Source organism: Mesoplodon bidens (genome assembly GCF_964165515.1).
Source record: "Mesoplodon bidens genome assembly, chromosome: 15".
Taxonomy (NCBI): Eukaryota; Metazoa; Chordata; class Mammalia; order Artiodactyla; family Ziphiidae; genus Mesoplodon; species Mesoplodon bidens.
Genome location: NC_138171.1, coordinates 49,878,441 through 49,949,249, shown reverse-complemented (window position 1 = coordinate 49,949,249; position 70,809 = coordinate 49,878,441). Strand labels below are relative to the sequence as shown.

Here is a 70,809-nt window from a genome sequence, read left to right as displayed (position 1 = left end):
TCTAAGTCATTCACTCATTTATTATTTCATTCCACAAATGTTTCTGAGGGCGTGCTATTATCTGCTAGGTTCAAAGGTTCTGGGCATACAAGATGAATAAGGAGACTCCAAAGCCCCACAGATTGTGAAGCACTGTGTAAGGTCCCACCAGCCTTTGGTGATAATGGACACTTTGGTAATGCAGGGAAGAGGTTCCTGCCTCTGTCTCCCTAAAGTCAGGGAGCCCTTTGCAAAAGAAGGGTTTCTTGAGCTGAATTTGGAGGCTGAGTGGGATTTTTCTCTTCTGAACACAGAAGAATGTCATTCCAGGCAGACAATACAGCATGGCAGATATCCAGAAGCATGAGAGAACTCTCACTAAGGTATTCATTTATTCACTCAACAAACGTTGTTGAGAGCCTACCACATCCTAGGCTCAGTGGTAAGGCAATGAACAACAGGGAACAAAACCACAGAAGCCTCTGCCCTCACACAGCTTACATTCTAGTGGGAGGGAGGCAGGCAGACAAGAAATTAGCTAAGTAAAATACATAGTATGTTAGTTGGTGAGAAGTCCTCTGGAGAAAAATAAAACAAGAAGAACAGGAAGGCTTGGGGAAAGCTGCATTTTTAAATAAGGTGATGGGAAGGCCTCACTGCCAAGGAGATGACATTTGAGTAAAGACCTGAAGGAAGGTGGGAGGGAACCAGGGTGCTCTTTGGGAAGAGTATTCCCGGCAGAAAGCACAATGAGTGCAGAAGCACTGAGTGCAGCATGCCTGGCACTAGGTCTGCCGAGGAGGCTGCCAGCATGACTGGAGCAGAGTGAGCAGCGGGGAGACCAAATCCCGTAGATCCTTGCAGCCCTCCTTTGTTACCTTGGTTTCACTATGAGGTAAATGGTGATGGTGAGGCAGTGGAGGATTTATTCATTTGTTTATTTGACATTATTTTTTAAAGCAGTCGTAGGGTCACAACAACACTGGGCAGAAAGTACACAGAGTTCCTGTAAATTCTCTGCCTTCCCACACGAACTGCTTCCTCCACTATCAGCATCCCGCACCAGCGTGGTACAAATGTTATAATCCATGATTATAATCCTTATCACCCAAGTCCATGGTTTACACTAGGGTTCGTGCTTGGTGTTACACATTCTGTGGGTTTTGACAAATGTATAATGACGTGTGTCTTCACTGCCCTAAAAATCCTCTGTGCTCTGCCTATCCATCCCTCCTTCCCACCAACCCTGACAACTACTGATTTTTTTACTGTCTCCATAGTTTTGCCTTTTCCAGAATGTCACATAGTTGGAATCATACCTTTTCAGATTGGCTTCTTTCACTTAGTAATATGCATTTAAGATCCCTCCTTTTCTTTTCATGGCTTGATAGCTCATTTCTTTTTAGCACTGATTAAGATTCCATTGTCTGGATACGCTGCAGTTTGTTTATTCATTCACCTACTAAAGGACATCTTGGTTGCTTCCAAGTTTTGACAATTATGAATAAAGCTGCTATAAACATCATGTGCAGGTTTTTGTGTGAACATAAGTTTTCAACTCCTTTGGGTAAAGACCAAGGAACACAATTGCTGGATCATATTATAAAAGTATGTTTCCTTTTCTAAGAAACTGCCAACCTGTCTTCCAAAGTGAATATACCATTTTGAAATCTCACTGGAAAAGAAATGGGAGTTCTTGTATCTCCACATCGTCATCAGCATTTGGTGTTGTCATTGTTCTGGATTTTGGCCATTCCAATAGGTGTATAGTGGTATCTTGTTTTAATTTGGAATTCCCTGATGGCATATGATCTGGAACATCTTTTCATATGCTTATGTGCCATCTGTATGTCTTTAGTGAGGTGTCTCTTCAGGTCTTTTGCCCATATTTAAATCAGGTCCTTAGTTTTCTTATTCTTGAGTTTTAAGATTTCTTTGTGTATTTTGGATATCAGTCCTTTGTTAGATATACTTTTTGCAAATATTTTCTCCCAGTTGGTGATTTGTCATTCTCTTGACAGTGTCTTTGGCAGAGCAGAAGTTTTTAATTTTAATGTAGTCTAGCTTATCAATGATTTCTTTCATGTATTGTGCCTTTCATGTTATATCTAAAAAGTCACTGACACCTAGATTTTCTCCTAGTCTATCTTCTAGGAATTTTATAGTTTTGCATTTTACATTTAGTTCTGTGATCCATTCTGAGTTAATTTTTGTAAAGGGTACAAGGTCTGTTTCTAGATTCATATTTTGGCATGTAGATGTCTAGTTGTTCTAACATCATTTGTTGAAAAGACATTTTATTGCCTTTGCTCCTTGGTCAAAGATCAGTTGACTGTATTTATGTGGGACTACTTCTGGCCTCTCCATTGTGCTCCATTGATCTAATTGTCTATTCTTTTGCCAAAATCACAATGTATTTATTCTCTTCCAGTTTTTTTTTTTTAGTATTTATTTATTTATTTGGAGGCACCGGGTCTTCGTTGAGCATGCAGGATCTTCGTTGCGGCACGTGATCTTTTAGTTGTGACATGTGGGCTCTTAGTTGCATCATACAAACTCTTAGTTGTGGCATGTGAGATCTAGTTCCCTGACCAGGGATCTAACCTGGGCCCCCTGCATTGGGAGCGCAGAGTCTTAGCCACTGGACTATGAGGGAAGTCCCTCTCTTCCAGTTTTATTACGATATAATTGACATACAGCGCTGTATAAGTTTAAGGTGCAGAGCATATGATTTGACTTACATACCACATGAAATGATTATCACAGTAAGTTTCATGAATGTTTGTTTTTTGATATTGAGCTGCATGAGCTGTTTGTATATTCTGGAGATTAATCCTTTGTCTGTTGCTTTGTTTGCAAATATTTTCTCCCATTCTGAGGATTTTCTTTTCATCTTGTTTATGGTTTCCTTTGCTGTGCAGAAGCTTTTCTTTAGGTCCCATTTGTTTATTTTTGTTTTCTTTTTCATTACTCTAGGAGGTGGGTCAAAAAAGATCTTGCTGTGGTTTATGTCAAAGAATGTTTTTCCTATGCTTTCCTCTAAGAGTTTTATAGTGTTCGGCCTTACATTTAGGTCTTTAATCCATTTTGAGTTTATTTTTGTGTATGGTGTTAGGGAGTGTTCTAATTTCATTCTTCTACATGTAGCTGTCCAGTTTTCCCAGCACCACTTATTCAAGAGGCTTTCTTTTCTGCATTGTATATTCTTGCCTCCTCTGTCATAAATTAGGTGACCATATGTGCGTGGGTTTATCTCTGGGCTTTCTATCCTGTACCATTGATCTAGATTTCTGTTTTTGTGCCAGTACCATACTGTCTTGATTACTGTAGCTTTGTAGTGTAGTCTGAAGTCTGGGAGCCTGATTCCTCCAGCTCCATTTTTCTTTCTCAAGATTCCTTTGACTATTCGGGGTCTTTTGTGTTTCCATACAAATTGTAAAATTTTTTGTTCTAATTCTGTGAAGAATGCCATTGGTAATTTGATAGGGATTGCACTGAATCTGTAGATTGCTTTGTGTAGTATAGTCATTTTCACAATGATTCTTCCAATCCAAGAACATGGTATATTTCTCTGTCTGTTTATGTCATCTTTGACTTCTTTCATCAGTGTTTTATAGTTTTCTGAGTACAGGTCTTTTGCCTCCTTAGGTAAGTTTATTCCTTGGTGTTTTATTCTTTATATTGCAATGGTAAATGGGATTGTTTCTTTAATTTCTCTTTCTGATCTTTTGTTGTTAGTGTATAGGAATGCAAGAGATTTCTGTGCATTAATTTTGTATCCTGCAACCTTACCAAATTCCTTGATTAGTTCTAGTAGTTTTCTGGTGGCATCTTTAGGATTTTCTATGTATAGCATCAGGTCATCTGCAAACAGTGACAGTTTTACTTCTTTTCCAATTCATATTACTTTTATTTCTCTTTCTTCTCTGATTGCTGTGGCTAGGACTTCCAAAACTATGTTGAATAAGAGTGGTGACAGTGGACATCCTTGTCTTGTTCCTGATCTTAGTGGAAATGCTTTCAGTTTTTCACCATTGAGAATGATGTTTGCTGTGGATTTGTCATATATGGCCTTTATTATGTTGAGCTAGGTCCCCTTTTTGCCCATTTTCTGGAGAGTTTTTATCATAAATCGGTGTTGAATTTTGTCAGAATCTTTTTCTGCATGTATTGAGATGATCATATAGTTTTTATTCCTTAATTTGTTAATATGGTGTATCACATTGATTGATTTGCATATATTGAAGTATCTTTGCATTCCTGGGACAAATCCCACTTGATCATGTTGTATGATCCTTTTAATGTGTTGTTGGATTCTGTTTGCTAGTATATGGTTGAGGATTTTTGCGTCTATGTTCATCAGTGATATTGGTCTATAATTTTCTTTTTTTTGTAGTATCTTTGTCTGGTTTTGGTATCAGGGTGATGGTGCCCTCGTAGAATGAATTTGGGAGTGTTACTCCCTCTGCAACTCTTTGGAAGAGTTTGAGAAGATAGATGTTAGCTCTTCTCTAAATGTTTGATAGAATTCCCCCGTGAAGCCATCTGGTCCTGGACGTTTTGTTTGTTGGAAGATTTTTAGGATTAGGGTTAGGATTTATTCTTTTTCCACGATTCTGTCTTCCAGTTCACTTATTCGTTCTTCTGCCTCAGTTATTCTGCTATTGATTCCTTCTAGTGTGTTTTTCACTTCAGTTATTGTGTTGTTCATCTCTGTTTGTTCTTTAGTTCTTCTAGGTCTTTGTTAAACATTTCTTGTATTTTCTTGATCTGTGCCTCCATTCTATTTCCAAGATTTTGGATCATCTTTACTATCATTACTCTGAAAATTTTTTTAAATTATTTATTTATTTATTTGTTTGTTTATTTATTTATTTTTGGCTATGTTGGGTCTTTGTTGCTGTGCATGGGCTTTCTCTAGTTGCAGCAAGTGGGGGCTACTATTTCATTGCAGTGCGCAGGCTTCTCATTGCGGTGGCTTCTCTTGTCACAGAGCACAGGCTCTAGGCACATGGGCTTCAGTAGTTGTGGCACATGGGCTCAGTAGTTGTGGATCATGGGCTCTAGAGCACAGGCTTAGTAGTTGTGGTGCACGGGCTTAGTTGCTCTGTAGCATGTGGCATCTTCCCGGACCCAGGCTCAAACCCGTGTCCCCTGCATTGGCAGGTGGATTCTTAACCACTGCACCACCAGGGAAGCCCCACTCTGAATTCTTTTTCAGGTAGGTTGCCTATTTCCTCTTCATTTATTTGGTCGTGTAGGTTTTTACCTTGCTCCTTCATCTGTAACATATTTTTTTGTCATCTCTTTTCTTTTTTTTTTTAATGCGTGGGACTGTGTTCCTGTCTTAGTGGTTGTTTGGCCTGAGGCTTCCAGCACTGGAGTTTGTAGGCTGTTGGGTAGAGCTGGGTCCTGGTGCTGAGATGAGGACATCTGGGAGACCTCACTCTGATTAATATTCCCTGGGGTCTGAGGTTCTCCGTTAGTCCAGTTGTTTGGACTTGGAGCTCCCAACACAGGAGCTCAGGCCTGACCCCTGGCCCATGAACCAAGATCTCGCAAGCCACGTGGGGTGGCCAAAAAGAAAGAAAAGAAAAGAAAAAAAAGGAGCAAAGCAAGAACAAAAGGTAAAAAATAAAATAAGATTAGAAAACTAACAGATATGTTAGAAAAAATAAAAATATAGATGAAACAACAACTGGAAGGTAAAACAGAACCACAATAGCAAAAAAGGAAAAAAAAGGCCGGCAGAGGCCTTGGCTGTGGGGGACGGGGCTTAGGCAGGGGCGGGGCTTAGGCAGGGGCGGGGTTTAGGCAGAGGTGGGGTCTAGGCTCAGCACGGCCAGAGGGGCCCTGGAGTACCTCTGGCCTTAGAGTGTGGATGATCAGGCCCAGGACCTCAGCAGGCTCCCTGGACCCAAGTGGGTGGGGGAAATGCCACGCTTCCCCCCCAATCCTCTGATCCCAGAGGGTCCCTCCCTGTTTGCCTCTACTCTTCTTGCCCCCCTGCCACGCCCCTAGGACCCACGTGACTGGATGGGGCCTCTGAGGGTGCAAGACCAGGCCTAGGACCCCAGCAGGCTCACCAGAGCCAAGTGGGCAGGGGAAACCCTAGGTGCATTCCCCATGATCCTCTGATCCCGGAGAGTCCCTCCCTGTCCGCCTCTCCTCTTCTTCCCCCTACCCCTACACCCCTAGGACCCATGTGTCCAGAGGGGACCCCAGAAGCTGGAGGACCAGGCCCGGGAGCCCAGCAGGCTTCCTGGGGCCTGTGTGTGCAGGGGAATTGCAAGCTGCATTCCCTCCCTGGTCCCGAGGGCCCCTCCCAGTTCGCCTCTCCTCTTCTTCATTCCCCTCCCCTCCCCTTCCTCCCACCTCCCTCGCACACCCTCAGGATCCACGCGGCCAAAGGGAGCCCTGGAGGGCAGAGGGCCCGGCCTGGTACCCCAGCAGGCTTCCCGGGACCTGATTGGGCAGGGGAAACCCTAGCCCCATTCCCCCGCCGACCCTCCAAACCCCCGAGTGTCCCTCCAGGCGTGGGAACCCCTCCCCTCCCCCAGCCACCCCTCAGGGGCGGCAGTGCCATCTGGCCTCCACTTCTCCACACCCTCAGTCCCCCGACATCCTACCTGGTCACTTGGGGGTTCCTCCCATCCCCTTGGGTATCGAGGTCCCCTACCAGCATCTGGTAGGTGCCCTAGTTGTAGGGAGACCTGAACTCCGTGTCCTCCCACTTTGCCATCTTGACTCCACCCCCTACTGAAGATTTTTAAACTTGGGAAAGACATAACCTGAATTTTGTTTTAGAGTATTCTGGCAGTGGTATAAAACAAGGTTTGGGGGCAGGGGATGGAATTAAAGCCTAGTTACTAGTCACCTACTGTAGAAAAAGTGCTCAGAATACAAAGATAGATAAAATAGTTTGCTGCCAGTAAGGAGCCTACAGTCTAGTAAGGGTGACAGACATTAGGACAGGTAATTGCAGCACAGAATGGTAGATGCTATGACTAGAAGTATATGCAATATGTAACAGAGGCTAAAAGGTGGGCATGATAGACACTGCCTCAGAAACCAAGTGCAGGAAGGCTGTACACAGGAAAAGATGCTTTAGTCATTTCAGTGGAGGCATTAATACTATGAATGAAGATTGGAGGTACCTGGGGAAGAGGAACAGTATCGCAAAGCGTGGACATGTGAAATGATGGGGCATTCATTCAACAAATATTTACTGAACACTTAACTATATACCAGCTCCTGTGCTGAGTCCAGAGAACAAAGAGACAAGAGATGCTGTCCCAACTCTGAGTAAGCTCACAGTCAATTATAGTGAAAATCATAGTGCTATGTGTTAGGTGTTATTGATGTAAGTGTGGGATGCTATGGAAGTATATACTGTCTGAGCATATAATTCAGACTCGGTAGCAAAGAAATGATCTCTCAGGGGCTTCCCTGGTGGCGCAGTGGTTGAGAGTCCGCCTGCTGATGCAGGGGACACGGGTTCGTGCCCCGGTCTGGGAGGATCCCACATGCCGCAGAGCAGTTGGGCCCGTGAGCCATGGCCGCTGGGCCTGCGCGTCCAGAGCCTGTGCTCCACAGCGGGAGAGGCCACAACAGTGAGAGGCCCGCATATAGCAAAAAAAAAAAAAAGAAATGATCTCTCAGATGAATTGTGAAAATGCAGTAGGAGTCTGTGCAAGTACAGAGAGGCATGAGATCATGTGACATGCTTGGAGGAGCTGTGCATGGTTTAGCAGAGTTTGAGAAGTATGGATTTGATCCTGAAAGGAATGGAATATTATTGTTGTTAAACCAAGGGGTAATCATATCATACTCAACTTGGAATACATCACCCTGCAGTGTAGAGAATGGTTTGAAGGGAGGTTAGCCAAATCACAGAGAAAGAACAGTTTGAAGACCAGAGTTGGTTTTATATGAGAAGCGCTGGTGGGGGCCTGAGCTAAAGCACTGTAACATGGAAGGTCAAGAGGAGATTGACACAAGAGAGATTAGGGCATTAGAATCATTAGAATTTAGTGATACTTGGATTTGGAGGCATGACTGACAATTGGGTAACTGTGTGTTGAAAAGTGAGTTGAATGTGTGAGAGAAGTGAATGTGGACTGTTCTGGAACACATTTTTCTGTAGAACTTTAAGAAACTCTTTCTCAGTCTTAGCTTCTCCATCCACAAAGTGAACGTTTTCCACCTGCATTAGGGAAGTTGCTCTAAATCCAAGTAGCGTTAAATGCCTCAAGCGATGTTGTAGAAGAAAACCATGGTGACAGAAGGAGGAGAGGAAGAGACTCTGGAGTAGAACTGACTCGAAGTTCATTTGCTGGTAGATGTGAGAGCAATGAACGAAGAAACGGTGTGCTTAGCTTGTGCCCCTCCAAATTTTCTTTGAGAAACAGAAGCTCTAAAGTAATGGTTCTCAACCATGTTGCACATTGGAATCACTTGGAGCTTGAAAAAGTCCTGATATTCAGGCCACACCCTCGGCCAGTTAAATCAGAATCTCTCGGGTGAGATCCAGGCATCAGTATTTTTTAAAGTTCCCTAGCTTATTCTAGTGTGCAGCTGATGTGGAGAACCTGGAGATTTACTTCCTTGGAAATAAGAGGCTCTGGAGACTAATTCTTGTTGACTCAGGCATAGATATGTTGACAGCCAGACACGTTGGCTGTACCATCTCGTGCTGCTGTTAAGCATTTTTAGAGTCATAAACTTATTCAGGGCACTCAAGTATCATTTATCTTTGATAATTTAACGTTTGGCATCTTGTGGCCTCACATAGCTAATGCCAATCTGAAAGTGTCTGACTGAAGTCCAGAGGCTAACTGTATACTTAGAAGGATATGGTTTGATGATCAGAGAGTGCTTTGAGAGTCAGCAGTATGACAAATTTAGCAAAAATGTCTATTTGAAATAAATTTCATACTTGTGAGTTTTCTAATATCTGATTAATATTTTACTATTACAATATACAGAACTGTATGGTTCAGGGGTATTATTCTCCCCCCTGTGATTTTTGAAAGATGGTCTGTGGTTCCTTGATATAGTTAGAGAAATGTTTGTTCTGCAGGGTAGATTATTTTTCTAAGTGTAATAGATCTATTCGGCAGCCTGTAAATGTGATTGTTAAACTTATTGCTAATGGAGATTCATAACAGAGGTACTTGGGCAAGAAAACCAACGTGTAATCTCTTCTAATTATAGAGGATAAGGCATTTCATGTCGTAATATTAGAAATTGATTACCTAATTAGTTTATACATGTAGCTTCTATCCAAAAAATGCAACAAAGTCCATACTTTTCACACAAAACAAACAATGACGATGAAATTCTAGTATATTATAGATAAAGGGCTACTCTGTCCATTTGGTCAATTAAGCATTCTTGCATGCTTTTATCAGCAAACATTTGTTGAGTACCTACTGGGTGTGAGCACTGTGCTGGGAGCTGAGGTAAAACAGTCATAAGACATGCTGCCTTTTTGCCTTTGGGAGCTCACGTGGCACTAGTGGTTGAGGCAGACGGCAAAGTCCAGGGCAATGAGCCAAGTCCAGGGTTGTGATGAGCACATAGTGTAGGAGGAGCACAGACTTGACCCTCGGTGGCTTGGCGCTGCACTGACGTGGTAGTACTGTCTTTTAGCCCTGGCCAAATCCCTGCTGCTTGCTGCACATTCTGCAGTAGAAAGATACACTTTCCCAGTGGTCAAAGTCTGCCAATTTATTTGTTGAATTACAGTGTCATCTGTAAAGACTTTGCAGGAAACCTAAATAAAATCCATCACACACACACAAAATAGTCTTCTAGATCAATCTGATATATATATATAAATGTGTTGTTAAATACTGTATATGCAGCTTTCCTTTTTCTTGTCTTTTGTCTGGAAGCCTCACAATAGATGGTTTCCAAATTATACTTGCAACGAAAGTTTAGGAAATGACTTTTCTCTTAGTAACAGAGTAAACAATACTGTCTTTAACTCCAGCGAAGAAGCAGATCCAAAGTGAGTTGCTTCAGGGTGAATAATTGACAAAAAATAACCTCAGGCCTTTGTCTTTTAAATAATGAAAACAATCTTGGTATTTAACTACATGTAGTTAATCATTAAAATCAATTTTAAAACTGTGTTTTGAAAACAAGTACTTTCCGTAGAGATTTACTATAACAACAGCCTGGAAATCCTTAGGCAAGCATCTCTCCTGCTTTTTTTAATGACTTCTGTTTCATATTAGGATGACATCAGTGGTTTTATTCAGTGTTAAAGATTAAGTTACCTAGACTAGAAACGAGCTAGTCTTATGTATTATACTTGGTGCTGGTGAATTTTGGTCTTTCAAAGTATCCATTCTATATAATACTGTTGATTCTGCTGTAGTTATGAAATGCTTATTGTGAATTTCTTTATTAATGTTTTACATATTCTTGCTTTATGAGGTGACTGATGAAGCGTAGAGGCTTGAAAAGGAAAAAAAAAAAGCCCCTCCTCTGAGGAGCTCATGTGTCCTAGTATAGGATCACTAGGAGAGCTAGAGATAGTCAGCAGTTAGAGTACCACATATTCAGAGGCTCAAATTTTGTACTTTGGTGAGACATGACTTTCCCCTTCTCCATTGCTGTCTATTTGGGAACGAAGGATTAAAAACAAATAAAAAATCTTACAGCTGTGTATATGAACTGTGTACATATAAGCATATACATTCATTGGGGTTGCTAGAATGAATATCGGGATAATCAGTTAATCCCTGATTCAAGATTCTTATAATAAGTCCATTTGCCAACTATGATGAACACGAGCACTTGTAGCATTCTAAATTATTAAGAATATTTGGCCCGAAATATCCTGCCTGAAACTAAGTCAGTTTATTAATAGTGTCAGAAATGGAGCTGTGATGTGAAATTTTGTGTAGGAAATTCTATCTGGAATTTCATAGGACCACAATAATATAGACCCTATGTTTTGCCACAGAATTATCAATGATGTGTTGATTTCTTCCCTCTAGCCCACTTCTCTTCCTCTGTAAATAAGGGTCATAATGTTTCATTGCAAAGGGACCGCCTGAGGACAAGATTATGTCCAAAGAAGGAGATAATCAACATTAGGGGTTTTTTTTTTGGAGAAATATTATGATCTTACTTTTTTCCATTTAGTCTTTATAGTTGGTAACATTAACAATAGCTCCCAACCTCCTGCAAAGAAAAACAGGTATATCAGGAGTTAAATCCTTACATTTTTTGTTTGTTTGTTTGTTTGTTTGTTTTTTATTTTTTGCTTTATAACAAATTTAATCAGTTATACATATACATATGTTTCCATATCCCCTCCCTTTTGCGTCTCCCTCCCACCCTCCCTATCCCACCCCTCCAGGCGGTCACAAAGCACCGAGCTGATCTCCCTGTGCTATGCGGCTGCTTCCCACTAGCTATCTACCTTACGTTTGGTAGTGTATATATGTCCATGCCGCTCTTTCGCTTTGTCACAGCTTACCCTTCCCTCTCCCCATATCCTCAAGTCCATTCTCAAGTAGGTCTGTGTCTTTATTCCTGTCTTACCCCTATGTTCTTCATGACATTTTTTTTCTTAAATTCCATATATATGTGTTAGCATATGGTATTTGTCTTTCTCTTTCTGACTTACTTCACTCTGTATGACAGACTCTAGGTCTATCCACCTCATTACAAATAGCTCAATTTCATTTCTTTTTATGGCTGAGTAATATTCCATTGTATATATGTGCCACATCTTCTTTATCCATTCATCCGATGATGGACACTTAGGTTGTTTCCATCTCCGGGCTATTGTAAATAGGGCTGCTATGAACATTTTGGTACATGTCTCTTTTTGAATTATGGTTTTCTCAGGGTATATGCCTAGTAGTGGGATTGCTGGGTCATATGGTAGTTCTATTTGTAGTTTTTTAAGGAACCTCCATACCGTTCTCCATAGCGGCTGTACCAATTCACATTCCCACCAGCGGTGCAAGAGTGTTCCCTTTTTTCCACACCCTCTCCAGCATTTATTGTTTCTAGATTTCTTGATGATGGCCATTCTGACTGGTGTGAGATGATATCTCATTGTAGTTTTGATTTGCATTTCTCTAATGAGTAAAGATGTTGAGCATCCTTTCATGTGTTTGTTGGCAGTCTGTATATCTTCTGTGGAGAAATGTCTATTTAGGTCTTCTGCCCATTTTTGGATTGGGTTGTTTGTTTTTTTGTTATTGAGCTGCATGAGCTGCTTATAAATTTTGAAGATTAATCCTTTGTCAGTTGCTTCATTTGCAAATATTTTCTCCCATTCTGAGGGTTGTCTTTTGGTCTTGTTTATGGTTTCCTTTGCTGTGCAAAAGCTTTTAAGTTTCATTAGGTCCCATGTGTTTATTTTTGTCTTTATTTCCATTTCTCTAGGAGGTGGGTCCAAAAGGATCTTGCTGTGATTTATGTCATAGAGTGTTCTGCCTATGTTTTCCTCTAAGAGTTTGATAGTGTCTGGCCTTACATTTAGGTCTTTAATCCATTTTGAGCTTATTTTTGTGTATGGTGTTAGGGAGTGATCTAATCTCATACTTTTACATGTCCCTATCCAGTTTTCCCAGCACCACTTATTGAAGAGACTGTCCTTTCTCCACTGTACATTCCTGCCTCCTTTATCAAAGATAAGGTGACCATATGTCCGTGGGTTTAACTCTGGGCTTTCTATCCTGTTCCATTGATCTATCTTTCTGTTTTTGTGCCAGTACCATACTGTCTTGATTACTGTAGCTTTGTAGTATAGTCTGAAGTCAGGGAGCCTGTAAATCCTTACATTTTGATGTCAGCAATGTGATCTGTCAAGCTCTTCTTGTTCTTGATATTTGTTGTAGACAATTGCCTTTCCTTGAGAGTTTCTGAATTCATTTCTGCAGAGAGCATATGACTTCTCCTTTGAAAATGAGGGGTTTTTTCCTTCTGATAAATTTATATTATAAATACCATTTTTTTCTTGTAGAGATTTTTAGTTTAGATCTAGGTAAAAATCTCAGCTCCATACTTACTAGCTGTGGAATGCTGGGTGATTTAATTAACCTGGCTAAGGCTTAGTGTCTTCTTCAGGGTTATTGTGAAAATCAGTAGCAATGACAGAAGAGTGTCCAACAGGGCAAGGCACATAGGAAGGCTGCCCTACACGTTATGCCATCATTGTTCTTACAAGGGGCTCATTAGGCTGATCCTAGAAAGGAGAAATTGCTTCTTGAGGCAGCAGCAGCTTATGTGGACTCAGGTTTCCTGGACCCTAATTCAGAGGAGACTGTATGGTCACAGAAACCATATTTAGGTCTCTTTGGCCTTTTCCATCCTGGGTTCCTCTTTCTCTGCAAGAGTTCTCACTGATACCGATTTTGGCAGCAACTTCTTTGACAGGATTTGTCTATTTTTATACTAATGACTGTAAACATATTTCACCAATCCCATCAGGAAGCAACTTTATTAATTTTATATGTTTTTGAGCTTTTTTTTTTTTTTTTTGCGGTACGTGGGCCTCTCACTGTTGTGGCCTCTCCCGTTGCGGAGCACAGGCTCCGGACACGCAGGCTCAGTGGCCACGGCTCACAGGCCCAGCCGCTCTGCAGCATGTGGGATCTTCCCGGACCGGGGCACGAACCCGCGTCCCCTGCATCGGCGGGCGGACTCTCAACCACTGCGCCACCAGGGAAGCCCTGAGCTTATTTTGGTAGCAGAAAAGGAGAGTGGAAAGGAGGCAGACTTTGCTTTAGTGTTGAGATGTGGAAGAGCCCCAGTATGATAGGATTGCAGGTGAGAGGATAGTGATTTATATGGCCCCCTTTACCTCACAGAGCTGAATTTACAAATGGTTTATCAAGGAAGGCTAAGCTAAGACAAGTAAGTAAGCTAAACTAAGAAAATGAGGGAAAAGATACCAGACAGTAACATTTCAGCACATAATAACCTGCAGGTAGATATTTTTCTTTTAAAAGTAGAGCATTGTGAGAGAAAATTGGGTGCAAATTTTTTCCATAAGCAGAGGTTCTTTACATTTATTCATTCATTCATTCATTCATTCATTCATTCATTCATTTTTGGCTGTGTTCCGTCTTCATTCCTGCGCATGGACTTTCTCTAGTTGCGGCGAGCCAGGGGCTACTCTTTGTTGCGGCGCGCAGGCTTCTCATTGTTGTGGTTTCTCTTGTCTCAGAGCACGGGCTCTAGGTGCGCGGGCTTCAGTAGTTGTGGCATGTGGGCTCAGTAGCTGTGGCTCCTGGGCTCTAGAGCGCAGGCTCAGTAGTTGTGGTGCATGGGCTTCGTTGCTCTGCGGCATGTGGGATCTTCCTGGACCAGGGCTCAAACCTGTGTCCCCTGCATTGGCAGGCAGATTCTTAACCACTGCACCACCAGGGAAGCCCAGATGTTCTTATTATAAGATAAAGTTAAATATATTTATTGTCTCTTTGCCTCCACTAGAATGTAAACTTTGTTGAGGGTAAGGATCATTGCTGAATTATTTACTCTGTATTGTAAGCACCTAAAACAGTAAGTGTGCAATAAATATTTGAGTGAACTAAATTTTAAGCAGAGCTTAGGTATTATTTTTCTACCAGAGATTCATTTAAAAATGTTGTTAAGGATGAAATTGACATCTGAAAGCATAAAAGCCCAACTGGTCACTAGGTTCATCCACATCCCAGTAGAGGGGATATAATGTGAGAGAGGAAAAGAAACTCTCTAAATCATGGGCATATCTCTCATATTAGAATAAGATCTTAAAAGACAGAGGAAAACTTAAGAAAGGAGCAGAAAGATCAAGGAAATTTTTGAAGAGCATCAAGTCATTCAGTGAAGTAGTAGGGTAATGAAAACTGTTGCAGCTTCGGTAGTAACGGTGTCAGCCTGAAAGCATTGGGGGTTAGACCACAACATGATAGTTATCAAACTGCCTTAATCATTTAAACGTTCATTCCCCTGCCTTCCCTTGAACTTCCAGCCTAAGGCTTTCTCCCTGTAGTGTTGTCAGCACGCTCACATGAGGCTTTGCCTCTGCAGATAATCACAGGTGTTCCACATGCCTCCTCTCACCATGAAAAAAAGAGAAAAAGACAATTCTGTCTTAGAGATAGAAAATCTCCCAGAGAGAACCCCTGGCAGCTGGAATCCAGTTTCTTGTTGTTTCTGAAATTGGAATCTGCTATAACTAGAGAATGCCGAAGGATAATGGGCTCCTTGCTGTTAAACACTCAGATAAAAAGCACACAGGTGCCTAGCCAAGCAGAAACCAGTCTTTTCATAAAACACTGGGCTTTGAGCACATACTGTCCTAATTTCTTGACTAGCAGCTCATGGTCATGGCTCTGTGGTTTTTTGCTCCTTTAAAGGTCTTGATTAGGCTGCTTCCTTTCTTTTATTGTGTTTAAGAAATGTGTGATTTAGGCTGCTGCAAAGTGGGATTTGGGTTTCCCTTACCTTGGTGGCATCTTGCACCCATTATTGGTCCAGTCCTCCCATCTGGTCTGTCTTGTGGTTCCAATCAGTGAACAGTCAAAGGTTGGGAGAGAAGCATCATGCTTCTGCACACCTACAACATCAAGTTCAAAAGTATAGTCATGACCTTGTCTTCTCATTCTTGAAATCTGTGCTCAGCTGTTTCAAACCTCCTGTGTCCTTGTTAGTAATGGCCAATTAGAAATCACTGAATCCTTTCCCTATAGTGGTCAGAGGCAGCCAGTTATGGTAATATGGACATGAGTGCCAATGGTAAAGTTACACCATTCAGGCCACTTCGGCTGCAAGTGACAGAAACCCATCGCAGGCTAGCTCAAATAAAAAAGGAACTTACCAGCTCATAAGACTGAAAAGTCAGGCAGAGCTGGATCTATGTAGCTAGTACTCAGAGGATGTCAGGAACCTGTTGATCTCTGACTTGCCCTCTGTGTTGAGTGCAAACTTTTACCACATGGCAGCAAGATAACTCCAGGTTTACATGGGCCTAACAGCCTCAGATCCTAGAGGAAACATGTACATTTGTCCCAGTAGCACAGCAGAAGTTCACAGGTGGACCTTGAAAGGCTTTGTGTACGTCACATGTTCATTCCTGAGGCAGTAGTTATAGCCTGAGGCTGGAGTCCTCTGACCAGGTCTGGGGCTGTGCCTGACCTTGGGGGTCAGCCTCCACTGCATCTTCAGAACTAGGACAGGGTTACTGTGGAAGAGGGCAGAGGATTTTTCTTAAGGGAAGGAATGCTAGGAAGACAAACACTATGTGCACCCAGAAATGAAGTTTTCCATAGATAGTTTGGGTGGAGCAGAAGTGTAACAAATCCTGACAGCGTTCTTGCTCCTCTGTTACTTATAGAGGCTACAGTCAGTATGTGTTGGGTAGTCCAGTTGATGACCCAAGCCTTTGTGGTTGTCTCAGAGCATAGAAAGTAGCAACAAGGGAGCAAAGCCTGGGTTGGTCATAATCAGCAATTCTTGGATTGAGCAGGACTCAAGGGGAAGGGTGCTTTTGTGGAGCAGTAGTTGGAAGGGGTGGTCATACCTAAGCAAATGCAATGCAGCCCAGAGCACCAAGGACTTTCCCACCTGGGCCTTTAGAGGAGGAGGTAGTGATGGTTGGATGTTCTGCCCATGATTCTAGGCAGAGAGCTTCTAGTAAACATCTACTTATCCTTCAGGACTCAGCTCGAATCCCACTTCCCTGGGGGAGTCTTCTCCGGGCTCCACCTGCCAAGGGTAGACCAGACACCCTGGTTATGCGCTCCTATCTAATGCTTTGTTTTTTCCACCTCAGCACTTTTTCTTCTTATGTAGTCATGTGTAAGTCGATCTGATTTACGATTACTTGATTAAGGTCTGTCTCCAGCACTGGGAACTGGCCTCCATGAGAGTAGGAATTCTGTCAGTTTGGCCACCATTGGATAACCAGTCCTTAACCCAGTGCCTTGCGCGTTAATCATCACACAGTGCCTGTTTTTTAGATGAGTGAATCATACATGGGTTCTGGTTATTGCAACTGGTTTTATTATGAAAATGTAACAAACTGCCTCCTTTTCTTGTATCATATAGTTTGATCTTTCCACTTATCTCCTCAATCGGCTGAATTAACGAGGTGCTGTTTTAAATAGCCCAAGTAACCCAAAAGAAGCTTCAGACTAGATAACCAGCCCTCAGATAATTAGGAGGCCTCTTTTACTGTGTATGATTTAAATGAAAAAATATGATCTATCAAATATAATGGAGAACCATAGGCATCTTTGGGCTTAATTGAAGTTCTTGGCAGTAAATAAGGTTGTGTCATTTCTGAATATTATTATTAACCCTGGTTTCCTCTTGTAGCCTCAAATTTTGTAGAATGGAAGTAAGTTTAGTAATAAAAATGAATGCCCAGCTCCTGCCACTTTGTTTGAAACCCATTGGATGGTAATTTCAAGACTAAAATGTTATGAGTATATAGATGCATATGCCTATGCATTGCGCCCACCTCCACCTCTCTCCTCCTGTGCCCGGTGTGTGGTCCTTCGCTGTGGCCTCAGCATTTCTCCCCAGGCATTGTGATCAAGGGTTTACATGTCAGCTCCTCTGGTATAACCAACCGGAAGGTAGGGTTTACTGACTTATTCAGTTATTTGAAAGAATCAAAATTATTTGATAAAATTTCAGTTACCTTTTAAATGGGTTCAATATATACCAAAACTTTTCTGAAACTTTTTGTAACTTTGGGTTTTGTTTGTTCTTCTTTCTCTAGTTCCTTTAGGTGTAAGGTTAGATTGTTTATTTGGAATTTTTCTTGTGTCTTGAGGTAGGATTGTATTGCTATAAACTTCCCTCTTAGAACTGCTTTTGCTGCATCCCATAGGTTTTGGATTGTGGTGTTTTTGTTGTCATTTGTCTCTAGGTATTTTTTTATTTCCTCTTTGATTTTTTTCAGTGATCTCTTGGTTTTTTAGTAATGTATTGTTTAGCCTCCATGTGTTTGTGTTTTTTACATTTTTTTCCCTGTAATTGATTTCTAATCTCATAGTGTTGTGGTTGGAAAAGATGCTTGATATGATTTCAATTTTCGTAAATTTACTGAGGCTGGATTTGTGACCCAAGATGTGATCTATCCTGGAGAATGTTCCGTGTGCACTTGAGAAGAAAGTGTAATCTGCTGTTTTTGGATGGAATGTCCTATAAATATCAATTAAATCTATCTGGTCTATTGTGTAATTTAAAGCTTGTGCTTCCTTATTAATTTTCTGTCTGGATGGTCTGTCCATTGGTGTAAAAGAGGTGTTAAAAGTCCCCCACTATTATTGCATTACTGTCAATTTCCTCTTTTATAGCTGTTAGCATTTGCCTTATGTATTGAGGTGCTCCTATGTTGGGTGCATATATATTTATAATTGTTATATCTTCTTCTTGGATTGATCCCTTGATCACTATGTAGTGTCCTTCCCTGTCTCTTGTAACATTCTTTAAAGTCTATTTTATCTGACATGAGCTACTCCAGCTTTCTTTTGATTTCCATTTGCATGGAATATCTTTTTCCATCCCCTCACTTTCAGTCTGTATGGGGACACAGGGATTTTTTTTTAGGTAATGGAAATACTCTGTATTTTAATTGTAGTGGTGGTTACACAGTTGTATGCATTTGTTAAAACTCATAAATTGTACACTACATAGGGTGAATTACCTGACTTGAAAAAATTTACAGACCATAGAATTTGCTTTCATTTTATTTTTGGAAGGCTGTCCTGAAGTGATTATACAAATGCCATTTGACTTGCTATTTAAAATGTCATTTTCTTTTTTGAGGTTACCTGCACACTTAAAAATTAATTGCTTCATTAAAAAATAATTTCATGACTTTTGAATGCTTTTAATTAAAGTACATATTGCTTCTGCTGAGGACCTTGTCTCTGTCTTCTCCCTGGTGAGCCATGTTGAAAACTCCCTATTTACAGCAGGATTCAGAATCAGCCCACATGGGGCAGCCCAAGGAACTGCATTTAACCAACATCACTGGGGATTCTAATGCTTGTGGTCCAAGGACTGTTAATAAACACCAGGAGGCAGTAGAGCTTTGTGTGAAGAATGTGGGTTCTGCAATCAGACTGCCTGGTCTAAAGTCATGCTTCAACCACTCATCTGCTGTGCAGTGGAAGCTTTCTGTGCCTTAGACTCTTTCTCTGTAAAAAAAAAAAAAAAAAAAAAGAATTGATAACAATATTATCAACCTTGTTAGATTGTAGTGAGGATTAACAGTGTTAGCACAATGTCTGGCACCTAGTACATGCTGTCCTTGTTGTTAGTGGCATGTGTGATACTCTTGCAGTGCTGTTGTAGGACGCTCTTTTTCTTTTTTTTTTCTTTTTTCTTTTTTGGTTTTATCCTTTGAACTTTATTATCATGTTTCAGAAATATCTTCATTTGGTTGACATACTGATAATTCTTCCCTCATGGAAGGCTCTTTTTCTTGAAGAGTGAAGCTGTGGTCCAAATTGAGAACTTCATGTGGTAGAAGTACATCTATTTTCATTTTTAGAGTACTTTTCCTCCAGGTATTTCTCAGGGGACTAGGCAAGCCTCACACAATGAAATGGCAGGGGAAGGTAAAGGAGAGAGTGATGAATATGGGCTGGGGGAGTAAGAAATGCAAGGATTTTGGTTTCAGGTCATAAGGAGCTGACAATTTGTCAAGCACATAACTCTCAAAACAATGTCTCCACTTATACACTTTGTTGCAGTTATGTACTATTTTGCAGTAGATCATTTCCCATTTATCTTATGGAGTGTTATGAACTCTGAATTTATGAGATTTGTTTTTAAAGTGCGTGGGAAAACACAGAAAATTATACCACTTCTCTTGTATACTATGTAAGTACAGATATGTTTATATTAGCCTTTGGGAAAAATCCACAGAATTTATAATTCACAAAAGAAAGTAAGCAGGTAAAGGAACAGACCCTGTAACTGGAAGGGACTTCAAGAGTCTCTGATCCGGGTCCATGACTTTATGTAGAGGTGGTCTTTATTAATTTCCATTTTTGCAGACAAAATGATTAAGGTTATGTGATTTTCCAAGGTCACATGGAAAATATCAGGATTGTAACTAGAGTTTGAGTTTCCTGCCTCCTGGTGTAAATGCTCACCCTGTTTTTGATGATAAAGATGAGGGCTGGATAAGCTGATATGGGGACCAGGGACTGGGAGCGTGTGGTGGGACAGAAGAGACCTTGAATAAGAACCACAGGCATATGAGAAAGCCTCATTCCTATACACTGCATGTTTCAGGCAAGTGAGGCCTGATACCTGTTGGTTGAGGGAAGGCTGGCTGGTCATCACCATTCCCATAAGGAGTATAATGTAGGTAAATTAATCACAGTCTGAGGTTTTTTTGGTATAGAAACAATATGTTGGTACATTGAGAATGTAATCATTTCTCACAGGTACAGTAGCATGGATCAAACTCACAGACCAATGCAAAAAAAAAAAGTGCCAATCCTATCTTAATCTATACTGAGACACTAAACTATCCATGGGACAAATGGTTGTGTTCCCCCCATCCCTTATCCTGTATAAGGGATATGGTGGGCATAGAATGAGGGACATGGCGATTCAGGATAACGTTAATGGATGATGTCATGGCACTTGATAAAATGGATGCACCCGTCTCCATCCACACAGAGAGGCACCTGCTGCATTGAGCAAAATGGACCAGGCTTTGGTCTCCTGGGCTCATGGTGGAGATCCACTGTGAAATCAGTCTGCCTTTCCATTTCCTAAGGCTGACCCAATCCTCCCCACCCTCCACTCACCACGAGCTGTTAATTCTAAAATATGTTATTACCTTCCTTTAGTCATTTTCTAGTCAAGTCTTGGCTTGGGGACCTGCCTTATTTTAAAGATGACTTTTCATCTCTTTGCTCTAATACATTATGTACACGCTTCAAAAAATGTGATTCTCAGCAATTTTATTTCCCTAGTTCCAGAATTTTTTTGAAGGCAATTTTATGATTGACTCCATGTACCACCTACCATGTCAAAAAAACCTGACAAAGTTTTTTTCTTGAAACATCCTTAAACATATATGTCAAAAATATAATTTATTCCTGATGCTTGTGTCCAAACAGTAAGTTCCAAACTGGATAAAAGAGCTAACAAATGTTAGATGTCCTCAAATATGATGTGTTACCATGTGTCAAGATGAAAATACGCCCATGTATTTATAGACATGGGCTGCTATTTATAGACAATAGTGGAGAAATTCCAGTCCATGAATCAAACAGGGGGTTGAAGGTTCTAAAAATGAATCCACTGTACTATCAAACCCTACAGGAGTAACTTAGATTTATTTTCCTGAGACTTATTCTATTGAATAATCATGATGAGCACTGTAGATGTGGTGAAAATGATCTGTAAATATGTCTCCTTATGAAAGCAAAAAAAAGTGCATATAACTAACCTAAGACAATTTGTTTGAATTGTAAGATATCTGAAAAGCATCAAATTTGGCTCCAATATCATTTATAGTTCTGGTTATAAAATGGACCATTCCTGGAGGGAGAACAGCCTGTTCTACACTCACAAATGCCAAACTTCATTTTAGTGAGGTTCCTGAGCAAAGCTGGCTTCCCTGACCCACGTCCCCAGGGCTGGAGTGGGAGGCATGAGGGGAAGGTGGGATCTGAGTTTTGCTGGCTAAGAACAAAAGTCTCTGTGGTGGAGGAAAGTCTTCTGGCCTCTGATGCCTGCCCCGTCATATCTAAAACATTTTTGGAAAGACTTGAGCATAGAAATCTAATGAACTTGGAAATAAAGCTTCTATTGTAAAACGGCTTAATAGCTGGTTTCAGTATTTACTTTGTCAATTTTAGGAAACTGTATGGAACAACTGTAGGGTTCTCACAATCTAAGGTTTTGGTTATCTAATAACCAAATGCATTTCCCCTGGACTTAATGATTCATGCACACAGTAAGTTTAAGGAAGATCCCAGGCTAAGTTGCAAAACAAACTCACATTAGTTGTGGCTATTAAAAAATCGATCACAGTTTTCAGCAGAGAAGGGAGTTAATTCTGTCTGATTATCAGGTTGATTGATTGCTCAAGTAGTCTCTTTCATAAAAGTACTCTTCCTCATTTTCAGACCAGTTTGTGGTTGTGCAAAGATAAAATAGTGGTCTTCTCTCATGCCAGCAGAGATGTGGTTCTGTGGTATGTTACACAAACTACTTAAGATATTTATGTTTATGTACACACATACATGCTTTGTCTACCATATTTAGATTTTAAGTGTTAAAATCTTTCTCATCGTACCATGTAATTTTTTTCATATACTTCATATAAACCATACGTTTGAAAGTTGTAGAGTCACAAAATAAGAAGGCTTTATAGTTTCAAAATAAGTATATGAAAACACAGTGCCATGAAGTTACATGGTGAGCTGGGGTGGAGAGGAAGCAGCCATTCACAGGACCAAACCCACATACCTACATGCAGGAGACAGCAATTAAGAGGCCAAGGATAGGGATGTTTTGAAAATATACTTAAAGCAAGATGAAGGATCTTGGATCTTTGAAAATGCCCTAGAAAGTGAATGAAAACAACAGCCTTCTCTTTTGTCAGAGCTCTGACTAAGACCTGCTACTGGGAAGACCTTGAAATACAGAATATATGTATAGAAATATATATTAAAAAACCATATATATTCCTTTAAGTGGATCAAACTATTATATGTGCAAATTTCTTTTAGAGATCCTAGAAGCAGTTGCGTACATGGACAACATAAGTACATAGGTGGTCCACCGTGATTCCTCACAGCCCAGAAGGCTCTCAGGGGTACCCCATATTTTCTCCCATAATTACTGGGTGCACCTGTAGTCCAGAGGAACTTGGGCAACTTGGAAGCTCTCAAGCTTAGCAAGGAGATATCAAAATGAGGCCCACAAAGCAACACTTCCTCAGGACAGCTTTTCCTGAACCGCCCCCCTGCCCCCGCCCCCCCCCCCGAGGTCAGGTCTCTGCTGTAAGTTCTCCTAACAATGTACACTTCTTTTCTAGCACTCAGCAAACTGTAATTAACTATTCATTTTGTGATTACTTGGACAGGTCTGCCTCCCTACTAAACAGTAAGCTCTATGAGGGTAAGTCATTGTGTAAGTCATTGTGCTTTCCTCTCCATTTAGTCCAGTGCCTGATGTCTTCCATGTACTCAATAAATCTTTATTGCTTGCCTACGTGAAAGTCGTAGTTCTTTGTCTTTCCAATATTATTCCTGACATAAATTGAAACAGGTATGAGATTGCCACGGGAGGGAAGCTGTGTGGTTCAGAAGGTTCTAAGCAGGTGAAATGCTGTGGCTGGCCCAGAGGTATGCAAATGAGCCAGCCAGGAAGAGTTTCATACATCAGAGATGGAAAGGTTTTCCTACTAAGAAGACAGGCATCTCTGACAAGTACATAAACTTGAATTTGCTGCCTGATTTTGTGATTCTAGGTTTGAATGTTATGTAAATAGTTTTGTGTTTCATGTTCCTTTTTGCCACTTTCATTCTCATTTCCTAGTTCAAAGTCTCAGGAAGGGGTGTGGGAATAGACAGACACATTATGAGGAGGAGCTATAATCGTGGGCTCTACGGGAATGTTTTATGGAGGTTAGCTTTGCAGAGACCAGTCGCATTAGGAATGAGCATCGTTATGATAATCTTGGTTGAGTTTTTACAGTTTATGAAGCTTTCAGATCATCTGATTCTCACAGACATATTGTGAACTAAGTGACTCAGAATCGTGGCCCACAGTTTATAGATGAGAAAAGGGAGGTTCAGAAGAGGTTGAGTTATCCAAGTTACAGTGAAAGCAAGAGCAAATTAACATTTTTTGAGAACTTACTATGTGTTGAGGCACTATGCTAAGCCCTCTATAATTAGAATATACAATTTAATCCTCACCACATCCCCATGATGTGATACGTAACCATTATTATTACCTCCGTTTTACAGATGAGGAGACCAAGACCTAGAGAGGTCAAGTTGTTTGCCTCAAATTGCAAAATCAAGAAATGTAGAGCCAGGCTTCAAACCCAGGTGGTCTCTTTCAGAGCTCAGAGGATAAACCACTATGCTAATGAGTAGCATTAGGAGATTTCCAGTAGAGTACATTGTGTTATTTGTATTTGCTAACCAGGTCTTCAGACTCTTGGTTCAATTCTGCTACTTTATGCTGCCATTTTTTTTTTTTTTTTGCGGTACGCGGGCCTCTCACTGTGTGGCCTCTCCCGTTGCGGAGCACAGGCTCCGGATGCGCAGGCTCGGCGGCCATCGCTCACGGGCCCAGCCGCTCCGCGGCATGTGGGATCCTCCCGGACCGGGGCACGAACCCACGTCCCCTGCATCGGCAGGCGGACTCTCAACCACTGCACCACCAGGGAAGCCCCTGCCCTTTTTTTTTTTTTAAACCTGTTTGCAGTTTCACTTTAGCTTAGACTTTATCAGTGACCATAGTGATGTCATTGCATATGCCTGAGATTATATCAACCAAGTTCAGATAAAAATCCCTTCCTTACATTTACTAATTAAAAATAATTGTTGCATATATTTACTAATTTTATTTTTTAGAGGTGCTCATTGCTTAATAACCACAAGGAACATCTATTGAATACATTGGGGAAAACTTGCACCTTTCTCTGACACTCTACAAAATATTCAGAAGCATAAAAAGAATCTAAGTCCGTGAAAATATGTGATTATATGAGTTCTTTTTAGTCCATTACCTCTTCAAAGAGATGACAACGAACAACAGTGATGGCACATTCTGTGTCCTCTACAGATCCAGCTCTCTCTCTATAGGTTCTCTTTGTAATTGAAAAGAGAACATGACAGTGTCGTCATTTGTAGCTAATAAGAACAATTACAACAAAAAGTGCCCTGCCTAGAGTTCTAGATAGGAAAGTGATCCATCCAGTCAAGATTTTGGGCCTGTGCACAGAGCTGTGACCCAAGCTACACACCTGAGCCCTGGTCAGGAGGGCACTGAGCAGAGCCCAGCTTTTGAATATCACTGCATTTCAAAGCCACATTAGAAAGAATACTGGCTGCTATTTGGCTTTTTGTGTTATCTGTGCCTCTTCCCCTCTCCGTGATGGATAACTGAGGTTTTAATATACAGTAGTGACATTCTAGTAGATGAAGGAAGGGGGCAGTCCCCAAGGGCAATCTGAACTTCTGCTTCGTATATTTACTCTTGCTGTTTTCCTTCCTCCTCATTTGTAATTCAGGAGGCTCTCTGAGAAGAGAGAGACAGCAAGGCTTCTTAGATGGATCAAAGGACGACAAGCTGGGATACCGGGTTCTATGAAAAGGTCTGCTATTGAATTTGTTCTGCTACCTTTAGGCACATCATTTGTTCACGCTGTGCTTTGGTTTCTTCCTGTGCTTGCTAAGAGTAAATAACATGTACTTGAATATTTTGTGATGATTATGGAGTATTTTAAATGCGTGAGTGATTTATTTTTCCAGGCCGCCTGCTCAGGTCTAAAGTGAAAATCTGCTCCTTTGAGATGCTAGGCTTCGTGGTGGTCAACTGACCCCAAATCCTTTAGACGACAGCAGCCACCTAGTTGCTTCTTCTCAGCTCATCAGGCTTACTCTATAGTTGCCGGGCTTATCTTTTGGTCTCCTTTGTTTGCAGAAATGAAATATGTAATTTTATATGTTCATGCTGCTTTTACACTCCCCCACCCCACTCACTCCCTCTAAAAAGATGAAGGTTTTCTTTGGCACACAGCTGCTTTATCTGTGATGCTGATCCCAAGAGACAGTGGAGAGAGGTGACATGGCAAACAAACTGAATTATCTGAGCTCGTTTCTATAGTTCCTTTTTGATGATTTGGGTCAGGACCACTAGAGGTTTGAACTAGATATAGTAAGGTGCAGGCTCTTTGAGGTTTGGCAGGAAGCAGTCAGGGAATATACTGGAAAGAGAACACAAAGTACCCTTCCCCTTTCCCCTCCCTGCCTGTTTGTTTGTTATAGCCTGTGTTACATTAGGCAACAAGATGCCCCTGTTAGCGAAAGGTGCCAAGCTGAGAGTCTTAGAAGCTAATAAAAATGTTTGTGGATAAGCAACGGTTTTGTTCCTCAGCAGTGGATCACCACGACACTATTAAATAACAGTCTCTGAAGTGCACTAATGGAGTTAACGGAAAGGTTTCTTTTGTTTTGAACTAAAATACAATGTATTACATTATTTCTAGTCAAGTTAAAAGCAGTTTCTAAACAAGCCCAGGAAGGTGTGAAGCTAGAGGACCCATGAAATATGTTACTCCTTAGTTGTAGCTTTGGTGGCAGCAGGAAGAACTTCAGACACAGGAACACAGTGTAACCTTTCAGTTGTGAAACGCTGCTAGGTCTTCCCGTTCTATAAATGATCAAAGAAACATTTGGGTAAATACTGCTCCCAAACCTTACTTGGCTTTAAGAGTGCTGGGTCCAACTTCCGTTTGTTAGTTCAAGGAAACAAGCAGCCAGGGACTCTAATTTGGGGTCTTCATTCTTGGAGAGGGTCATCAACACACCAAAACATTACTTGCAGGTGCCCCAGCTGCAGCAACTTCCAACAAAGGCAGAGCTTTCACCGATGCCTCTTAGAAACAGGGAGCCAGCAACCTGCCAGGCTTTGGGGAACTGGGCGGGGAGGTGGGAAGGGGTTGGTGGTAACTTTTTCCCCCTAGATTCCTGTCCGCTTTGCAGCTCCTGTGAAGCAGGGTGGAGGTCCTTGGGGTGGGGGTCTGGCTGGTCGGCTCTAAATGTAAATAGGAAGCCACGCAGCTCAGCAAGTAACAGTTAAGAAATGGCAGTCTCCATCTCTGGCAAGGACTTGGTCCAAGTGTCCGAAGGTACGAAAGGGATGAGGGTCACCCCCGGGTCAATCTGCACAACCTGGTGAAAGTCCCAGAGGCAAAGACTAAGGCGAGGAAAGATCAGAAGAACCGCGGACACTACCTTGGAGGGACGGGGAGGCTTCAGGTACCGCCTTGTAAATTATTTCCCCTGGCCCAAAAGTCTTAAAGTCGCTTCCGCCATGATAAGGAGCCGCGACCAAACAGGAGGCGGGGACGCGCGCCACGCGGATGCGCGCTCCCTTTGTCCCACCTCCTGGCCGGCCCGCTCACTGGGCGGAGGGAGCGCGCTTCGGAGAGAACGCGCCGCAGCCTTGCGTATGTGCTCCGGGTGGAAACTGGAGCCGACGGCGGCGGCGTTCCTGGGGTGGAGAGGACGGGGGAGGCGGGAAGGCTGCGCGCCGCCCGCTCCTCCCCACCCCCCGCCTCGGCCCTGAAGGGGCTGGATGGGCGAGTTGGGCGCGATGGCTCGATCCTGGGCGGCGGCGGCGGCGGCGGCGGCTGGAGGCGGTGGCGCGTCCTCCTCCTTGCCCCGGCGCCGGCGGTGATCCGAGCGAGTGGCCGCGGCCCCCGATGAGACTGCTCGCGGGCTGGCTGTGTCTGAGCCTGGCGTCCGTGTGGCTGGCGCGGAGGATGTGGACCCTGCGGAGCCCGCTCACCCGCTCCCTGTACGTGAACATGACGAGCGGCCCCGGCGGGCCGGCGGCGGCCGCCGCGGGCGGCAGGAAGGAGAACCACCAGGTACTGGGCCGAACCCGGGCCCGGCGGGGCGGGGCCGTAGCGGCCGACCTTCCCGCGCTCAGCCTGGCTATTGTGCGGGGCGTCGCGGCGAGAGGCCCCCCAGGGCCTCGCCCCGCCGCCCCGGCCTCTCACAAAGTTTCCCCCCGTCTTCCCGGCCGGGCGCTCGGTCCCGGCCCGGCGACTCCTTTTGTTCCGCGGCGCGGGCGGAGGACGGCCTCCCCTATCCCTCCCCGGCCCCGGCGTGGGCGGCCCGGAGCCCCGCATTGTTCCTGGGTCCCCGGCGGTGATTGCAGGCGCTCGGCCACCTCGGCGTCCGCTCCCGGCGGCGGGACGGAGGAACTTTGGGGTCGGCGCGTGGCGACGGGGACCCATCTGACACCAGGGCCTGAGAGCTAGGTGACCGGACCAAACCCATTACCCCGGACAACCTTCATCAGCTCCGAGAATCACACCGAAAAGCCGGTGCCTCTTTTTGCCTGGTTGAATTTCAGAACGTACAAAAGGTCATAAAGGAATTTAACCGTGCTTCGTGAGCCATTTAACTCTCTGGGCTCGTTCCGGTGACATTTTCCCTAAGCACTTAAAAATGTGTTTGACAGGTCGTCACTCCCGTCCTATCGAACCTTCCCCTGCTACTAAAGAGAGATCGCCTTTAAACTTTGATTTTGGTACCTGACCGCAGAGATGTGATAATAAGAAAGATGATGCAAGCTTCTACTGGAAGGGTTATTAGAATTGGGCAGGAGTGAATTCTTTAAAAAGTTGTAGTTGTGCACTGCGAACGATGGCGGTGTGGCTCGGTGGATAGTCTTTTCATTAGCTTAGTTTTGTGCCACTTAAATATGTACACTTGTAGAATTAAGAGTGAGATATTTCATATTTGACCGTAATGTAGTTGGCGGTTAACGTGACGTTTATTGCAAGGAGGCTTTTGAACTCTGCCAGAGTGTTCGTTTATAATAGCTAGCATTTATAGTATATTTTGCCTTCCCAGAGAGCAGTAGCTAATTACTTCCCATCTTGTGTCTCATAATTTTCATAGTTTTCTCATTTTCCTATGTTATTTTTCTTGTTATGCCAGGTGTTCAGAGTTTACACCGAAGTTGATTTCATGTGTTCTAATGAAACTAAAGAATTATCTAAGGAGATAAAGCTGTTCATTCAGAGAAGTAGTATTTAGTTTTTATTTCAAAAATATTTATAGTGGCTTTTTTCTATTTTTAAAGGAAATCATAAATTTCTATAAACTTTTTTAAAATTTATAATACCACAGCTATTGTACTTTGTTAGCTAATCACTCCTATGATATTGTTAGGAGTGCACATAAAGTTAGTAGGTGATCTTCACTTGTAAAACCACATTGTTTGCTACGGATTGATCAGTCATTTTTAGAGTTGTACTGTAGTGATAATGTAGTTCCCAAAATGTCATATATCCGTAAGGAACGTGGATAATGGTGCAAAACAATGAATAGAAATGTCATTTTTAACAGTTGGTAGAAATAAGTTTCTGGGTGGGATAAAAAGGAGGCTTATTTCCATTGACATGGAATTATGGTAGAGTCTCTTGGCTGTAGGTGTTTATTACAACACTTGTGATTACCTCTACTGCAGTACACTTGATGTTTTCAGTGCTCATAAAAGAAATAGACATATTATAAAACTGAAAAACTGTTTAAGTAACTTGATTTTTATGGGGCCTAGGTAGAATTATAGCTGTAGACATAGCCTCAGAATATGTCCTAACAAGATATCTCTGAATGTCTTCTAATTGTGTACCTTTATCAAGTTGAATCTGCCAGGTTCTAAGGAAAAGTAATACCTCATTTACTTCATTAGGCTTCTGAGATACTAAAGTATGTGTGTACATGTGTACCTGTGTGTGTTCTAACCAGTTGCACCTGACAGCTTGGCAGCTAATTTCTCTGAAGACTAATCTGGTGGTTTCTGAATATTAGGTGGGCAGGGGGAGATTGGCTCTTTTCCTTAGAACAATCAATCCAGACATTATTTTGAGTTGATACATTCACATTATGAAAATATTGTCCATGAATAAAGATTAAAATGGACAAAAGAAACATATATAGAAGCCACAGTGAAATAGGAGACTGTTCTCTCTGCAACGTGGCTGAGTTGATGATTTGTTATCTGCTTTATATTCCAGGATCCTGGGTTTGCCTTATAAACTTAGTTGCTTGTGAAGTAACTTAACCCTAAACACATTTCCTCCCTTCAAATTAATAGTTCATACTGGGTCTTCTGGTGTTCATTTGGGTATGTGGCTTCCATAGCCAGCCACATCTGGTTCTTTTGCAGTTGCTTGAAAGTGGGGTTATGGATTTGATTGAACCATACTTAGCACAAGTTTTCCTTATGGTTATTTTGATTGAGAAGTTATGGTAGTAGATTCTGTGTTTAAGAGAGACTTTGGGCAATGTTTGTTCTTTAAAAATAGCTCTTTAGTTACTATAGCCTTGAGAGGCAAGGCTCCTTTGAGCTAAAGCAGCTCTAAAACTATAGTCGTAGCACCATTTAAATAACTCGGTTTGGTGTGCTAGCTTCAAAACTGGGATTTATGTTTCACTTTGGGAAATCGAGAAGCAAGGGAGGGCTTCTCTCAGAGCAGGGATGGATATGGCTTGCATGCCAAATTGGGCTCACTGACTTTTTTGTACAGACTGTGAAGTAAGAGTAGTTTTATACTTTTAAATGGTTGCAAAAAATATATAATCTTTTGTAATATGTGAAAATCTTCTTACATGAAATTCAAATTTCAGTATCCACAAATAAAGTTGTGTTAAAACAAAGCCACCAAATTTGTTTACCTATCATCTGTGACAGCTTCCAGATACAATAGCACAGTTGCATGGTTGCTGCTTTATGACCTGCAAGCCTAGAATATTTACTGTCTGGCCCTTTACAGAAAAAAAGAGTTTCCTCCAGAGAAAATTTCCAGCTTCCTTAATCAGCAGCACATTCTTTTTTTTTAAGCAGCACATTCTTAATCACAGATTGCAAGGTGGGTAGTTTGACTTACTGGGAAGAAATTGAAGCAGACAGTGAGAAACTAGATATGTGACTTTTCAATATCGGCTGACCCGGAACTTACAAAGAAGATAACAACAACAAAAACTTTGGATCTAGTCTTTTTGAGGCATTGCACCTAGTACTTAAAGTTAATGCAACTATTAAAGAGCTATCGAAACTCTTAAAGGACTCTTAGGCCCCACTAACTAGGTTCTTGAAAATAACAGTTATTCAGCAGCTTCTCAATTGATGGAGTGAATAAAGAATTTTTATCGAACTCCCTGGAACCAGACCAGGACTATTTCTGCAGGTGACATACTGCAAGGTTTTTTTTAAAAGGACAGGTAACATTATCTGGAGTTAATAAGGTGTAACTTAAAATTGCAAATATGTGTATATCTGACGTTTTATTTTTTTACTTTCTTGTATAAACTTGAACTGTGCTTTGCCATAAGCAGTGGTGGATTTAAGATAGAATTGAAATGATTTGGATTTTTTTCCAAATGAAAAAACACTTGGACATCAAAGGTTATGCTAAAGGACAGATTCTGTCTGCTGCTCCCCACTCCCCAGTTACCTTATGGAGGTGGACCCAAGTCAGGAATGAGTTATCAGTGCTCAGAGGGGTCACTCAGCTAGCCAGACACACACTGATGGATAGGTTCGTGTCCTCCTCTGAACTGCCTTTGAAAGTCTGGAGGCCTTTGCAGCCGAATACCAAAGAGATTTTGAAAAGGGTTTCTTTCCTTCCTTATAACCTGTGTTGAAACCCTAAACAAGTGTTTGCTTCAGTTTTACAGAACACGGGGATGCCCTGTTCTTCTGGGTATGCCAGAGGCCTTTATGTTCCCCTCTGAAGGTGCCCTAGGGGACCCTGGTACTTTCAGTAAAAGAGGTTTTTAGACCCTCTGAAGCGTTGTTAAAATCGTAAGATTGTAAAATACAAACAGTGAGTGAGTATTTGAAATAAAGATTGCCAGTAATTTATTCATTAAATCAGAGCTGAAGCAATTTAATCTAATCTGTATAAGTTGTTTCCCTCCATGGACGTGAAGGTGCCTTGTTACTCTGCACTTTGAAATCTCGCATAAAAAGGTTGTTGGTTTAGGTTTGTGTCATTTGTAGAAAAAGAATGAATGATTTGAATATCTCCTCCTACGCTGTCCTTATACACAAGGTGTCAATGATTAAATGTCTGGACTGACATGATTGCATTGTAGAACTGAGAATGTGATTTTTGAATCGTTAGCTGTCAAGGTCAATGTTGTCAGGCTTGGTCTTACCACCTGCTGCAGTAGAAAAGATTCTGCTGGACCCTGTCAGGGGAGCCTTTCTGGTTGTTTTTAGTGGTACTGAATATCTCAGGTCTTTGCTTACTCATTTCTTTTGAGAATGGCTGGGTGCCCAGACCTACAGTGTGGTTTTTGGGCATTCCCTTGAACTTCAGTTCTTTGACTGGCTTTTGTGGACCTTGGACAGGAAGGGAAAGAAAATCAAGTTATTGTGCTTCTATTAAGTGTCAGGTACTTTAAGTATATTATCCTCTCTAATCCTCATGACAACTCTTGGATGTGGTATATCCCCATTTTACAGACAGAAGATTGAGGCTGAGCAATGAAACTTGCCCAAGAGCACAGTTAACAGATGGCAGAGTTGGATTTTGAAACCCCGCTCTGTCTGGTTTCAAGGCCCAGGCTTTTCCCACTGTTTCATGGTGTCTCTCCTAGGAATCCTTGTTGTCTGAGGGGCTGTGAAAGTAGACTGCCGTCTTAATGGCAGATTGTCCCCATTCTAGTGGACGTCTGTGTAGACATTGAAATTATGTAGCTGTGTGCAAAAACCAAGTTGTTCTTGCAGTTTGTGAGTGAGATAAAGATGGGACAAGTGCTTGAAGTTCTGGCTTTCATCCAGTTTGTGCATGCTTAGGTCAAGTTTAACATTGAAAAAAAAAGTCTTACCTGTGGTGTCTTTCTTGTGACACCAGCCAATTCTCTGACACTAGCTAGGTGTTGTACAATTCTCTTCTGTTTGACACTACCCGGAGTTAACAGCCCAGAGACTTAAGGGCTCCTTCCTGCAAGACTGCCCTCACTTCACATGCCAGCTACAAGTTGAGTGTCCACCGTCTACCCATGCTTCTGTCCGACGTGTTTATAAACTCTGTGGTTTCCACAACCCCCATCAGGTTAGATAACTTGCTGGAATGACTCACAGAGCTTAGGAAAACACTTTACTTCTGCTTATGGTTTATTATAGAGGATACAACTCAGGAACAGCCAAGTGGAACGGATGCATAGGGCAAGGGGTTAGGGGGTTGGAGAGGGTGGCACAGAGCCTCCGTGCCCTGTCCAGGTAAGCCACCCTCCCAGCACACCAATGTGTTCAGCCACCTGGAAGCACCCAGAACCCTGTCTTTTAGGAGTTTTATGGAAGTTTCATTACCAAGTCATGACTGATGAAATCTTTGGCCTTTGGTGGCTGAACTCCATCTCTAGCTTCTCTCCCCTCCCTGGATGGTAGTGGTGGGGCTGAAAGTTCCCCCCTGCCCTCCTGGTCATCTCATGAGCATACAAAAGGTGTTTTATCATTCCTGAGTTTCTCTAAGGTTTTTAGGAGCTCTGTGCTGGAAACTGGCGATAAAGACCAAATATTTATTGTTTATTAAAATCAGGAAGTTGGTTTTTTAAAATAACTTTCTAATTCTAATTTTACTAATGTGCTCAAGTCTTTTGTATTTTGGAAGAAAAGACTATTATATCACATACCACGTGTTTGACTAGTTGAGGAACTCAAAAAAATAATTTCAGAAAAACTTTTAACTGTATCCCTCAGTCTGATAAGCAGATATAATTTTATAGGAAAATTGCATTTCTACTTTAAAGGAATGATTCATCAGACAAGGTTATATAAAGATGAGGAGATTTCCATGGCCTTAATGAAATCTTTAAGACATGACTTAACACTTCATTATGTTGATAAGCTGATCCTGTGTCCTGTCTACCTGATTTGGCTATTTATTGTTTGGCTAATTTTTAGTATCTCTACAGTCTCGTTGCTGGTAGGGAGAACATTGCTATTTACTGTATCCTCTCTTAGAAGACGTTATGTTTAGTTATCACATCCTATTTCACACTTGGCATCAGCAGATGACTGCATGGCATAACTCTGGCTTGATTAGACTTTGTTATTTCAAAGAATTCCTTACTTATTTCCACTGAACAAAATTCAAGGAAACTTTAAAGGGAGATGCTGGCTCATAAGATGCTTTTTCAGACGCTGTGGTCTCCAGCTGAGGAGTACAGCCCTACAGTAGGGCTGGCACACAGTCCTTCCAATGTGAACCTTTAACGGGCAAGATACTTTGTTCTTGCCTGTGCACATTTGCCTCTGTAGTCTTTGAGGAGCACACGTTCAAAGAACTCACCTGCTTGAACATGTGCAGAAGCCTACAGCCAGGCCACTTAGTGAGAGCTCATTACAGCTTTTCACTTAAGCTGGGTTGTCTGGAGAGAGGTAACTCCAGGGGGACTGCCACATGGTTGCATGGGCTCCTGCACTGACTTTCTGTCAACATCTCAAGGGCAAGGTGACTACGTATTTAAGGCCTGAAGGTCCTGGCCAAGATCATGATGACATTACTTGTTTCTCTGGGTTTCTGATTTTTTCCCTCCTCTGGAATGTAAGTTCCTGGAGGCCAGTGAGTCCATCTTTAATTTTCCCTAGACCACTTTTGAGCTGGGATGGTTAGGAAATGCTAATGAAATTTTCTGGGTAAGCTCATTTAGGGGTTCTTAAGCAGTGGTGATTTTGTACCTTCAGGGACACTTGGCAATGTCTGGGACATTTTGGGTTGTCATGACTGGAGGATGCTACTGGCATCTGATGGGTACTGGCTAAGGATGCTGCTAAACATCCTACAGTTCACAAGGCAGCCCCCATAACAAGGATTGTCCAGCTCCAAATGTCAATAGTGCTGAGGTTGAGAAACCCTGGTCTAGTGTAATTTAGTTGCTATCTAGATCAGATTATCTTTAGACACACTTAGTCAGTCTAACTGGGCAGAATAGTTCTGCTTTCTCAGACAGATACACTGGGTAGACTGAAGCAAAGAGAAGCTTCTTTGAAAGAAACTCATAAAAAAACCACATGCACCTAGAACAGGAGCTTGAATCAGCTGGGAGTGCTCAGAAACCCCAGGCTTCCTATTTATTCAGGAGCTATAAGGTGGGAAATGAAATGTGAAGTGCTTTGCCAGGTGCCTGGTACAAGGTAGGCACTCAGTGTGTTCCTTCATTGCTTGCTCTGCTAATGCAGTTTTGTGGTGGGTGGGTAGCTTAACCACTATTTACAGTATTGGGTTTAAGCAAGGCCTTGCAAAATCTTGAAGTTTTAGAAATTGATGAAACCCAGTGACACCTGTCTCCATGGTTATCCTTGTGTTCTCTCCAGGATTTTACTAGAAACTCTAAATGTTATCTGTTAGACTGCCTGTGATTTTTAACAATAATTGTTAAACAGATGAACATTTATTGTTCATCCGTATCTGTGCCAGTCACTGAAGTCAGTCATTGTCCCTGACCTTTTATGGAGCTTTCTGTCTACCTGGGAAGATAGACACTGGACATGCAATTATATACAGGTATTCAGTTCAGTGGTTATAAATGTTACTGAGGAGACTTGGGAGATGTGAGCAAGTATTAGAACAGGGGATCCATCCTAGTCTGGAAGTTCAAGGGAAACTTACTTGAAGAAATACTTAGGCTTAGGTCAGTTGGGGTGGTGGGAAATGTAGGAGACAGCAAATACCATGCGAAACAGCCTTGGGAAAGGAGCCTTCCAGAAAAAGAAAGAAGGGTACAGTGTTGTGACATAGTGAGTGGCTGGGTGTTATGGATTGGTAGCGAGTGTCGTGAGGTGAGGCTGTGGACACAGAATGGACAAATCCTGTAGGGCCTTGTAAGCCATATTAAGTATTTTGGATATTATCTTAAGATTTCTCTGAAGCAGCGCGTATTGATATGATTAGATTTGCATTTGAAATTTGCATTTTTAAAGAGATATGCTTGACCACTTAAGTTTTCAAACCATTTTTAGTTTCTGGAAGATAAAAATGCCACCTACATTTAGATGTGTGTGTATATATTTTTTTAAGTAACAGCTTTATCCAGATATAATTCATGACCATAAAATTCATCTTTTTAAAGGGTACAACTCAGTGCTTATTAGTATAGTCACAAAGGTGTACAACCATCCCCACTTTCTAATTTTAGAACATTTTCATCACTAGATAAAGAAACCCCATATTCATTAGCAGACACTCCCCATTGCCTCCTCTCCCCAAACCCTTGGTAACCGTGATCTACTTTCTGTCTCTGGACCTGCCTGTTCTGGACAATTCATGTAAATGAAATCATGTAATTTGTGGCCTTTTGTGACTGGCTTATTTCACTTAGCATAATATTCATAGTTCATGTTGTCTCATGAATCAGTACCTCATTCCTTTTTATGGCTGAAATAATATTCTGTTCTATGGATCAATCATGTTGTTTATCCATTCATCAGTTGATGGACATTGGGGTTGTTTCCACTTTTTGGTAGTTATGAATAGTGCTGCTATGGAGTTGACATTAGTATCATACAAATGGTCAGGAGGAACATGGAATTCAACCTTCATCTTTAAAGAGAAGGGCATTACTCCTTTTTATTCTGTAGCACATTCTTTTCAGTAAGCATTTTCTTTTCTGAAAGATTTGTATGGCAGTAAAGGTTGAACCACATGTGTTGATGTGTTAATGTTGATGAATTGAGAGAAATGCTGTTAAAAACTTGAGTTTTGGGGGGCACTTGAAAGCATTATTTGCAGTTAATGGTACCAATTCTTGCTTAGTTCTGGAAGTCAGAGTCTGTTATTGTTCTGGTTGTCCATTTACAAGTGGATGCCAAAGAATTCTTAGCTCTGTTCCACTTGAATGACTTCTTGTCCACGTTAATAGAATGTACCTGATTGCCTTTACCAAGGTGATGGCTTTCATCTTGATTAGTCATTTCAGAGAATTAAGAGAAAATAAAAGTTAGAATGGCCTCAGTATTACAGAGTTCAGAATGTGAACCAGGAGGTCAGGCATATAATAAAAAATGGTTTATGACCTGCACTGGGGCATAACTTAAGGCACAATGAGTGTTAAGAATTAGTTAATGATTAAGCATGAACATTTTCAGACCAAGGAAAAAAGTGTAGGCAGTGAATGTAGAAGCTTCAAAGCTTGTCATGTAGGGCTTCCCTGGTGGCGCAGTGGTTGAGAATCTGCCTGCTAATGCAGGGGACATGGGTTCGGGCCCTGGTCTGGGAAGATCCCTCATGTCGCGGAGCAACTAGGCCCGTGAGCCACAACTACTGAGCCTGCGCGTCTGGAGCCTGTACTCCACAACAAGAGAGGCCACGATAGTGAGAGGTCCGCACACCGCGATGAAGAGTGGCCCCCACTTGCCAAAACTGGAGAAAGCCCTCGCACAGAAACGAAGAACCAACACAGCAAAAATAAATAAACTAATTAATTTTAAAAAAAAGCAAACATTAAAAAAAAAAGAAGGGACTTGAATATCTACTTTAAAAGAAAAAGCTTGTCATGTAGAGTGGGAAAAATAAAAATAGTATCAAGCTGAAGCAGTTTTGGTAAAAGTGTTTAATGGTAAATTAACACAAATCAGTCAACAATCCGAAAGATTTGGTTTATCAAGTCAGGGCACAGAGTTTGTAAAAAGATTAGTTAATCTTTGAAATCTTAATATGCCTGTCCGCTTCTTTGTATTGGTTTATAACTGGTTCCTTTCAATGTTAGTGTCGGGAATATTACTTAAGATTTCATTCAATATTTAGCAAGCTTAGGATGACTGTAAAATTGGTCCATCAATTGTGCAAGCAGTTACGGGACACCTACTGCTGATGAATGGTCGTATTTGTCAGGGGGAAGCAGGTTACTTTTGGCTACTCATTGGGAGAAATTGATTGTTTCTTAGTGGATAACGGATTAATAGTAACTGGTCTACTCTGCAGTTTCATCATGGTACTTAATGGACTTACTTTTATTTATCAGGCCATGGCAGAGGACTTTCTCTCATTGCTATTATTATTACAGTAGTCTCATGTGTCTGGTCCTATATTGAGGATTGGCCTGCATTAACTTGCTTAATCCTCTAAATAACCTACCAGGATAGATAGAAACCAGTGACATCTCTAGTCTACAGATGAATTTACAGAGGCTCAGAGATTAAGTGACTTGTGTGAGCTCATACCCAGGAATGGCTGAGCCAGGACTTGATGATGGGCTCACTCTAAAGTTGTTGTGCCCTACAGGCTGCTTACCCCCTTCTCTGGTATACTAACTCTAAATGAAAATGGGACACATTTATTACGGAAGATTACATTTCATCCACAGTTGAGGTTCTTGAATTTTGTTCTAAAAGTGTGTTCTGGTTAGAGCCTATTCCTAGAAATCTGGTTCTTAGCACGTTATTACTTTGTCTTCTCATTGGTTGCATGTGACCTTAAGTAACTTCTTAATCTTTCTCAAGCATACTTGGCTCCTGTCTATTAGAATGTTATATGACCTGGTAAAGCGCACCTCAGTATTTCTAAAGGTCCCTATTTAGCCCACAAGAAGAGGCACAGCTTAATCTGGTCACTAGAATATTAAATTCTGCTGCTTACTCTGCTTACTTGATTTGTCTGGTGGTTTTGAGTTAAATCATTGCATTGAGTGACTGTTTTCTTATCTAAAAACAAGGTTAATGTTGGTAGTTATTGCCTTATGTTGAATCTCAGTGAAGGAGAGGCCAACAGTTTTCCTAATCTTGGGGTACAGGGGGGTATAGTGACAGAAGTTTTGGGCCAGGAGTCAGAGCACCTGGACCGTGGCCTGGCTCTGTCACTTACTGAGCTGCATGACTCGGAAGCCTCTTCACCCTTCCCCCACTCTCTCTACGTACCCTGAAGGTAATGAGAATTAAACCAGAAATTATGTATGAGGAAATACTGTATACCTTACAGGTCATATAAGAGATGATGATTATTCTTAAAGTGCCATGAGATTATAACATTTGGAAATCTTAGATTTAACTTAGTCTTCTATTTTTTGTTTTTGGACTTCTTAGATGACACTTCAGTTGTATGTTGTCATTTTTTTCTTCTTTCTTTTTAGTGGTATGCGTGCAACAGAGAGAAATTATGCGAATCACTCCAGGCTGTCTTTGTTCAGAGTTACCTTGATCAAGGAACGCAGATCTTCTTAAACAACAGCATTGAGAAATCGGGCTGGCTATTTATCCAATTATATCACTCTTTTGTGTCATCTGTTTTTAGCCTGTTTATGTCTAGAACATCTATCAATGGGTAAGTGAATCTTGGATACTTTTTTCTTTATCCTTAGGTCTAAAAAAAGAAAAGGAAAAAGAAAAGTTACCTTGTTGAGATGTTGACCACCTCTACAGCTGCAACACTTCTAGTCAGAATCCTTGGCCCAGTGTCTCAGCCTCTGCAATTATGCTTTTAAAATTCACTGTAACTTGATAAGTAGCCTCATTGGTCTGTATTTCTGTGATGGGAATCACAGTGCTTCCCACTTTGATGTGCACAGGAATCACCTGGGTATCTGGTTAAAATGCAGGTTCTGAGTCAGTAGGTCTGGGGTGGGGCCAGAGATTCTGCATTTTTAACATGTTCCAGGTGATGCCTATGCTGATCTATTAGAGAGGAGCAAGATGGTTGGAACCAGGCCCTTAACATAGGCTGAAAAGTAAGATCTTTGCCTTAAGTACACTTCCCAGGAGCAAGTTTTTTTGGGAAGGATCTAATTCAGCCCAGCAGTGGATGGTGGCTTGTTCGAGTGAAGGGTTCTCCATCTCTTCTTTCTTTATTTATTTTTTAAATATTTATTTATTTATTTGGTTGTGCTGGGTCTTAGTTGCGGCAGGCGGGCTCCTTAGTTGTGGCACCTGGGCTTCTTAGTTGTAGCATGTGGGCTCTTAGTTGCAGCATGCATGTGGGATCTAGTTCCCTGACCAGGGATCGAACCCAGGCCCCCTGCATTGGGAGTGTGGAGTCTTAAGCATTGCGCCACCAGGGAAGTCTCTCCATCTATTCTTACATAATGTTTAGACTCACCAGAATTTTGTAAACATTGTGGAATTCTCTATCCCTAGAGTGGTTCTCTCATAAGTCTATGGAAAAAGCTTTAGGAGTATTTTTATCCTTTCTTGGCCAAATTTTCAGACACCGCAAAGCCTAAGAATCCAGAACTCCAAAGAGAAAAGCAGCAGGGCCCAGTGCCTGAAAAGCCTGTTGGACCACTTGAAGCCACTGGCTGGGCCCACTTTTTCTTCCCTTGAGGTTTGGAGCCAGCTTCTACTGAATGTTTGGATCCCCAGTCTATCATCTGGTCCTTAAATATGTTTTCAGGAACCACGAGCCGTTTCTCAAGATTTCTTACTTGATTTTCTTCATTGTTTATATGAAATTGCCTTAAATTTGCTTTAGCAAACAGTTGTTATTTTTGTATTGGTAGTTGAGTTTAAACAACTTGGTCTGACATTTTGTTTCTAAAATTCACGGCATTGAATATCTATTCTGTACCATTTATTTTTTCATTGGGAAAGCAGACAAGTCACCGCAGCAGTGATTTTTAACCTTTTTGGGGCCCTGTACCTCTTTGAAAGTGATATAAAGTAGAAATTCTCTCTTCAAATAGTCCTTACATTCAGCATTTTGCATATAATTTAGGGAGATTTCAAACTCTAAACCGCTTCCCCCTACCTCTACCCTGTTCGCCCCTGGTTAAAATTCTCTGCTCTGGGATTTCACAATTTGGTCAAAGGGGCAATAAGATTAATAAATCCGTTTTGGCTTATCTTATCCACAGCTCTTCTGCTTTTCTTTTTTAAATAACCCTCATCCCCACCCCTCCATCCCCCCTTGGCACCCCTCTCCCCCAACAAGACAAAAACATCTCTTGCCCTGTGTCCTTTTCTCAGCTGGAAGCTTAACTTTGAGCCCATTGGGAATTTCCGTCTATGGCAATGGAAGCTTATTACCACGAGTGGCTGTCTCTTATAGAAATAATTACTATGGTAACCTTTTTTAAAAAAATATTTATTTTGTGGGTTTTTTTGGCTGCGTTGGGTCTTAGTTGCGGCATGTGGGATCTTTGTTGTGGAATGCGAGATCTTTTCCATGTGGCGCGTGGGCTCTTTGTTGAGGCTTGCGGGCTTCTCTCTAGTTGTGGCGTGCAGGTTTTCTCTCTGGTCGTGGCACGTGGGCTCCAGAGGCCATGGGCACTGTAGTTTGTGGCACCCAGGCTCTCTCGTTAAGGTGTGCGAGCTTAGTAGTTGTGGCTCGTGGGCTTAGTTTCCCCGCGGCATGTGGGATCTTAGTTCCCCGACCAGGGATAGAGCTGTGTCCCCTGCATTGGAAGGCAGATTCTTTACTACTGGACCACCGGGGAAGTCCCTATGGTAACCTTCTTGAATTAAAAAGATAAGGTACTTATCGGACGTCCCTTATTGGGAAGGGGAAGACCAAGTAAGGAGAGACTTGATAGCTGTTTTCAGAGTTTATTTTATAAGGAAGGTATTTGTAAGGAGGTTTATCTCCTCTGTAGACTCTAAATCTAGAGAGAACTTAGGCCAGAGAACGTAGGATGGTTTTTACACACACACACACACACACAAACACACACATACCAAAGAAATACATCGACATCACTAACTTAGGGAGTTAAAGACAAATTAGAGAGCCATACCTCTCCGTGGTATGTGTTTGCTGGAAACCTTGTATTGAGCAAAGTCAGCGTCTTGGTATTTTAAGTGGGATAATTCTTCATTGTGTGGGACTGTCCCACACCTTGCAGGAAGTCTGACTTTTCTGACCTTGCCCTCTAAGTGACAGTAGCACCCTCAAGTAACTGTGACGACACAAAACCCTTCCCACCTACTCCCAGGGCTCCCTAGAGGCCAAAATTCATCTGGCCTCGATGAACTTAGATTTTTTTTTTCTTTTGGCAGTTTAAATCTTTTTGTGTAGCCTCTGTTGCTCATGATCTTTGGAAATAGGACAATGCTTCTCTCTCTGGTGCCTTTCAACCTGAGCTCTGACCTCAGATGACCCCTAGCTCTAGAATTTTATGATTATCATGTCAAGGGTCCTTAGATTCCAAAGAGATGGCTAGGGAAGCATGTTATTTTAAAATTGGCAAAGTTTAAGCCATGTAACTATTTTGCAACTTACTCTTGGTCCTATGGCAAGTTAGCACCAGCATTTGAAACATGTACCCCCAAGCCTGTGACCTCTCTTAGCTCTTGTTGTTCCGACTCTGGCTCCCGTGTGAAATTTTGTATAGCTATTTCAGTAAGTTCAGCTCCTTTTCTCAGATTTCTTTTTCAGCCTGTTTTCCCACCAGAAGATAGGAACAATTGAGGATTAAAAACAACTTGTCTTTTAGGAGATGTTTTCTCTGGGAGCTAGTTGTATTGGGTGAAGGTCTCTGAGGGTCCCCCCCGCCTCCCATTTTTTAGCATTTCTGTAGGGCAGAAGATTTACTGCAAATATATTGTTAGATTTGGTTGACCTCTTCTAAGGGAAAGGGGAGGAGGAGTTTGTTATATGAGCTCCATAATTTTAATTTCTTCCTGAAACTGGTCTTACCAGGAACACCCAGTTGCACACGTCCTTCCAGTCACTGTGTAACAAACATATTGCACCTTAGGATTATTTCCAGAAAGCAGCAGTATGGTACAGATTTCCCTGCCATTTCCTAGACCAGTGGTTTTCAGACTTTTCCAGGGTCTGAAGAGGAAGCGCCTCAGGAGCTGCTTCAGGTGCAGAGAAAGGCCTAGAAGTGGGCTGGCAGCAGCGCTGAGGCTCTCAGCCTCATTTCCGCAGCAGTTCTCCTGTTACATTTTACATTGTCCATGAGTAATGTCTGCTTCACTTAAAGAAAGGGTTCTGCTGCTTAAAGGAAGTTTGAGAATCCCTGCCCTAGACAGACTGGGATTTGAGAGCTAGAAAGCAAGTTCTAAATAGGGAGTGCATTTTACTTCCCAAGATGATGCTTCCTCAAGACTTGGTTTGATCTGTAGCTGCTTTTATGAGAGCTCTCTTTGATCTCCATTTTAACTCGTCTTTTTTCAAAGGCATTACTATGTTTTAGATGTTTTTTAGGGTTTTTAGAAATAATAGGACCCAGCCAATTGTATAACATACAGACTGACACAAGTATGAATCTACTTTTTAAATGCAAATTAACTGATATCACAAGGGCCACTCTTCCTCTTTTCTCTAGTGTCTCTTAAAAATCTAATATCTAGAGCTATTTTTTATACTCATTGTTCAGTTTCATATTCTAAATGGCTTTTTCCCCCTATTTGCTTTTTCTGCTTAGTGCTATTGGCTAGTGTTGTGGTCTGATCCTGTTGGCCTGTCATTTTTTTAAACTGATATACATGTTTTCTATTACTCCTTCCATCTTTCCTTCCTATTTTGACTTAAATTCCTCACATTCATCTTTTAATTTCTCATATATTTCTTCTTCCCTTCCCACCTTTTATTCCTCTCCTTTCCCCACTCTTTTTGGTGTATTGTTTGCAGCCTCAAAGGCAGACGATGATATCTAGAGGTGTTTTCTTATTTTATTAACTTTGCTTTTTAATCATAAATCATATAAAAGATATACATTTTAATTGTATAATCTTATAAAATAAACATTTTGTAAGTTCAGAAGGCTGTTGGTGTTGAGTCACTACTTTGTGTGGATGTTGGGTGGAAGTGCTTGTTTTGTATATAGAGCCATCCATTTTTGTCCTTTTTTCTTTTCCAGGTTGCTAGGACGAGGCTCAATGTTTGTCTTTTCACCAGATCAGTTTCAGAGACTGCTTAAAATTAATCCAGACTGGAAAACGCATAGGCTTCTTGATTTAGGTGCTGGAGATGGAGAAGTCACAAAAATAATGAGCCCTCATTTTGAAGAAATTTACGCCACTGAGCTGTCTGAAACTATGATATGGCAGCTTCAGAAGAAGAAATACAGGTATAATTTTTAGACATGGTTTAGAGTATATTTCTTGGTTTTAGATGTATTTCTTCTTGAGATTATATTATTTAAAGAATATAAATCAGAAACAATTTCCATGATGAGGCATTAAAAAAAATCTTTCCATATTACAGTTGACCCTTGAACAACTCAGGGGTTAATTCACGTATAATTATAGTCAGCCCTCTGTATCTGCAGTTCCTGCACATCTGCGGATTTAACCAACCATGGACTGTGTAGTATTGTAGTATTTACCTTTGAAAAATATGGGCAGTGTATAAGTGGACCCAGGCAGTTCAAACCTGCATTATTCAAGGGTCAAATGTACAAGTAAGTGGAAATTGAGAGAGAAATCATCTTTCCTTGGCAGTATTATTCTGAACTAGAGGTTTTGGCACTGTAGGAAGGAAAAAGGTGAGTGAAAGACAGCTTGGAGAAGAGAGATCAGATGTAGGGACTTGTTCCCTAATTTGAATCTGGCATTCTCAAATCTTGTTTTTTGTTTGTTTATTTTTTTTAATTAAAAAAAACTTTTTAAAAATTGTGGTAAAAATATGTAACATAAAATTGACCACTTGAACCGTTTTTAAGTGTACAGTTCAGTAGTATTAAGTATACTTGCATTGTGGTGTAACCATCATCACCATTCATCTCCAGAACCTTTTTATTTTTCCCAACTAAAACTTTGTACCCATTAAACACTGATTCCCCGGTGCTCTGTCCCCCTGGCTCCTGGCAGCCACCATTCCACTTGCTGTCTTTGTGAATTTGACTATTCTAGGAGCCTCGAATAAGAGGAATTGTACAATATTTGTCCTTTTGTGATGGGCTTATTTCATTTAGCATAATGTCTTTAAGTTTCATCCACGTGGTAGCATGTGTCAAAATCTCCTTTCTTTTTAAGGCTGAATAATATTCCATTGTATGTATATGCCATATTTTGTTTATCCATTCATTTGTCGATGGACACTTGGGTTGCTTATGATAACTGAATAATGCTGAATAATGCTGCTATGAACATGGGTGTACAGATAATCTGTTTGAGTCACTGCTTTCCCTTCCTTTGGGTATATACCCGGAAGTGGAATTGCTGGATCAAATGGTAAGTCTGTGTTTAATTTTTGGATGCATTGCCATACCTTTTCCACAGCAGCTGCACCATTTTACATCCCACTTGCAATGCACAAGTGTTCCAGTTTCTCTACATCTTCACCAATACTTGTTGTTTTCTGTTTTTTTGATGATATCCATCCAAATGGATGTGAAGTGTCAAATCTTGGTTTTTAGACCATCTGCTGCTTGAGAGACTTAGGAAGAAGGTTATTCTTTATTCAGTATGGATTCTATTGAATGGGAGAAGACGGTGCTGAGTATGGAATGGGGGAGGTGGAGGTAGAGCCTGCCTCCTTCTCTGATATTTTTGAAGCTGGGCTTAGGCTTAGAAAGAAAGGAGAGAATTATGTACTCCCTCACTTTCCTACCCACCTAAGTTCCTAAGTAGGAGACTATCTTAGGAACAGACTAACCCTAGAGACAGAGCATTAGCATAGCTCTTGGAGCAGGAATAGATTTAAACTTTGGCAAAACATGGACGTTTTTAGCCTGGGGAAGAGAAGACCAAGTAGGAAGGAGGGGAAGGGAAGATTACTGTAAATGGGTATTTAAAGGGATTTATATGGAAGGAGGCCCACCTACCCTGGGCCATGGCCTTGTTTGTTTGCCTGACATTCAAGCCCTTCTGAGACTAAGTGCCCAAAAGGAATTTTCAGTGAGACTTCAGATGTTTGAATTAGTGATTCAATATATGTAGAGTTTACACGTTATGTTACCTGATAAACTTGTACACCACCTAAAAAATACTTAGTTATTGGGAATTCCCTGGCAGTCCAGTGCTTAGGACTCGGCACTTTCACTGCTGTGGCCCAGGTTCAATCCCTGGTCGGGGAACTAAGATTCTGCAAGCTGCATGAAGCGGCCAAAACAAAACAAAACAACTTATTTTTTTTCCCCTAATAAATAGTTCATATGCCAAAATCTGTTTGCAGTTTGACCTAGAGAGGGAATTTATACTGGTTGACACTCCCTTCATAATATTATTAGTATGAAATAGAAACGTATTCACAAAAGTGGCAACTTCTGGTACAGTTTGACATTTTAACAGGCAAGTGGTATCTTACTAAGTTTAGGGTTTGCCTAATCCATGATGGCAGGGCAGACTTTTAGCTTCCATGGTTTTTTTTTGGCTTCTTTTTGGGAGGTAGCTGTTTTTTGTTTCTCTTCAATATCTGGGCTCATGAAAAACTGGCTTTTTAATAAAGGTTCTGGATGTCATTTTTGAAATAAACCCATAAAACAGAAAATGGCCAGGTTTTCCCTCTGTTTTGCCAAGGTATTATTGTTTATGCCAGAAAACCTGATTGTAAAATTTAAGGATGTGGCTTTGATTTTTAAAACAAAACAATAAATTTTCTCTACATTGCTGGTATTTTGTTTTTTATTTAGGATTTATCAAAATACTGATTACTTTGTTACTTCTCTAAGGAAAATGTATTTTAAATCCCCCAGAAGGTAAACTATTACTTAACTCACTTTCTTGAAATTAATAACCCCCTTAACGGACACCTTTCTTCTAGGGTTAGAAATGCTGTTTTGGAAGAGCCATAGACATTTTGGAAGGGATTATACAATTACTTTTTGATTGTGTGTACTAATGAACAATTCCACAATTTAAATGACAATAAATAAAAACTGTTGTTTGGCAGGAAGAAAATTTTAGCAGCATGGTTACCTTCCTCAGTCTGCTTTACCAAAAGTTAACGTGAAAATTTGTTGACATGATCTGAGTGGTGGTTTGTAGATGGTGGAGGAAACAAGTGTGTGGCAAGATGCGGACTGGTAATGTGGACGGGTTTGGAATTAAGTCCGCACGGGCAGTTCACGTGTGGGTAGTTCAGAAGGAGTTGTGTATACATTTTTGACACCAGAGAACAAAGATCTTTAATGTAAATTTGAAAGATGCTTGACTTTAATCCATTATCTGTAAGTTAGGGATCTTTCTTGAAAGGAAAAGAAAATATTGTGGTTAACTCTATTTCTCATGTTCATATGCTCTTTATTTTCTTTTTTTTAACAAAAAGATACTGGAGACTGAAGGGATGGCCCATTCACTCTCAACCCACCAACCTGGAAGCATTTATTCAGGGACTGATTGTTAGGTTCTTTCTCACCTTATATGGAGAGAGCAGGTTCATTGACCTGAATAACATACTAGGAGAGTTTCCAAGTTGTAATTCTACTCTGCTAGAGATTTACAGTGTGACCTTGGACAAGTCACTTCTTTCATTTTTCTCATAAGAAGAGGAAAATTCTAACAATTTGTTAGGATTCCTGGGCTAATATGCAGTTTGAGTGGGGCTGATAAATTTGTCTTCATCAGTGGAACTGAGTTTACAAGTAGAAATCACAAAACAGAAGTAAAGATGAAGTTGGATCTCTATAGGTATAGTTTTAACTGTCCCGGAATTAAGGCTATAATTTTCTGTTATGAGCATGTGTTTCTGTCTTTCAAAATTACCAACATGGAAACTACCTACCCTCAAATAATTCTGAGATGGATTTAGTGAGATTATTCTAGATTTAAAAAAAAAATAAATTTATTTATTATTTATTTTTGGCTTCATTGGGTCTTTGCTGATACGCGCGGCCCTCTCCAGTTGTGGCGAGCAGGGGCCCGTCCTCGTTGTGGTGCGCTGGCCTCTCATTGCGGTGGTTTCTCCTGTTGCAGAGCACGGGCTCTAGGTGCTCGGACTTCAGTAGTTGTGCCTCGCCGGCTCCGGAGCGCAGGCCCAGCAGCCGTGACGCACGGGCCCAGTTGCTCTGCGGCATGTGGGATCTGCCCGGACCAGGGCTCGAACCCATGTCCCCTGCATTGGCAGACGGATTCTTAACCACTGCACCACAAGGGAAGCCTAGATTATTCAAGATTAAAACATGCTGATGATGTTGGGTTCTGCTTCGTTTTAGATCAGGCCTAAATTTTTTTTTTTTGGTTTTTTAAATCAAATATATAATTTGTCTTTTGCAAGTTTATGAATTTAAATTGGCTGTTTGGCTAAGGTATTAATATATAAATAGTCTTTCTTTTTAATTGTTCATTTCTGCTTTTAAAATGGGAATTGATGACATTTTTATCCTGAAAGTAGAGTCTTCTCTCTACTTTAAGTGAGCTAAATACAGCTCCTAAAATCATCATTGCGGTAACAATTTTGGTACAACTAAGTGATTTTGGAGCTCTAATGCCCTAATTTCAAGCAACAAAGAAATCTGACTAGCTCCTTGAAGTTTGTCAGTTTTGTTTTGGAGGAGGCTTTAGTTTTTAAAAAAATCTAGATTGAAAAGAAGATACACCTGAGTAGTTAGTGTTTCTTTTTATTCTGCTATACAAAAATGCTCTAAAATGTCATTATGAGTTTTCCTAAACAGTCCTCATTATGCTTCTAGAATTTTCTAAGATATCTCTATCTGCTGAACGTGATCAAAGACTTGTTTACCAAAGGTCCTTTTTCCTGTTTCCTTTCCTCCTGTCTCTATCATAACATGCCTCACCTACCACATTCTGATTGGTATAACCAAGCAGGAGTGAGTAATTTATAGAATTGCCTTAATGGTGTGGCTAACAAAGCCTCTTGATATAAGGACTCCTCCTCTCTGTGAGTAAAACATTGTAAAGGACTAGAAATGTTCTTAGGGTGAGAGAAGACAGGGAGGAGAGAGAAGGAGGGAGAGACTGATTGTGTGTTCATGAGATACTGAGGGCCGAGAGTGGTGTGTTAACTATGTCCTTCACTTACTGTTTTAATAGGATGTCCTGTGCTTTATCTTTTTCTATATAGTTATTTAGATATGAAGATTCTAGAGTATGAAATAGTATCTCTCTCCTGGGAATAGAGGTGTGCTCAAAAGACGTGAATGGAAATTATCTTATACCACTCCTAGCCATTCTTAAAAATCGGAGGGACCCTAGGAATAGAAAACATGAATATATGATGTATTCTACGATTACATTCCAGTGAATGTAAAAGTAGGATTCTTTGTTCATTAACTGATGTTCAAGAATTGGATGCCCCAGTTTCATAACCATTTTTATCATCTTATATCTTCATACTTATTAAACATACTAGTTCTTATAAAGGAAATTTTGCATGTTTTGAGATTTGGAAATAGGAGAATTGCTAAATTTAAAGAAATATGGTTGTTTACTTTTGTATGGCCATTTTATTATTGCAAATATAAATTATAAATGAAGATCTTTGAACTTACTTTGATTTAGAAGACAAAATTAAAGTCTTGACTGGCATCTAAGTATTTTTAAAGATGTCTTTAAGAGGGTTTGTATCTTTCTGATTTTTCCAGAGTGCTTGGTATAAATGAATGGCAGAATACAGGGTTCCAGTATGATGTCATCAGCTGCTTGAATTTGCTGGACCGCTGTGATCAGCCCCTGACTTTGTTAAAAGATATCAGAAGTGTCTTGGAGCCAACTAGAGGCAGGGTCATCCTTGCTCTGGTCTTACCTTTTCATCCCTATGTGGAAAACGGTAAGTGTGGTCACCCACTTACCAACCTGTTATCCAGAATTGGTGTTTATTGGTATTTGTGACTCTGTGCTATGCACAATTAGGCATGGACTGGTATTTCTCAGAATAGCCTGGAATTTAACAGAGTACAGTTAAACCATGTAAAATACCACCTTGGTTAATGTTCGTCTTAATGTGGATTTTATAGAACTCTAGTACTCCCTTTGCAGTGGTAAGAATTAATACTCAGATGGATCTGCCTGCTCAAGATTGAAAGCCTAAAATGCTTTTAAATGGAGCCTTAACCACTAATTTATTAGCTTATGAGCTGAGTCAAGCAATAAATCATGCCTTTTAATGTACCTGAATATACCTGCCAAATGTTACATCTGTTGTCCCAGACTCTAATAATGATAAATGCTGTTGTTATCCATTTTTTCCTTTTGAAGACCATTTGTGTCCCAGCATGTATCATTTCTTTGACCTTTGGTTTTTTGATTGCATGGTCTTGCTCTTCAGCAATACTGAATGAAGAATATCTCAGAAGAAATGGTTTGATTTCATATTGCTTCATGTTTACTTTTGGCCAGAGACATTAATTCATACTTGGTTTTAGCTTATGTGGTTTGCATTTTAGATCATGTTGAAAGTTATGACTTTAAACCTCTTTTGAATTTTCGTAAGTTATTGTACAGTAATGTAAAAATTATTTATTATATAAGTAATACATGTTAATATTTTTAAATCTTTACTTTTTCTCTTTTACTGCCTTGTTCAGCTTTGGGTTCAAAAACTCGTAAGAGCTTGTAGACGTTTTTAAGAAATCCATTAGTATTTTGTAAAGCATCGTAATTATCAAATGCCTGTGAAAATCTGTGTCTTAAGGAATAACACTGAAGTTTGCTTATAACTGTGGATTTGTGTTGCCATTCACTTGCTCCTTCTTTTCTCTTGTTCTTATTTTTTCACCCTCAGGTCTTAGTCCCTTCTGATTTCATGCTTGTCTTAACGTTTGCCAAATGGTTTTAGGTTTGTGTTGATGGTGGGGAAAATGGAGAATTCTTTAGACATAGGAGGGTGGGAAGGAGAATAGATAGAATAGATGTCCCCTCCCCCATCTAACTTCTCCATTTTTACATTCCTGTGTTGAATCCTTTTGTCATGGTAAAGAAAAAAACTGCTTTAATGTGTGAGTGCCCATATAAGCGCATATATGTGTTGTATAGGGGAAAACCTGGTAAATGTTGTCCTTGATAATTTAGCAGCCTGACCTTGTTTCAGTGCTGTTCCCTGTGTAACTAAACCTCGGCTCCATCTCACTGCATTGCAGTCACTAGTCATCAGGTTGTAAGGTCCAGGCTTCCTGTGTCCTGTTGGGCAACCACACGATGGAACTTTAATGCTACTTCCTGGCATAGCAGGAGGTGGAAGAGCAAGGGAAAAAACATCAATCTAACCATGAATTTAATTTCCTTGTGTTTCTTTTTTCTTTTTTTTTACGGTACGCGGGCCTCTCACTGTTGTTGCCTCTCCTGTTGCGGAACACTGGCTCCAGACGCGCAGGCTCAGCGGCCATGGCTCACGGGCCCAGCCGCTCCGTGGCATGTGGGATCTTCCCGGACCGGGGCGTGAACCTGTGTCCCCTGCATTGGCAGGCGGACTCTCAACCACTGCGCCACCAGGGGAGCCCTCCTTGTGTTTCTGACACTAAAAATTGAAAAGAAGTTAAACTGGACAAGAGGGCAGTCTCTAGTAAGGCCTGAAAACAAGCTCCTTGATTGTGGTTGCACAGTTGCCTGTTGAATCCAAGGAGTCTGGTGTTGATACATAGCAAACCTGAGCCGTGGAGCCTTTTTGCTGTGGGTGACTTTTAGTGACCTATAAGTTTTGTAGACCGCTTGTGGCACTCTATTATTGCTTCCTTTCTCTAAGTCACTAATTAGATCCTGATGATTTCCATGTGACACTGTGTGAAGACCCAGGAGGTGCAAAGTGATCTTGCTGTGAGTTCACGTATATGGGGCTGGTTTAAGGATATGTGAGTGTACTTTTCACACTTGGCTTAATTTATTTTTTAACAAAAACAGTTGTAGATGAAATGATTACTTGTGTAATTTTTTTGATTTGTCTTGAAGTTGAACCACAGCAATTCTGTTGCTTAGGTTAATTTAGGGAAAAAATGCAAAATGTATCTTTGTAATTTCAGTTTGTTTGGTTTACTGACCCAGTACTGGTTGGGGGTTATTAAATCTAGTAAGAATTGTTTTAAGCATCAAAAAGGGGCAAAGTATGTAATCAAGAAAAGGAGACTTATTTTGCAAAAATGAAAATTTAGTGATGTTTAATTTTTCAAAATTGTAATTTTTATGAAAAGGTAATTCATGGTAAAAAAGAGTTCAAGCAGCTTGCAAGAGAGTATAAAATGAGGTTTCTTATCCACTCTTTACACAATCTTGTTCAGGTTTCTTGAATAGTTTTCTAAAGATAGTCTATGCAAATATGTGTGAACATGAAAAAATTGATTCTATAATTAAAGCCCATTATAAATAGTTTCATTGCCCTTTTCCACTTAAGCGTGTCTAGGCAATTATTCCTTTCTAGTGCGTAAGTATCTACATCCTTGTCTACGTGTAAGCAGTGGTGTGCTGGAGCTGGTTTTACTGGCTCAGGAGAGCTGATTGTTATCTTGGCAGGAATTTAGTGAACTGGTTGTTAAACTCGGCCATTATTGAAATTGACCTCAATGGGAGTACTTACACCATGGAAATTGGCAAACTCTACAAATAGTCTCTCCCTTCTCCTAGCTGATTGGTAAACCTTTACCAGCACACTGCTGGGCATTTGGTAACTTTACTAGAGGAGGCCTCTGTTGACTTATTACTTTTAGATACCAGCAGTTTGCTTTATAAATATTTACAAGTGAAATGAACATTCTTAGGCAAGTCTTTTGCACACCTGTAAGTAGGTATCAGGATGTTTTCTGCTTCAAGAAACAGAAGGAGCAACTAAAAGTAGCTTTTAAAAATTAAGAGTTTATTTTAGAAAAGTGATTCCAAGGTTGGTTAATTCAGTGATGAAAGTGTCCACTGAAGTTCAGAACTTGCTTTCATTTCTTCATCTTCAGTGTGTTGACATTCCCCTCGCAATTACAAAATGGCTGATGCAGCGCCAAGCATCATGAGTAGGCATGACAGAGTCTTGGAAAGAAAGAGGCATTTTCTCCCATACTTTTTTTTTTCCTAAAGTGATGGAAACCTTTTCCAGAAATCTCCCTGGCACATCGCACTTTTTCCCATCGGCAAGGATGGGGGCACATGCCCTGCCCAACCAGCAACTGGCAGGCAGGTTAGGACAATTGTGATGCAGGTCTGGGGAGGGAGTCTGGCCTGAGCATATTTACACTGTGAGACTGAGCTTGCAGTGAAGGTGGAAGGGATACTCTTATGCCACAGAATATCTTTATCATTTAAAAAGTGTTTACTGAGTGATGCTGGAGATAAATGAACGAAAAACATACAAATATCCTTGTCCTCATGGAGCTTATGTTCTAATGAGGAAGACAGACCGTAAAAAAATGGCATGTTGTTGGTGATAAATGCTATGGAGAAAAATAAACAATAAAAGTAAAACAGGGGCTTCTTGGAATTGGGGGTTGGGTTTGGGTGCTATAATTTTAAAGAGGGTGCTCAGGGAAGGGCCTCTCTTAGAGGGTGATGTAGGGAAAAGGCTGAAGGAAGTAAGGTTTATGGTTATCTGGATGATACATTTCTAGGAGTGGAACTGCTTGTTAAAGAGTGAGTTTTCCAGATAGCTACACTGTGGTCCTAATACCATTTATTGAGTAATCATCTTTTCCCCAATGCTTTGAAATGCCACCTAAATCATAGACTAAAGTCCTATAATGTGTTTGGTTCTGTTCTCTTAAGATTTATCCTTCTATATGTGTGCCAATACCAAACTACTTTAATTACTGTAACTTTATCATTCTTGTTAGTATCATAGCACTAGTCTTTCTTAATCAGTTTCTCTTAGATTTTTCTTGGCTTATTTGTTTAACAGATCAACTTTAGCACTAACTTGCCTAGTTCCCCTATATTAAATTTATCGGTTAATTTAGGGAGTATTGAGTCTTCTTAGCTAATAATAGAATGTCTTTCAATTTATTTAGTTATGTTCATTAGTAACAAAATTTTCTTCATAAATGTTCTGCACAAGTTTTGTTAGATTTATTCTAATGGTGTGTGTGTGTGAGATATTATAAATAGGAATTTTTCTTCCTTCATGGTTAAAAAAATTTTAAAAATTTCCCAGCTTTATATAATTGACAAACATTTTTGTGTAAGGTGTTCAACATGATGATTTAGTATACGTATACATTGTGAAATGATTACTGCAATCAAGTTAATTAGCACATCCATTACCTCACATAGTTACCTTTTGTGTGTGTGTGTGTGTGTGATGAGAACACTTAAGATCTATTCTTTTAGCAAATTTAAAGTATACAGTTCAGTATTATTAACTGTAGTCACCAGGCCGTACATTAGATCCCCAGAACTTTTTCATCTTATAACTGAAAGTTTGTATCCTCTGACCAACATCTTCTTATTTCCCCCACCCACCAGCTCCTGGCAACCAACGTTCTCTTCTCTGGTTCTGCAAGTTTGACTTGTTTCAATTCCACATATAAGTGTGATCATATAGTATTTGTCCTTCTGTGTCTAGTTTATTTGAGTTAGCATAATGTCCTACAAGTTCATTCATGTTGTCTCAAATGGCTCTCCCATCATATTTTAGAGTGGATATTATGCATACACAGACAAGCAATTGTTTTGTGTGTGTGTGTGTGTACCAGTTTTGTAACCATTTATCTTATTGGATTATTTTAGTGTGTCCAATAGTTTTCAGCATTGATTCTCTTGGGTTTTTTTTTTAATACAGTTATAACATCTGCAGATGGTTTAATACTTACTTCTCATTTTTAGACTTTTTTTTTTTTGGTGCAAGTGAATTTGTAGTTATTTCCAGAAAATGTTAAAGAAAATAATGGTGGAAAATTTTGATTTGTTTTTTACCTTAATGAAAAAATACTTTAAATATGATTCTGTCTTTGGCTTGAGATTGCTGTTTGGCTTGAAATACATATTTTTTAAAAATCCAATTTTATTAAGAGCTTAAAAAAATCAGGAATCAATGTTGAATTTGCCACCTGTGTTTTCAACATCTATAGAGATAGGGTTTTTTCTCCATTGGCTTATTAAATTAATAGTACTTTTCTAATACATATCCACTCTTGCATCTCTGGGCTTAGGCAGAATAGTCTTGTATGCACCACTAGATTGTATTTACAAAAACTCTAAATAAAAATATTAGCATTAATATTATTGAAAAATGATAGTTGGTCTGAACTGATCTTTTATTTGGAGGATGTTATCTTTGTCATGTTTTGGTATCAATGTTCTGCTGGTTTTGTAAAAAATAGTTTCTAAGTTCTTTCTAACGTTCTGGAACTGTTTAAATAGCATTATGGTTATCTGCTTTTGGAAATTTGGTAGAATTCTCCTGTGAAACCAGCTAAGCCTATGGGTTTTGAGAGGTAGCCACTGGCAACTTTCTCACTTTCTTTCAGGGTCATTGTTCAGATTAAATTAGACATGTTAAGTCTTAAGGTTCCCATCAGTCTAAATAGAAATAAGCAAGACTCTGGCTGGACTGCTTTGTTGAAAGAGCATGGGCTTTGAGTGCTGACGTGTTTTGAAATAGGGGTCAGCCCTTATTACCTGAGCCTCTCATTAAGCTTAGTGTTTCATCTGTAAAAATGGGGCTAATACCTACCTTGAGGTTTGTTGTGAAGATTAAATAACGTAATTTAAAGGATAGTGCCCAACCTTGTCTATCTCAGTATTGGTATTTGATACATGTTAGATTTTTTCATTGCATCCTATTCCGTTACTTTGCTTTTATTTTATTTGTAGCTTCATTGATCAGATTTGTTCACAGTTCTTCACTTTGAAGTATTTGTCAATGTTTTTGCATGTTAACTTGGTCTCAGAATCTGTACCTTTTCCATCGGTTTATGTGACTCGACTCCACAGACACTTAACTATATGCCTATTAGCCCAGGGCTTCAGACTCTCTCAGGTCTTATATAGTAGAGAGAAAGAAATGACTTATTCTGAAAATCTCGTTTAGGCTTTTGGTATGTGGGTTTAAGTGCTCTTTTCTAGAGGGTAGGGTGTATAGACACTAGAACCATGTCTGTCCATTTTCGTCTCCAAGTTGTTTTAATATTATTTTCTTTTCATTGTCTTGGGAAATATAAATCTAAACAGAAAGCTATAGCTTAATCCTTTCCAGTGAAAATTCTGTATGCTCAGATAGCAGGAAAATTAATGTTAGGGATTCAGTGAACAGTCCTTATGAAGAGGGGTGAGAATCAATGGCTGGGGAGTGAAGTGTGCTTCATATCTTAGTTGAAATGCTGAAAAAATATTTTTCTATAGAAACATCGTTCAATTGCATTCATATAAAGGCATTTAAGAGCCTACTATGTACCAGACAGTGCTAGGCAGTAGAAATAAAAAGAAATGAGACATGTGCTTCTAGTTTTAAAATACTTACAGAATAGTTCAGAAGAGGTAAACAGACAATGGCAGGATAGTCTGATAAGAAACATGACAAAGTACTATCGGTTTAGAGAAGGAAAGATCCATTAACTGCTAGGGAAGTTTTCATGTAGGTGACATTTGACCTGTTTGTATCTGTGGAGCATTTTACCAGGCAGAGGGAATGGCATGTGCAAAAGCATGAAGATGTGAACAAGGTGGGGTTCACAGGCGAGGACAAGTTCAGTGAGGCCCAAGGATAGCCTGCAAAAGAGGCCTTTGGTTGCATAATAGTATAGCACTCAATAAATATTGTTGACTACATGGATGGATAAAAGAATGAATATTATATATACATCAGGTGCTCATATATGACCTCAGGGAATATAACTACTTGGAAAAGTGTATTCCAAATTTTAGCTTAAAAATCAATCTTTGAAACACAGTCTTTGGTTGTATTGGCAAAGATTTAATCTGAATCAAATATGAATTTGTCTTAGGGATTTTGTTTTCTTGTTAGTTACACAAAGAACAGTATATTTTCAGCCCTGAAAGTACCAAGTAATGATTCTCAGAAATGAAAAGGAAATGATCGAATCCAACACTTCTTCTATTCACCTAGATGGCGTTAGTGGTTACCTTTTTTGCCATCTGGTTTGGAAGTTCATTTATTTCAGCCAGGCCAGTGCTCTCAAAGTGGAGGGAGTACACAAGACAATTTATTTTGGGATATAGGAAGAAAATGTTAACATTTTTATTTACATTACTTTTAATGCCCATTGTTTAATTTCTATTTTTGTGTATACATATATACACACATAAGTGTATATGCATACACTATATAAATCACACACATGCACTCACACGTATATACATCCTACACACAAATAAAATGAGGTTATGTGCTCCCCTCTCTCCCCTTCCCATTTTTCCTGGCACATGTGATTAGAAAGGTTAGAGATTACTGATTTAAACCATTAGTACAAAACGCTTTCAAGGGATCTTAAAATATTCTAAAATTTGATCTGGGTTTTAAAAATAAGAATACATCTCATTTTATACCAGCTTAAGAGAAGCACTTTAATGAAATAAACATAATAGGTTGTAATTCATGTTTAGTAATGAACATATACTTGTAGGTACTTTAAATAGATTTTTTTTACACAGAAGTAACTTTCAGAGAACAATTCATAACATGTTTTCTTAGTGAGATGGTAATGAGTGCCATAAACATCCTTGCTGTATACCCAGTCCCTTACCTAACATTTCCCTCCTAAGTTGGTTAAAAATCAACATTGCAATGTACAATACAAAACTATATACTTAGTATGATCCCAGCTATGTATAAAGTGTAGGTTTGTATAAGTGTGTATGTATGTGCACATATGTATATTTGTGTGTGTGTGTGTGTGTAATACAATGACTTATTAAAAGAGAAAAAAAATAAGTATTGCAAGGGCATTGTCAGGAACAGTGCATTGCCGAATCCTTCCCTGGTGCTGTTGTTTGGCACGAGACTGACATCTAGAGTCGGATGTGGCTTATTTGTTCTGAGGTGTTTTCTGGTTGAACCTTCTGCTTTGGATTTTCTGTATTTTAGTTATTGTATTCTTACTCTGTATTCTATTCTGGTCTCACTTTTTGTCGGTAGCATGATGTAAGTTATTTTGCATGCCCTGGTAGGAAAATGTGCACTATACCATTGCCCCATTGCAGTACCAGAGGAAATAATTTTTGCTACAAAATACTTTTCAAGATGATTTTTTCCCACTCAAATTTTGCCACTCTCCTTCCTCCCTCCATCCTCCTTCCCTGCCAACTTAGTCTAAATGGCCCATCACTTCTACACACCGTAGAGACAATTCTTCCATGCAAGACTGAGGCACATGGTGTGACTTCAAATCTTCTTCAGGGTAACAGTCATCATGTGGTGCACCTCATATGTTGAATGAAACAAATATAGGATATATGCTACAATTGAAAGTTTTTGAAGATGTTTGACTTCTTAGAATTCTCCTAGCAAATTAGGAAAGTATTTTTCAGTTGCATTTTGTTGGGTTTTAGTATTGTGATAATTACTCTTAGTAATAGTTTCCTTATACTCTGGCATCCTTCTTGTAGCCAGTTGACTTTTCCATTTACTTTAATTGTTTTTTAAAAAACCCTGATCAGTGTATGTCCATTAACACTTCCATAACTTCTGGAGTTGGATTTTCAGTGACTTAATTGAAAATCAGAAGATTTCTATGGTCTTTCATAGTTAGAAAGTGCTCTTCTATTTTCATAAGTGTCATCTTTCTCCTGCTGCAATAGTAAATAATAAGCCATATTTTAAGTTATGTAACCAATAACCCCACACTACAAGCAACATATAAACTACAGTGCTATCTTGCATTCTGGGTCCTAAATACCCTTCCAGTAACCTTAAAGGTCCAGTTACCATTTTCCCTTTATTTGGAGTAAGATATGGGAACTGAAGAATAATTTTCTTTTCTTTTTTTTTTTTTAAATAAATTTATTTATTTATTTATTTAGGGCTGCGTTGGGTCTTCGTTGCTGCACGTGGGCTTTCTCTAGTTGCGGTGAGCGGGGGCTACTCTTCATTGCAGTGCGCGGGCCTCTCATCATGGTGGTTTCTCTTGTTGTGGAGCACGGGCTCTAGGCACATGGGCTTCAGTAGTTGTGGCTCGCGGGCTCTAGAGTGCAGGCTCAGTAGTTGTGGCGCACGGGCTTAGTTGCTCCGCGGCATGTGGGATCTTCCCGGACCAGGGCTCGAACCCGTGTCCCCTGCATTGCCAGGCGGATTCTTAACCACTGCGCCACCAGGGAAGTCCCAAGAATAATTTTCTTGTTCAGATGCCATTGTCAAAGCCCTGGCTTAGAGCTTTGAAATTCCTACTCCCAGGCCTGTCTTCAGGCCATTTAACTTGGTCTCTTTGCTGATAAAGATGCCCCAGCATCAATAAGAAAAGAGTATGAAAAGGCATGTATAATTATTCAGAGTGACATCTTAGGTAATTAGGCCACTTCTCTATGTATTTGTATATACATTGAAGGATGAAGTGACTACGTAGATGATATTCTTTCCTGGATGAAAATCCTTTTCAGAAATCGGATTTTAGAAAACACACCTCAGGGGGCTTCCCTTCCCTGGTGGCACAGTGGTCAAGAATCCGCCTGCCAATGCAGGGGACACGGGTTCGAGCCTTGGTCTGGGAAGATCCCACATGTCGCGGAGCAACTAAGCCCGTGCGCCATAACTACTGAGCCTGCACTCTAGAGCCCACGAACCACAACTACTGAGCCTGCGTGCCGCAACTACTGAAGCCTGTGTGCCTAGAGCCCGTGCTCCGCAACAAGAGAAGCCACCCAATGAGAAGCCTGTGCATCGCCACGAAGAGTAGCCCCCGCTCGCCGCAGCTAGAGAAAGTCCGCACGTAGCAACAAAGACCCCACGCAGCCATAAATAAATAAATAAATAAATAAAAAACAAAACAAAGCAAAAAAAAAAACCCACACCTCATATCAGAATTCTGTTTCATTTGACCTCGTGGCTGCTGTTTAAGAGGAAAATATCTTTACTAGTATATAAGTTCATTATTTTGTATACATTTTAATTTAAACCTGAGCAGTTTGATCATGCATCATGGAAACCATCTGCTCTCCTGCTCTAAAACAATGTCTTGTTTGAAAAACCTGTTTATATAGGACTTTAAAGAAACACTATCAGAATGTATTGTAGTCAATATAGATGTATTCTTCCTATGACTGCAACCCCAAAGACTGAAAAAAAACCCCTCATTTCTTATTTTTATTAGCTGTATCTTTTTTAATGTGAACAAGTAAGTTTTCTATATAATTTGATCCACAAATGTTTGCAACATCTACTTAATGCTTACTACTGCATGCAAGATACAGTACAAAGTAGCTTTCAACCCACAAAAGCATCCTTGTCTGTACTGAAAACATTGCCTGTATCCAATGTGTTTCTGAAAGATTTCATGTCACTAAGATGCCAGCCTGGTGTCTATTGAATATTGCATCAGATGACCTTTGTTATGTATTTATCAAAACAAGTTCTATATAAAAATGCATTTTGTGAAAATCCTCTTTCAGACGTTTGTAAAGGAAAACTTGATGATCGATAGGTTGTTGGCAGCTTAGTTTTTTTTAGTTAAACATGCTTTATATCTTTTTTGATATTTTACACTTACAGGTTGTTGGCTTATTTCCATGTGTCTCTTCGTATATAGTTCTTGAGCAATTTCCTGAAAAATACGCCGAGCACTCTTTTTCTATAAATACAAATAAGAAAAAAATGTATCTCTCTCAGGACTAAAAGCAATGATTATTGCACATCATCTGAGCCTTTTCTTTCTTTATTGCCACCAGTCTCAGAAACTACCCTGCCCAACACATCTATACCTACAGTTAACTCTTGTATTTTGAGTACAGTAAGTAGAATTTATGATTGAGAACTATCAATTTACCACATATGTTACCACTTGAGATTATCATTTTTCTCAACAATAGGAAACAGTATCTGTGGTTGCAAGTTGTTCTTTGATGATGTTCTGAGTTTCTTAAATTATTTTGGATTTGAAGTAGTTACAACTACAATTCGGAAGATATTTTACAAGCATTGGTCTGTACCTTTTGTGGATCTTCTGTTTCTTTCTTTCTTAGAGTGTTAGATTTTGACTGTCAAGAAGAAAAGGAGAGTCTTATAAGACACTTTATGTACTCACAACAGTTGTGGCAGAGATCTCATACCATAATAAGGTTAAACTAACTTAATATTTAAATGGTAATGCAGTAAGAGTTAATAATTTTCATGTCATTTCTGAGATGCTTTATTAATAAATAGCTCAAACTGATATTGATTGTAGGATTTATAGTAATCCTAATATAACATATACATACCCCCTCTTGTAGTATGTGAATAACCAGAAGATAGTCTTTCTCAAAATCTTTAGGCCTTTTAAAGATATTTAAAGGCAGTTTCTAATCTCTTTTAACTTTTTTTTGCTCTTAAAGATTGTTCTTAGCCCTTTCATACCTCCCCCACCAGTGGAAAGTAGCATGTGTATGATGGTTATAAAGAAGGGTCTCTTATTCCCATATTACTGGGTTTTAAAAAGAAAACCCTGTAAATTGTGTACTCTGGTTAATAATTTCAGTGATGAAAGTTTTTGCTTTCTTCTACAGACCTCTTCTGCAGGTGGTATTTCCTGCAAATGCAAAGGACGGTATTAATTAGATGAGCTATTTCTGAGGCTCCCAACATGTGGAGAGATGGAAATTATTTCCTTATGATAATATTTAAGGCCATAAGGACATCTAATGCAAGAAATTTGACTTACTTTGGTGAGGACGATGAAGAACACGAATACACCAGTAACGTAGATAGAGAGTAGTGATAAGAGGGCCGTCAGGAGACTCTGCAGTTCCTTGTTGAGAACCTTCGTCTCTTTGTTAATTACAGATACAGAAAAAACCACAGTCACTATTGAAGCTATTATTGCAAATATATGTATAAAGTATAATCGAAACTACATGTTAGAGGTGAAACATGAACTTATTCTATTTGGCTATTCATATAAAAATTTATTCAGGGTCTCTTTGACGCAAGCATGTTTTTGTTTTTGTTTTTGTTTTTTTGCGGTACGCGGGCCTCTCACTGTTGTGAGCCTCTCCCGTTGCGGAGCACAGGCTCCGGACGCGCAGGCTCAGCGGCCATGGCTCACGGGCCTAGCCACTCCGTGGCATGTGGGATCTTCCCGGACCGGGGCACGAACCCGCGTCCCCTGCATTGGCAGGCAGATTCTTAACCACTGCGCCACCAGGGATGCCCCTATTCAGGGCCTCTTGATTCAGAAAGTACTCAAGTGTATGATATAGTTAAAGCCAGTTCATTAGTTCTTTAAATGTATTATGCCCAACATGTTATTCATTTTTAAAACTTAAAATTTTTTAAAATTCAATTAATTACTTGTCATAATGTTAAGAATCACTTTTTATATAAAGTTTTGCTTAAAGTTAGATAAACATTAAGGGTTTGTTCAAGGGTGTTTAAAGTTTCTTTTAGTAGATATGATGTACAAGTGTCACCAAGAGTCTGTTTATGGAGTTAAGATACTTTCCCACGTGTATTTATAACCTTGAACTGTTTAGTACACATAGCTGAACAGTGCAGTTCTCTAAGAACCTGAGAAGGCCGTACATTGAGATTTTAGTACTCACTGCATGCTTAAAAGACAGGCATTGTTATATGTGCCCCTTATTTCTAATAAAGTTCTGGAAGTGGAACTATTGAATCCATTTGCCCATTCTGAATTTCTCCCTCCTTGCAGGAAGTGTCCTGTGCCCTAGGTAGTGATGAAGTAACACACCATGTCTTCAAGTACCTGAGTATTTGAAATACAAAATCCATTTAGATTTATAATTGTTATCTGAATAACTTGTACTTTTCAACTAACTTTCCCATAGATGCTTATCCTGTGAACTCAGTTTATACAACATACATTTTTCTTGTGAAACTAACAAATCAACCATATCTGTAAAACTTAAAAAGTTTCAAGTGTGAAATGAGGAGCTCTGGAGAAAAGGAAATTGCCTTGTCTGTCTTAGTGGTACTTTCATTCCTGCTCCTCAAGAAGAATGTTTCTTCACATAAGCTTGCAGGTTTGAAACCTTCATCTCTTTACAAACCATTTTTCTTCTGTCTAATATTTTTTATAGAAGACAAATGCATGCAGTGAGCTATACAAATCTCCAAAGCTGTTGTGTGTTTGTTTTAATATCTATAGCTAATATTTATTGAGCACTTGCTATGCATCATTAAAAGTGCTTTATGTGCATTAACGCATTTATAATTTACCTTACAGGTGAGAATAAACTAAGGTTAAATGACAGTGGACTATCAAAAGGCCATTAGAACACCAAAGCAGGGGTTAAAATACAGGACCATCTGGGCTCCTCAAAGTCCTGTTTTAAAACCAAAAGGCTGGTTAATTTGAGTTTACGTTTTAATGATCTCAGTGCTCATCATAGCAGAGTTTCTTTAAAGGCGAGAGGTCTGGAAAAAAAGCACGAGTTGCTGCTCTTCTCTTCCTCCCCCCAGAATCACGTGAAGCTTTTCCTCTGAAATCTCTTAATTTCTTAATTTACAGAACTTAGCTAGGCTCAGCGTCCTCACTTGCATGAGGAAATTGTCATGGATTTTAGTAAATCTCAAGAAGCCAGAGCCACACCGACCTTTTGTCTATTCATTATCTATGCAGACCCTTCTGGGGATCCCAGAAGGGTCTGCATAGGGTCAGGGATCCCCCAGTGGCTTCACCTAAAATTTGTGTTTATTCTCCATAATGCATATTTTTTTTTCTGGGTCCAATTTATTGATCGCTTACGCTTCTCCAGTGTTTGGTTCTAGATGGTGCAATACCAGACTAGATACTGACAAGGCTGTCCGTTAATCACCACATTTCAATCAGTGTGACATACAAAAGGAGGACATAGTTGGTCAGCCTTTGCCAGTAAAGTCTGGACATGGAAAGAGAATGTAGCACCCACATAACCCTGACTCTGTGTCTGCGGAGGCTGGGAGATGGTGTCGGAGGAGTTCTTGAATCCAAACTTCACGTTAGCTTGTGTGCAGGTCACACTCCTCACTGGCTCAGGTACTAAGTTATCAAATTTACCTCATAATCTCTGCATATAAGTATTGTGATGCATTTCGGGGGCAGAGCAGAACGCAGTGTTCGGGAAAAAAGTCTTGACTAACCTCTTACCACCAGCACAGTCCCTCCTCCCGTCTGCTTAGCTCTCGGTTCCTTTGAACTGGGAAAGGCTATTCCACAGATGTAGATTGCACTGTCATTGAAAGCCAGCCTGTTTACAGTGAGGGAAACTTGGTTTTGTGCCAGATTCGCAAGTGTGAATTTGTCTGTCTCATCTCTGCATCCATCCAAGCACAGGTTCTCGGTCTGGAGAGCGCCATAACGAAACCACAGGCTTGTTGGTCGCTCTGCAGGGCACCCCGCTGTGGAGAAGGAGCACTGCATGGTCACAGCCTTTTGAGTGTAGTCCACTTCAAGGGAAGGTGGTTGAACCACCGAGACGGTACAGTTGCCCACGGCACCTGTAGGAGGAAGCAGGTGAGCCTGTTTAGTGGGCCTCTCACCTCCCTTTGTGCTTCCGTTTTATTCACATTTTGGGGTGAAGAATTGTCGAAAGCCATTGCTTTCTTTTTCTTCCCTCACTCCCAGCACAGACAAGACTGTAAAAGTAGACACTGGTGCCAATATTTTATAACAACTATGAATGGGGTAGAACCTTTAAAAATTGTGAGGTTGTACACCTGTAACTTACATAACATTGTGCATCAACTTTACTTCAATTAAAAAAATTTGAGAGACTAAAAAAAAAAAGTAGACACTGGTATTCCTCACTTTTCCTAACTCTCTGAGTTTCCTAACCTCGGCCTGCTGTTGTGCAGTGATGTCTGGTACTGGAGGGCAGCCCCAGAGAGGTCCCAGGAATCTGCATTGTCGTGAGCGGAGGTGGCAGCAGATCCAGAGTCAGAAGTTCGGGGCCCACATGTACACGGGTGGTGTGCGTACAAGCTTTCCTCTGACCTCCCTATGCAGATCACTTACTCTCTCAGGGCCCGTTTCCTCATCTGTACCCCCTGGCCTCACAGGAGTGTTGTATTCAATGTGGTAAGAGGTATCAAAGCCCTTCATGCAAATGTCACATCCACTGATTGAGCACATGGGCAGTTGGGATTTTGAGGGGGGCCTTGTGGCAGTTGTGATTGCTAGGAATTCATGACAATTTACAATTGTTCTTTTATGAGTCTAGTTGTCCCGGTGGGAAACATTATAAAAGGCAAGATGTACATCTGGGAAAATGTAGCCCTGGCTTAGCCTACAGTGTCTTTGATTACTGAGCAGAGGCCTAATGAGCTGGCCGTGCCACAGCCCAGCAAGTTGGATTTCTTCCTGGCACTTGTACATTGCTTTGTAGTCTCTTGTAGCTTTCATCTATTTGATGAGAGTATAGCTCATGGAGCACACACTTTAGTTCGGATCATAGCTCTGCCAGTTCCTAGTTCTCTGGTCTGTTTCCTCATTAGCAAAATGGGGATAGTATTGTGCACCTCATGAGTTTAGCGGGAAGTTTACGTGAGGCCGTGGATGCCTAAGGAGTATTTACTTACCTAAGTCTTAGTAAGTGTTTAATAAAAGGTAGCTATTTCTGCTGCCACCATTATTCCATTAATGGGCAGTGTCATATGCCTATTTTCGAGATAATGGTGGACATCTCAGCAATGCGTTAGCAGGGCCGGGATTAGATACCCTGTCCAGTGCTCTCTCTACCACGTCCTGCTGCTTTCATGTCATAGACGTTGGGTCCCTACTTTGGCCTTCTATCTGGTCCCAGGCATGTGAAGCTGGAAAGCCACTCAGGTGTTTATAAATGGGAAGACCTCCCCTCAACCCTTTTGGGATCAAGGGGGCGGCTCTATGTGAAATAGTATTGGTTGAGACAAATTGGCATTTTTGCATGTTTTTAGTCTGACTTTGCCTGGTTATATGTTTCCATGTGGTCTTATTTGTCTGACTTTGTCCTTTGCTACTGTAAAGGAAATTGAAAAGTAATCCAAGTGGTCTGATGTAAGTTTCAGAAGAGCTTTTTGTCAGCTAACATTTTTGTTACAGGTCCTGACCCAGAACAGAAGAATTAAAACTAGAATCATGGTATCTGTGATGCAAATCTGTTCTCACCATGTTTTAATTTTAGTATTTGTACAATTGAAGATGAGCTGGGAGCTTTTTAGCAACCTGATAAATGTAAACCAGATGAGAGGGTAAAGTCACTTGGAGAAGACCAGGCTCCCGACTTCTTCAGCTGAGGGACTTAGCTTCACTCCTAAGCCTGATAACTATAAGCACAGGTCTCCTACCCAGACTCAGTCACCTTAGAAGTAAAGAAACGCTTTACAAGGTATAGTGATCATTATGTATGGAAACTTGAAATGGAAGTGGGCCTGCCAGAGCCACCAAGTTAACCAGCGGTGTCCCAGTGTCAGGTCCTCTGTCACATAGAGTTTTTAACAGGGAAGCTGCCTTTTAACATTTTTCTTGGAGAGCTAGCGCTCCAGGGTAAAATAAATATTCGCAACTTTGGAGTTCCATATCTCTGCTCATTTCTGACTACTGCCTGAGAAGGGAGAAAACCAGTTGCAGTGGTTTCCTGTGAGAGCGCAGACTCTGAGGACACTGCTGCTCCCTCCCCCATGCTGTAAAGCAACATCTTATTGAAAAAAGGGAAGTTTGGGTGATATGTCACACCACAGACCACTCCTGTGAAAAGTTTCTCGTGAAGAATGCCCACATTCTGTAGGATTTTTTTTTTTTAATACAGTACCCTCTGAAAAGGTTGAAAGTTTATCTTCTTAGTGGAGGGAATAAAAAAAAGATTACTAGTTTTGAAGACCAAACTAGAAAATACATAGAAAATTAATTTTTTGACACTTTCTAAAAAAAAGCCTTTTTGGAAAATTTCGAACATGTGCAGAAATAGTCGACCAGCACAGTAACTTCTGTGCCATCTCCTGACTTCAACCCAGTGTTGTTTCACCTCTTCTCCCTACTGGCTCCTTCACTCCTGTGTTATTTTAGGGCAAATTCCAGATATTTTATCTGTACAACTTTCAAAATATATCTTTAAAAGATAAGAATTCTTCTTTAAAATAATACTAATTAAAATATATTAGAAGTAAAATATACATATTAGGGGAAAAAAGACTATTACTGAAAGTAGAAGCAAAAAAATCACCCATAGTCCTTTCACCACCCCCACCAAAATCACTGTTAACATTTTAATATATTTCTTGACAGATGAGAAAAAATTTTAAGAGCTTTTGTTCCCTTTCCTGCCCTATGACCCAAACTTTGTGGGCAAATCTGAGATTATTAGATTTATTAGAACTGTGGTGAGCTTATTAGAACCTGTGATGTAGGAAACTCTTTCACAGAGAAAAAAACAGGCATAGGCATCCATATATTATGAGATGATGATTCTTCAAGGAAGGAGCCATTGCAGTTGTTTTTTTAAATGACAAGTACTTTAATTTATAGAAATTCAGCTTTTCTGAAGCACTGTTCTTTAAAAATATTCAAGTATTGTTTAGTGCAGAGTGAGTTCGCCTGTATGGGAACTGAATTGTTGATTACTAACATGTGATTTTATGAATATTTTCAACCCTTTGTTTGGTGAGGTGCTCTTTAAAGCTGCATAAGAGCAAAGGAAATTTTCAGTGTTAATATGAAATTTTTTCTCAGCTATTCTTTTATTACCTGTTTCTCTGAGAAAAAAAAGGAAATTTATCACTTTAGACAATTTCCATAATGTTATACAGTTAAAAATTAATCTGTAGGGTCTTAAAATATAAATTAATTAGGCAAAAAGTAGCAATTGATTTAAATAAAATGGAGGGAAAAATAAAAGAACCTTACCGACATGAAATAGAATCAGATTGAGTTCCAGACCGAGAATGATTTTGCCTCTGTTCACAGTCTCCATTTCTGTGTGTATGTGTGACGTGGTTGATGGGACTGTGTATTTGAAGAGAGTTGGCTTTTTTTTTTTTAAAGAAAGGAAGAACCAAAGAGAGGAACTCTTATTAAGGAACCATAATCGGGAACTTTTTGAAATTGTGTAAAGATTGTTTGTAATCCAGTTTCACCATTTAAAGTTGAGATTTTAGCCTAGAGCACATTTCTAAATGTTCATATGTTCACATTTTTCTTGGATTTTACAAATCCTCGAAAATGTTAGATGTTTTGAGTGAGATTTTGATTTACATGTGGTGCATATTCTCAGGATGTATTGTTTGACGGATAATTCGTACTTTAAATTTCTAGAGCAGTTCAGTCGCTGGTCTTGGGGCATCTAATTTGTGCTTAGTGCTGGGCCAGTAACTTCTGGAAATGGAGGAGAAGCAGAAGGAAGTGTCTTCACGTAGAGACAAGAGAAAAATTAGTGAACAGTACATCAGAGTACAATGAAGAATTAAGTTGTGTACCATTAACTAGTTGTGCCCCAGTTTTGTGTGACCCCTTTTATTGTGCTGTGAAACAAATGTGTGGAATCTCTGTCATCCCCAGCCCCTTGGGGGCTTCATCAGTCAGGTTCTTTGTAAGCAACAGAAAATGACTTGGGCTGACTTAAGCAAAGGGTAATTTATTGAAAGGATTTGGGGTAGCTCAGCGAGTCACTGGAAGGACTAGAGAATCGTGTATGGGGGTCTACACACAAGACACATGCCCCAAAACATACTATGAAACTGATCCAAAGAACACACTGCTGCCGCCAAGCACTAGATGCTGCGGCTGGACCAAAGCCTGTCGGTAGTACCGCTCAACGCTGCCCCAGCTGCTTGGTCTCACGCCACTGCTCCGCCTCCCCAGAGAAGAGCCTGATGTCCCCACTTCTCTGGGTCACTAGCTCCTCCTTCCAGGTCTCAGGCGAGTGTTTCTGAGCTTAGGTCGTGTGCCAGTGCCTTAGCTGCAAGAAAGGCAGGGAAAGCTGCTTCCCCAGGCTTTGTCTTCCACCAGAAAGAGGGTGCTGGGCCACTGAAAAGAGTGAAAAATCTTTCTACTGTACTGTTTGTACTCTTGGCACCTGTTGATTATATTTTGTCATTTATGGAAAGTTATTCTCAGTCTGAATTTAGTAACACTTTTAGTATTATTGTGTGTTTTTTCCATCATCATAGCATCTAAAGGCACCCTCAAATTTATATATACTATTGTGTGTGTGTGTGTTTGTGTGTCTGTAGTCAGTGCTTGGTATGTGTGTGAACTTGAAGACCTTTTCTAGCCCCCCAGTACCTGGGCATCTGATGCTCATGCGTTTGGAAATGACTAACATAACATAGATTTCAGTCACTGTTCCAAGAAGTGCTGGATTGATTCATCCATTCTAGTGTGTTAGCCTCTCTCCGGTTCTGGAGCTTAACTTTTATGAAATTGTTCTGAAAAGTTAGAGAGTGGATTGACCTCCCTTGAAAAACATACTGAATGATCTGTTTTTATAAATTAAAACCCTTCATTAGCCTATTTTTATTTTCAGCCTGATAAACCTCTCTAGTTAATATGTTGCATAATTTTACTACACTAGTGGCATTTTCTAGCATTTGTCCAAAACCGTCTTTCAAATTTTACGTGTTACTCTCTGCTTCAGTATTCCAGTATTTAATCAGCAGTTTTCCAAACCTATTGACCATTACACACCAGTCAGTCTGAGGGAGGGTGATGTCCAAAACTGTCAGAGAAAATAGTGTGGGCTTTGGGTCCAGTTAAACCAGGGATTACATTTCTGCCCCAGTGTTCATTAACCTTGTAGGCTGGGGCATGTTCTTCAGTTCTCCTAAGTCTGTACTTCCTCTCTTTGTCCTACTGCTGGGTCACCTGGGAGATAATTCATCAAAGCACCCAGTGCTTGGCACATACCAAGTCCTTAGCAAATATTGTTCTTCCCCTCTTCCCTCTTTAAATAACTTGTTTGTTCAAGAATTTAACTTAATGTTTTTATTTGTTTTAGTAGGTGGCAAGTGGGATAAACCATCAGAAATTTTGGAAATCAAGGGACAGAATTGGGAAGAACAAGTGAATAGTCTGCCTGAAGTTTTCAGAAAAGCTGGTTTTGTTATCGAAGCTTTCACTAGACTGCCATACCTGTGTGAAGGTGACATGTATAATGACTACTACGTTCTGGATGACGCTGTCTTTGTTCTCAAACCAGTATAAACACGTGGAGGTTGAAGTCTTCACAGTCCACCCCAAGAATGTATGCTCCGGAAGAGGGTCTGCGTTCTCAGTTATGTGAAGGGAGGACCTTTGGGGACTGCCACTCTAAATATCATGTAGGAATTTTAAAAGCCAAAATACTAATTATTTCTTTGTAGTGTGTAAAAGGAATGTTTTTAAAAAACAAAAACCCAACTCTTTGAGGATTTTTATTAACTCTTTACTCAGTAATGCAGGTCACACTTCGATTATGGAAGATATTTTTTATACTTAATTGCAGTAGGGACTCATTCCCAGGCAAAGCAATAGTCATGACTTCACATGGAACCAATAAATATGGATTGTTTTTAATAAAATGAAGACTGGCAATAATGCTGTCCATCCAGTTGCAAATATTGGTTATAGGGTATAGCCACTGATGCTCTTTCATGTTTAGAAATTCTATCATTATTCAAGAAAATGTTTTTAATCATGCTAATAAACTTTTTTGGAGATGACTTTGGCATCATGTTTGAATTAATATAAGGCTTCCCTAGCATCTTTCATTGCTTTGGCTTCAGGGGTACCCAAATAGTAGCAGTATGTGAAGGATGCAGTCGACTTGAATGTGCGGTGAAGGAAGGCTTGAGATGGGGGTGGGGTGCTTACTGCAAGGTGTGGTGAACACAGGCAACCCAGACGAACCCTCAGAACAACCTTATTCAGATACAGTACTTCGAGGACCACTCTCACTCCCTAACTCATGTTGTTTTCGGAAATGCGGAACATTGGATTCTGACTTTGTGGTAGCTTCTGTCCTACATTCAGAATTTTGTTTTTTCTGGACAGTCTCAGGTTCTCAGCACTGAAACATTCAGTTTTGTCTTCTGACAAAAATGCAACCTAAAAATGTTTTAATTCAGCTTCTTACTCTGTACTTGTATACCTCTTTCCCGGAACTCGGCTCTTTCGAAATCCTTAACTGAGTTTATCGAAATCCTTAACTGAGTTTAGAGTTTGCCAGGAGTGTGGTTTGAGGAAACCATGTCAGACTCATGCATTCTAGAATCAGCAAGTGCCTCCAACTATGTATCCAGAAATGTTGCAATGAGGAACTCATTAGCAAGATCAA

General features: G+C 40.3%; 2 protein-coding genes across 6 annotated transcripts; one reads left to right on the top strand and one right to left on the bottom strand.

Annotated features, from left to right (window-relative positions):
• The first annotated feature begins 26,719 nt into the window (after nt 1–26,719).
• Nucleotides 26,720–70,195, top strand: METTL9 (methyltransferase 9, His-X-His N1(pi)-histidine). 4 transcript variants are annotated; one of them, XM_081255659.1, is made up of 5 exons: nt 27,174–27,598; nt 38,823–39,013; nt 43,491–43,700; nt 49,116–49,300; nt 69,496–70,195. In XM_081255659.1, exons 1-5 carry the CDS (start codon nt 27,431–27,433, stop codon nt 69,696–69,698), a joined length of 957 nt encoding a protein of 318 aa, XP_081111785.1. In that variant the 5' UTR covers nt 27,174–27,430; the 3' UTR covers nt 69,699–70,195. The 4 variants fall into 4 exon arrangements, with proteins under 4 accessions (XP_081111787.1, XP_081111785.1, XP_081111784.1 ...); XM_081255658.1 differs by having other exon boundaries at nt 27,175–27,598; nt 69,493–70,195; XM_081255660.1 differs by having other exon boundaries at nt 27,415–27,525; nt 69,493–70,195.
• On the bottom strand, nt 56,334–69,486 carry IGSF6 (immunoglobulin superfamily member 6). 2 transcript variants are annotated; one of them, XM_081255662.1, is made up of 7 exons: nt 67,404–69,486; nt 63,665–64,021; nt 61,245–61,351; nt 61,092–61,112; nt 60,535–60,582; nt 60,096–60,176; nt 56,334–58,185 (listed from the first exon to the last, which is right to left on the bottom strand). In XM_081255662.1, exons 1-7 carry the CDS (start codon nt 67,468–67,470, stop codon nt 58,126–58,128), a joined length of 741 nt encoding a protein of 246 aa, XP_081111788.1. In that variant the 5' UTR covers nt 67,471–69,486; the 3' UTR covers nt 56,334–58,125. The 2 variants fall into 2 exon arrangements, with proteins under 2 accessions (XP_081111788.1, XP_081111789.1); XM_081255663.1 differs by lacking the exon at nt 61,092–61,112.
• Nucleotides 70,196–70,809: the final 614 nt, after the last annotated feature.

Excerpts from the sequence above, each read along its gene's own strand:
- METTL9 (XM_081255658.1), top strand. The coding sequence starts at position 27,431 with ATGAGACTGCTCGCGGGCTGGCTGTGTCTGAGCCTGGCGTCCGTGTGG. Across the intron at positions 39,014-43,490 it reads TCTAGAACATCTATCAATGG|GTTGCTAGGACGAGGCTCAA; the intron begins GTAAGTGAATCT and ends TTTCTTTTCCAG. Across the intron at positions 43,701-49,115 it reads CTTCAGAAGAAGAAATACAG|AGTGCTTGGTATAAATGAAT; the intron begins GTATAATTTTTA and ends TGATTTTTCCAG.
- IGSF6 (XM_081255662.1), bottom strand. The coding sequence starts at position 67,470 with ATGGAGACTGTGAACAGAGGCAAAATCATTCTCGGTCTGGAACTCAAT. Across the intron at positions 61,352-63,664 it reads GACTGTGCTGGTGGTAAGAG|AGACGAAGGTTCTCAACAAG; the intron begins GTTAGTCAAGAC and ends TAATTAACAAAG. Across the intron at positions 61,113-61,244 it reads TCTTCATCGTCCTCACCAAA|GAAATACCACCTGCAGAAGA; the intron begins GTAAGTCAAATT and ends TTGCATTTGCAG.